Genomic DNA, 72,089 nt, shown 5'->3' with positions numbered 1-72,089 from the left:
CACCGGCCCATCAAGAGTTGGAAAAGGGCCTCTCCTTTGAGGATGACCCTCAGAAGCCCATCACTATGGAAGTCCTGGTCAGTGTGATTTGGCTGCTGCCACAGATGTGTTAGTCATCCTTTGATGCCACCCTCTTTAGGGTGGCCTTCATGTTGGCTTTTTATGTGGTCTTCTGTTGCAGTGTGCTTGTAGAGCCTTCATGACACGTATCCTCTTCTAATGATATTTCTCTTGAGGGCTCAGAGCTCAGTATTTCCCTGCGGCAATCAAAAATGGATCAGCATAGTAAGGGATCCTGGATATTGTTGCATTCTGCTCCCAGTGGGCTGTCCTGGCCAGTTCAATCCATGGCTGATTATTTGGCACCTAGGCCAGTTTTATCTGGTCCCCGTTTAATTCACAGTGACACTCCTGACTTTTATGATTTCAGTTCACTAGCATTATGCACATATAGGTAATAGGCAGTGAGTTAGCATGCAAAATAGTGAAAATGTTTTTAACAGATTAAAAGAATAACAAGTTTGGTCTCTGGTTATTATCTGCATGGGTTCAATGAGGGGGGGGGAACAGCTTTGTTGACTACAGGCTTAGGAGAATTGGCAGGAGCAGGAAAGAGAGCCCCCTCCTGCTCTTGTGGTGGGTTGGACATTGGGGTGGATCCATTTTGCCATGGCTGGGCCTGCATGCTCACCTTCTCTGGCTGGGGACCCCTTATGGGGTCTTGGGGTGGAGCCAACATGCAGCATGCCTAGATCTGGGGCTGTTATCTAGCTATCACCACCAGTTGTCAAAGGGATCCACCTAGTGGCCAGGACCCAGGTACCACTGGAATTGCCACCCTATGGTCCCCCCACCCCACAGCAGACAGCCTCGGTGGATGGGTTTATCAGGCAACAGGTGGGTTGTCTGATCCTGGATTTGTCCTTATGCTGTGCCAATGCTCCTCAATTGTGGCTAAAAAAGTGGCCATTTTTTGTCCAAAATATCTGGTCGTATTTTCTTTCTCCCTAATAGACCATGGACCCACAATCAGAGGATCTGCATAAGAACCAAACCTTCAAAGTAAGCGCTACCACTTTTAGTAAGATTTTTAAGTAAATACAGCCAAGATCAAAGCCTTTTTTTTGCAGAAAAAGTCCAGCAGGAACTCATTTGCATATTAGGCCACCCCCCCCCTCTCACACCAAGACGACTGGAACTATGTTCCTGCTCAAAAAAAAGCCCTGGTCAGGATTATTTTAGAAGAAGGATTATTTTATAAGCATAAACATTCCTTCTTTAGCACCTTGACCTTTTATCTTTAGCCTAAAAGCTAAAAGAGATTTGGCCACAAAATGAAGACAAATATATTCAGGGGAAGTACAGCAGGTTTAATTTCCCTTTTAATAACTGGAGATCCTATATTATATTTCTGCTTGTGTTCCTCTTTGACCTTTGCCTTGGCGATCCTCTGCTGTGGAGCATGCATTTTTCTGGTGCTAGGCACTTTTCTCATGCAAGACCAAGTCTTTCAATGATCAAGCAACAATAACAAAAAGGCCTAGCACAAGAGGAATGAAGTCCACAGCTGAGGACTACCTGTGTAACTGTCAAAGAGGAGCACAAATAGAAGGAAGCAAAAAAAAAAAAGTGCTTGTGTATCAGAACACAACCTAATTCGTTCCATTGCATCCACTGAGGCCCATGACCAGTGGTGGGATTCAGCCGGTTCGCACCGGTTCTGCCGAACCGATACCTAATGTCTTATTGATTCGGCAGAACCGTTTGTTGGCCGGCGCCTGCTATTAATTTTTATCTAGAGCGTGCAGCCTGCAGCGGTAGCTGCTAGGCTGCTTTCGCTCCGTTTGCCTCCCTGGGAGGAGGAGGCGGAGTTTGCCGGTTTGGGCGCGCAAGCTTGGGGGCGGAGCAGAAAGCGCAGAAGCGCCGCTTGACCCAGCCGGTCCCGCAGCTCCAGCTGCAGTCGGTCGTCCCACGAAGGGTCAGTTTCCAAGCCCAGAGCGGGAGACGTGGCCTCTCTTCCTCCTTGGTTTCGCCTTCCCTCTCCAGCAGCCACGGCCCCTGCTGAGCTCCAGCGCAGGCAACGATGCCGGCGAGTCCCGCTCCTTTCTTTGCGCCTGCCCGGCGGTGGGGGTGTGACTTGGCGGCTCTCTCGCCGTCCTGCCCTGCCCTCGCTCCCCCGGGAGGAATCGGCCGCAGAGCGCGGGGGAGGCACAGCGAGCTTTGCAAGGACTTGGCGACAACCGCCCTCCATGGCTCAAAATGAGAATGTAATTTGCTTTCAAATCTCCCAGAAGAGATCAGAATCCAAGAAGCAGACTGTCTGGCACCCTAGGTATGAAGGAGGGGAAAATAAACTGGGGACACTCAGTACCAGCTTCTTATCACTGAAGTATGTGTGTGTGTGTCGGTGTGTGTTTGGTATAGTGGTTAAGTGAGCTGGTTTGGTGTAGTGAGAGAGCTGGTTTGGTGTAGTGGTTAAGTGTGCGGACTCTTATCTGGGAGAACCGGGTTTGATTCCCCACTCCTTCACTTGCACCTGCTGGAATGGCCTTGGGTCAGCCATAGCTCTGGCAGAGGTTGTCCTTGAAAGGGCAGCTGCTGTGAGAGCCCTCTCCAGCCCCACCCACCTCACAGGGTGTCTGTTGTGGGGGAGGAAGGGAAAGGAGATTGTGAGCTGCTCTGAGACTCTGTCCTTGAAAGGGCAGCTGCTGTGAGAGCCCTCTCCAGCCCCACCCACCTCACAGGGTGTCTGTTGTGGGGGAGGAGGGTAAAGGAGATTGTGAGCCACTCTGTGACTCTGAGTGGTCTAGAGCCAGTTTGGTGTAGTGGTTAAGTGTGCGGATTCTGATCTGGGAGAACCGGGTTTGATTCCTCACTCCTCCACTTGCACCTGCTAGCATGGCCTTGGGTCAGCTATAGCTCTGGCAGAGGTTGTCCTTGAAAGGGCAGCTGCTGTGAGAGCCCTCTCCAGCCCCACCCACCTCACAGGGTGACTGTTGTGGGGGAGGAAGGTAAAGGAGATTGTGAGCCACTCTGAGACCCTTCGGAGTGGAGGGCGGGATATAAATCCAATATCATCATCATCTTCTTCTTCTTCTTCTAACACACACACCTATACACACATGCATAATTTTTTAATTTGGAAATTGAAGAGTTTGCCAGGTAGCTTTCCAGTTACCTGGAAAGACTATGAATGAGAACCCATAAACCAGTGTGTACCATATAAGGCCCCCACACTAAGCCCACTTCCATCTGAAGTGGCTGTTGCCCGCTGTGCTTAAAACCCTCTTTACTGTCTCTAATTGGCAGGTTCAGGAAAAGGGGACTGTAACATTTTTCTCTTCTCTGTGTGACCCCTTTATGACTGATACCTCACTAGCAATTGCTCTGCCCCTGGGCTACTGCTTTCCCCAACATTAAGGGAGCTTGGATTCTTAAAAGCTTATACCTTAAAAAATCTTGTTGGTTTCTAAGGTGCTGCTGGATTCAAATTACTTTTGATAGACAGGGATAAGGAAGGGCATAGCAGTAAATTATGTATTGGGGGATGAGTGTGGGAAGTTCACTAAACAGACAAGCTAGATGCAATGAAGATCTAGGTGGACTTCAGAAAATGGCGCCAACCATTTTCCAAAGGCCATTAACCATAATAGCACCTTGGTGTTCAGAAGAAGAATCCCTCTGATAACCTACTCCTACAGTGCAAAGATGGTTAAGGGTAAATCACACAGCTGATGATGCTCGGATAAAAGCAAAGAAAATTGCAAGTGAGGATGCCAATCAAACAGCAATATGGAAATATCTTCAATAACTGTCAGGTATTTAATATTATAAATCTTTCTTTAAACATAATCTAGTTGTCTTTACCTCTTTTACTGTTCTTATTGCAGTATTTAATGCGTGAATTATTAAACTACCTTTTGGTATATCTTTTGGTATAGTTAAAATGGTCATTAGGACATAGAACCTGTTGTTAATTTATTTGAATCCCACTACTCCCCATGACGTTGTGTTTAACTAACAGCCAAGTTACATGATCAGCAGAATCATATGGTGCAAAAGCAGACTACCTAATTTCAGAATGCAAGTGATGGAATTGCACATGGGAAAGTTCTCCCAAAGGGAAATAAACTCAGAACAACTAGCTGTGCGTTGAAAACCAGCGTTTGACAAAGGTTTGTAACACTGTATTTGACATTCACGTTCTCTATAGATGAGAGATTTCCCCTCATATCTGTTGACTGAAGTGGTACATTCGTTGGAACTGGGAACAGAAAGAGTTCGTGGAATGGAACTGCAACCCACGGATTGTAAAACTGAAGCTGATGAGCATGATGTAGCTCAGCCCTAAACTATAAAAGTCCAATAGGATAATCTAAAAAGGGGAGTCTGTATCTGCTTTGTATCCATCTATCCAAGCTTCGTCTTACTATACACCTATTTCTCCTTGGCACATTAAGCATTTCAACAACAAGTGTGCAAGGCAAAGTCAATTTTTAATTAGATGAGCCATAGAAAAGCACAAAACCTGCCAGCACTGAAAGATCTTAGCCAAATATTTCTAAACAAAGCTTGAGTACACATAACATGCCAATAAATGTTTTTTTTTTTCCCAAAGACAGCAGAAAGGTACCTGATTTGGTTTTGCTCTGTTCTAATTAACTGATCATAAACCTCTGCTGTCTGAACACTCGTTTCCCTAATCTCTTATAGAGCAGATTGTCCAGGAATGTTCAACAGTCAAGAGGCCAGGTTGATAATGGTTAATGAAATACTAATAATCAAACTCAAGAGAGTGTTTGAGACATATCTTAAATTTGCACTGCACATTTGTGGTTTACACACCAGTGAGTCTGGAGATAAAATAGATGCATGTTCCCCATCCCTGAATATTGATTTTTGAACTTACTTTGATGGGCCTGCTCCCCATTTGCAATTTGTGTAACTTTTTTCTGATCAGCTACAAAGAAGTTCTTTTCAGAACGTCTGTTGAGCTCAGCTAGTAAGCACAATTTATAAAACAATGAATGACTAACCCCTGTAACCATTTTAATGACCCTAAAATAAAGTGCTTAGAGCAACATCTGTCCCAGCAGCTGGGTTCTCTGCATGAGTGGGCAGAGCGACACATTGGGACAAATTCTGTTCTCCCTTTTGACAGAAACAATTGCAGCAGATCATTTTTATCGTAATCAATTTAGGTACAGTTTCTTGGAAACCATCTGTGTAGTGTTCATAGATTGTGCTTAAGAATTTAAATGTGTATATTTTGGGTTGCTTGATGTAGCATCTGCTAATGACCACATAAGTTCTACTTTTTATGCAGAAAGCTGTTTCCTTGTAAAGGGATTAGTAGAATGACTACTTGATTTTATCCTTTTAACTACCCCATAAGCAGCCGCAGCTTGAATGGCAACCACCACTGAACGCAAGTTGCAGAATTAATTGCCTTTCTGAGCAAGAGTTGAAGTCAGAAGGATAACAAAGAAATATAATAAACCTATTCCACTCGTGCTATCTTGAATTGGTAATTTAAAATTAATATATGTTTTGTACAGGCCATTTGAATTAAAGAAGGGGAAATGCCTTTTTAGATAGCAGCTTTCTTTTTTTTTCAGTTCTTGCCTGGTTTTCATATTGTCCTTTATAGCTTTTTTTGTTTTGTTTTATATCCTTAGCAAGTTATTAAAATAAAAGAGCCTTTTTAAAAAATCAATAAAGCGTATTGAAGTTGCCAGGTTTATTTCAGTCCTATGCTAAAAGATAATGGCCCTAAAGCAAGAGCAAGATGTTTCGAAGACCATAACAATTCTATTGGAAGGAAAATTGTTTATTTTTATTAAAGCATTTTTTTTAATTTAAAAAGTACTCCAATCTTTGTCCTAATTCTTCCCAGTAGTTTATAGAGACTAACCCAGTGTGCAATTTAAAATTGGCAGGACTTTTTTGGAAGCTTGAGTGGGGGTCAGTTATGGGGGGCAGTTAAGAGGCAACTTTTAACTATTTTGAGGTATAAAATAGAATGACAATGAATGATGTTAAAATGTAGCAGGTTGGTGGGCTTGTATTGAACTCCAAGCCTTATTGTAGATCTTGTTCACTTACTATTTGCTTCCCTTACCCGCAAATGATTTTCTAGCTTTATAGTCTAAACTTTTTGTAGTAAGTTTGAAACATCCACCTGCCATAGATAAATGAGGCAGCATTAAAATGACCAAAAGCCATTAAAATGATCAAAAGACAATGTTCTGTGGTTGCAATCCTGCCCACATTTACTTGCAAATGAATCTATTAGAGTGTTTTCTTTATGAGCACACATGCAAAAGATTGGGCTGCACAACACCCTTAGAAAAATATAACTGGCTACCTCTTCATATTGAGAAGGATGTTGAGAATCCATTTCACCCATCATCAGTGTCAAATGCATTGCCCATGAACAGGATATTTGTCACTGTGATTACTGAAGTCAGCATTCAAGAAAGATGTCTTCAATAGGGGCTTCACCTTCTTTGAGATGGCTAGGATCTTACCCTCCGGAACCCTCCTTTTTTGTATTGTGTGTTTGTGTGTGTGCCTGCACCTGGAAGTCATGTCACCTTTTGGTGACTGACCCCTACTGGAGAATTTGCAGAGAGGTGGCTAAATAAAGCTTGCCCCTGTCTCCCCGACATGGTATTTCAAGGAGGTCTCCCATCCAAGTACTAACCTCTGGAACCTTTCTTGAAGCACATACCATTTGGACATAAGCAAACAATCCCTTCCAGCAACACAGAAGCCTTGATGAGCAAATGTCAAGCATTGAGGTGGTTGTCCTCACACTTCAAAGTATATTTTCAACTTTCACAGGCAATTGAAAGTCATCCAAGCAACTGCAATTAAATTGTACTCTGAACATATCCTGAGACTGATCTGCTAAAACATTGTCCAACTCAGAGTAAATACAGATGATTTTGTCCATAAAATGTCTTGTAAATAAGACAAAGTAAGCTTCTTTGTTATCCCAACTCAGCTGGATGTTCAGTAATGTCTGTCGTGTGTTACAGGATTTATTGCCTGGTGTGTGGGTGGATGTGTGTGTATAGAACAACCTCAAACTAATTTCTTTAGATTATTTTTCAAAAAGTACATCATGATTGTTATTTGTGTTTCTTTCTAGTGCTAATGAAAGTAACAAGGAAAAATCTTATTTGACGTCAGGGGGAAATAATTCTAAAATTACAGGCCTCAGATTCAGCAGGAGCTCCCAGAAGCGCAGCTCCTGAACCTTTCTGAGAGTTCTACCTCCTCCTTCTGAGAGTTCCACCTCCTTGTCCATTGAATAGTATGTGCAACTGTATAACAATCCCTGGATGAGCTCCACCACCTATTTTTCTACAAAATGATCCCTGTAAAATTATATCCAGGCTTTGTTATAAAAAAATTGTTATTAAAAATTCAGCTGTCTTGGGGCAATGAATAATATCTTATGTTATTACTTATTGCATATTTGATTAGTACATTTACTAATATAACAGTGATTTATTTAATAAAATTAGAGTCCAGTGGCACCATTAAGACCAACAAAGTTTTATTCGAAGTATGAGCTTTTTTGTGCAAGCACACTTCCTCAGATAAAATGCAATGGAAGAAAACCATTCAAACATATAGATTAGATTCCCTAAATTCCCTGAAGTGTAAATAAATTCCCTAAAGTGTAAATAAAATTCCCTAAAGTGTAAGCATCAATATTAATGTGGGGTTTTTTGGGGGGGGGGGGAGGGAGCTGGTTGTTGCACAACACTCATGATTCTATTACTCACCTTTAAAAAAAATCAGGCTATCAAAGTTTGAATTGAATCAGTGCATAAATTTTTACTGAGACTGAAAGATCATTGGGAAATTGTGTAGAAGAAGACCATAGATTTATACCCCACCATTCTCTCTGAATCAGAGTCTCAGAGCGGCTTACAATCTCCCTTATCTTCTCCCCTCACAACAGACACCCTGTGAGGTGGGTGAGACTGAGAGGGCTCTCACAGCAGCTGCCCTTTCAAGGACAACTCCTACGAGAGCTATGGCTGACCCAAGACCATGCTAGCAGGTGCAAGTGGAGGAGTGGGAAATCAAACCCGGCTCTCCCAGATAAGATTCCACACACTTAACCACTACACCAAACATGTACCTTCATGACATTCACATTGAAACTATGTAATTTTTTTTAGAGACAAACCTTGCTGTCAATGGCTTTTGGGAAATTCCTTCAGACATCCTTTCAGTTATAGGAAATCTACTCCAGAGTAGGGCTGGCAGGTTGACCTTAAACAAATAATGAACAATATGGAGTGACGGTATACAAAGTTAAAAAAACTCAACACTTGACAATTATGTACAAAGAAATAAAGTCCCTCTAGCCCAAGTGTTCCATATGAAAACCTGAGTATTTTATTTTCTCCATTTCAGTTTTCAGTAAAATCTTTCACATTGGTTTAGGCTAGAGAAAATTAACATAATAAAAATTATTACAATTATCCATTCATATAAATAATTATTAATTCATAATAATTTCTGTAACAGGCTGACCTTCAACAAATGAATTCAAGCATCAATGTTCCAATTCACACCACAAAAATATTTTTGTCACTTCTTTTTTTATCTAAATAACAAATAACACCATTATTAATTACAATAATGAATCAATCATATTTATACTCTTATAATACTAATAGTGAGCAAACCTTATATGTTTGGACGTCAAGGAGTCAATTATGTCTGCATTAATTATTTTGCCTCCTTCTTATTCTTTCTAAATTGTGAATAAAATAAACATTATTAGAAATCAATCAAAGTGTCATATTTATTATATATATAAAAGTCTACACTCACCCTTAAGGTTTGAGCCTCTATATGATTTCATATAGAGACTCAGACCTTAAGGGTGAGTGTAGACTTTTTACCTGAATGGAGGTAAGGAAAAAAATGTAGGGCGCATTGAGCCCCCATTGGTGAGAAAGGCAAGGTTTAAATGAAGTAAGTAAAATTTCAAAACTGGGCTGTATTTACTGCTACCTGAGAAGTGGTTTAAAAGTAGTACCCTGCCCTAGTAATCTGACTAATAAAAACAATGCATTGAAGTCTGAAGCCACCAGTCAGGAGAAAGAAACTCCACTCTTATCATCCCAACAAGTGAAATAAAGACAAAGTAGGATTAAAGTTTCCGGTTTTCTTCATAGAATCACAGAGTTCGAAGGGTCCATACAGGTCATCTTGTCCAACACCCTGCTCAAGGCAGGATCAGCCTAGAGCATCCCTGATAAGTGTTTGTCCAGCCACTGCTTCTAGACAACAGGTGAGGGGGAGCTCACCACTTCCCTAGGTAGCTGATTCCACTGCAGAACAACTCTAACTGTAAAAATGTTTTCCTAATATCCAGACAGTACCTTCCTGCCCTTAATTTAAACCCATTATTGCAAGTCCCATCTTCCGCTGTGAACAGGGACAGCTCCCTGCCCTCCTCTAAGTGACAGCCCTTCACATACTCAAAGAGAGCAATCATGTCCCCCCTCAACCTCCTCCTCTCCAGATTGAACACTCCCAAGTCCCCTAGCCTTTCCTCAGAGGGCTTGGTCTCCAGGCCTCCTTCTCTGGAGTTCTTCAGACTTCTGATGTTCTCCTGCATCCAGCAAGCATTGAGATTAGTCTACCTTTTCCCCTAAAAATCAAATGAGAACCAGTCAGTTAATTGCCTTATCCATACAATTACACAATTTCAGCTATAACGTTGCCATCATCTTTGGAAAGGAAAAATGTAAACATGTATGAAAAATAACACATAAGAAAATCATCTTGGGGCACATCTTCTCAGCAGCTTCCTTCTCAAGCATCTCTCCAGTTGTGTGCCAATGAACAGATTTATTCATCAATTGTCAACCATATGGATTGTGTGATACTAATTGTCTGATACTGCCACCATCATCACAATTCTGTAAGTCTGCTTTCATAGTTCAGGATTATTTGTTGTCATGAACAAAGTAGGACTGAATTGAAAAACCTCTCCCCCCTCAAAAAAAAGAGTCTCCACCCTGTTCAGAAACTACTTAGAGTTGTAGAGAATGTGCAGTCTGCTGTTTGATATTACTCCCCCCCTCCTTTGCTGTACCAGAGCATAGCAGAAAGCTTCACTCTGATTTGGATTCATGCCGATGCCATTTAGACAATCAGATTTGGCTACACAAGGACCTCCCTCTGCTTTCTCCAGGGGAAAAAATGGCACCATGCAGTACTGGAGAATATAGTTACAATCACAACCAAGCAATGAAAGGGGAGACCAAGGAACTCAGTAGGAAGTGACTTTCATCCCCCCCCCCAGTCATCTTTGACCCCCCCCCCCAAAAAAAAAAGATTGCCATCCAACATGTGACTCAGCCCTGGAACAAAGTGTGCCCACCAGTAGAACTGGAAATCTTGCATGTGGCAAGTGTATCACACAATCACCTCCACATGAACTAGTTTTGCCAGTGGGTTGGGGTTATGGCATAGTGGGAAACCTACTTACTGTGCTTACAACTCTTGTGAACTGAAGGAAACATCAGGAGAAAAATAGATATCATTAGATATTTCAGGGTTTTATTTTAAGCTCCACTCAAATAAATGGTAGTTGAATGTTCTTGGCTACATGTTTAAGAAGACTTCTAGGCTACTTAAAAAAAAAAATTCTCTATCCAAAGAAGAAAAATAAGCCCTTTTCTCACAGTTTGAAACTGAGTGGGCTGAATATGCAAAAGCAAAGCAATAATGCACCTGCTGTCCTGCTTCTGATAAAAAGGCATTCTTTATAGCATAACTAGTAAAACGTAAAAATGGTGGATTAAGTAGAATGATCCACACACCCACAAGTTGCACATGCACATATCTATAAATATCGAAACAATGTACGGGTAGAAGGCAAGTCTGAGAACAGCACCAATCCTCTCTGTTAATTTGTCTGGCATAATTTCAGACCATATGAAAATGATCACAAGGGTCAGAAACTTCAACTTGTATTTTCAGTGACCTACATCCTTACATACAGTCTTGTTCTTCTAGAAGTTTCCATATTTTGTTTATGTCATTGTAACTATCCAGAAATAAAAAGGACTTCCTCCATTATACCCTTCAGTTGCTTCAGCACAGAGGTGTCATCATTTAGCCTAACGATGTAACTCACTTTACTTGTGTGTGAGGTACCTAATAAAAATAAATTTGATTATGTGTAGTAGGAACCGATTTAATTTTGGCTTCTTGCGCTGGATGAAATGCTTCCTATTTCAACCCATAGTGGATATTATAGCGCAGAGGAAATGCACTCTTTGGCACATCACTTTATACAGCATTTTGCTTGCTGTGTAATTCTGACTAACACAGCATGACTTACTAATATACATCATAATGTTCCTTCTTTTTAGAAACAAAAAATTTCGAGGAAAAGTGGGGGAGGGGGTGGGTTAGCTGGTAGCTCCTCATTAACAGCGACTGCAAATAACCCATCTGAAAAGCAGGTGGGTTTGGCAGATGGATAGAAAGTAGTAAAGCGAATATATCAATAGCATTTGCAAGCTGGTGAATGCTTACTGCCTGACTTACTTTAAAGCAGTTCAGGAGATTTCTATTTTCTATAATGACAAGTGTATTTGTTTCATCTTGATTTTAAAACTACAGTTAACATAATTTGCTTTTTAGTTGCCGACTGCAAAACTCACTGTTCAATATGAGGAAAGGAATCCCACGTTGAAAGAAAATGGTAGGAAGGAGGGCAAATATAGAATGAGAACACCAGAATTGCCATAGTGGATCAGACCAACAGTCCCCTTCAGTTTGTATCATCTCCAATAATAACCACTACCAGATGTTATTGAGGATTGTATGGAAATCCACATGACAATTACAGAGACTCCTATTTACTGTCATTTGTTTTCCATTTCTGCCATCTGAAAAGTTTAGAGACACCCTAAAGTCACAGCTGAATCATCTGTCCATTTGCACAATGACCTGTTGGCTGTAGATGCATTTATGAACATCTAATTTTTGCATAGTAATCAATGACAATTTTGCAAACTCAAAATCTCATTAAACTGAGCCCCATTCCTCACAAATGCATCATGTTTTAAAAAGTTGCTTTTCCATTGTGTTAATTCTGCTGCCTGCTTATTCTAAGACTTTCACAAGATCATCAAATGTAGAATAGTCTTCTTTAATTTAATCTGATGTATGTAATCAACATGATTCAGGAGCAACCAGGCAGGAGGGTGATCTTAGTGATTCTGTGGCTTTGGGCAAAAATCCAGGATGGAACCCCAGAATCATTGATCCCTGGATCCCCTGCTACACTTAGTCCTTGCTACCAGGGTCCAAAGCAATCCCCATGTAAAATGGATAGGGGTAGATGCTGCCACCAGAACCCAGCTTCTCAAGGATCAAATGAGGTGGGTGTAAATGGCTGCTATTCTCAAACCAGTAGCTTGAGCCCCAGATGGGCAGGCATGAGCCGCTGCCACTGCTGAGTTGGCTACCTCATATTGTTGGGTAGCAGGGCAATTGGGTTCTCCCCTAGCATGGGGTTTAGGGCAGCTAATGCTGTAGTCCATTGGTTAAGTCTGCCCTTGTGGCTAGAGAGGAACTGCATCTACCAAACCTTTGGAAAACCAGTTTCTCCCACTGGAACAAAATCATGAAAGTATATTCCACCACAATAATGGCTGCTTCCATCTTTCTGAAAAGCTATTGTCTTTACACAGTCTCATTGTGTAATCTTTGAGACATCCTCCAGTTTGCTTAATCAGTTTGGTGACATATTGGGCTTTCAGTGAAACTATAGCCCCTGGTGCATGAAGGTATACATTTGCACTGCCACAGTGCCACTGGTTCTTCTGTGCTTGCAAAAATGCCCCCCTTCAGTTTCTACTGCAGAGATTCTCTAGGACTTTGCTGAGCTTTTATTGCTCTTGCTGTTTTTCCTGTTTTTTCTCCATTGGATAGGGTCACCTATCCAATGTTAATACTGTTAATCTAATCCTTATCAATCATGGAGGGCAGGCAAAGGAGGATGGGGGTCACCTTATTGGGGGGCATAATTAAAACACTGTTGATCCTATCCTCATCTATCATGGAGGGCAGGCAGAGGAGAGTCAGCTGGAGATGCCCTGTGAGGTTGGTGTCTCTAGCATGCTGGGGGGCATCCTACCACATCACAATCCTCACAAACTCAACCAGTTCTTTAACTCTTAAAAGTTTGTGACATGCCACGAACCATGAACCAAACCACATTTTCCCAGTTCATGCCCATCCCTAGTAGGAACTGTGCATGTATAAGCTCCCTCCCTACGATCAGGAATACTTCCTTTTTAACATTCTGAGCTCTTTCTTAAGAGCCTACAAACATGCATTTTCTACATATGTAGAATTCTGTGCTCATGTGCTAGTGATTGCACCAGGTGGGGGCAGGAGAATTGTACTACTTTCACTCCTCAACTACATGCACTGGTTTCAATGTGCATAGTTTTGGTTGCAGAGGACTTAATGTATCTTTCTCTTGGCACCATAGAGAACATTTCAGTTAACTTTGCAGATTGTCAACTTTTCTGAACAGGTGCAGATTGGTTATTAAAGCCACCAGGGAAAGGCCAAGTGGGCTAACATGCCGGGGGACCATTCCTACTACAACCTGGTAGAGCCACCTTGGATCCAAGCAAGTGGTACCCATAACCCAATGCAAGGAAGGCAAGAGACACAGCCTCCATGACCCACAGCCCCAGCTCCATGCAAGGCGGGTAGGAGCTTCCTCTTTCTATCCATCCACTTTTCTTGCCTCCCAATCTGCTCCTGTGTCTGAACATGTCACTGCCTGAGGAATTACTCCCTTGAATTGTTTTCTAACTATACATATCAACATGGTAAAAGCTATTAAGCAGAATTTTGGTACTAGGTAGTCTTAGAAATGCCTTCTTAAGTGGCATTACTACAAGAACAGAATTGCATTCATCCTGAACTAATTTGATTCCAGCGCTATTCCCCAGATTTAATTCATTTTTTAAAATTTATTATTTATTTTATTTGCATGGCTGATCTACACCATAAGCCAGAGGTGGCCAACAGTAGCTCTCCAGATGTTTTTTTCCTACAACTCCCATCAGCCCCAGCCATTGGCTATGCTGGCTGGGGCTGATGGGAGTTGTAGGCAAAAAATATCTGGAGAGCTACTGTTGGCCACCCCTGCCATAAGCTATTAGCTTATGGCAGAGTATGCATACAAATAATCATTCCTCATTCAACCCACCCCTACTAATATAAAGCACTGGTCTTGTGACTGATTAGGTCATAATTAGGGATGGCAGGAATAAGGCTGGTTGCTCATGATAAGTAAGGTGAATGGGTGAATACCCTGAGGCATCATGCATTGAAGGAGCACTGTTCCTACAACAGCCCGTCATTTGTTCCAGAGCAGCATCCATCTGGGAGTGAGCATCCTTAGTGCTGAACAGCGTTGACCATGATTTGTCTGTGTGGAATGTTGAGGGATAGATGAAGCCTGACACTTCTTTGCACTGTTCCTATGCAGGTGACAATAAACAAAGTCAGCAATAAATTGCTGGTCTCATTTGGTGCCAGGGTGAAGCTCACCAAATGACTATAGCTTCAAAGGGCTACCTAATGCTGACATTAACTTAGGTCTGTTCTTAGGTACCTTTCTGAGGCGGTTCCCATCCGGTTAGGTTAGAATTCTAGGTTCTAAAAATAATTTCAGGAAAGCTGGTCCTGTGATCTTCTCAAGAGAGCATCTGGCAAGTGTTGGAAAGAGGGGAATGCTGGACTAACTTGCCCTTGGTCTGATCTGGAAGGGTTCGTGATGTTCAAAGGAGCTTCAGGTGACAGGGAGCTGATATCCTCCCAGTTGCTTGCTTGAGATTGTTGAGACACCTGCTCCAGTAACAGAGAAATTGGCCAAACATATGCATGGAGCACAAAGTACTTGCTTGAATGTATTCCAGCTGACTGTGAAAGGGGTTGGATAAAGCAGGGCTAAAGAAACTGGGCTAGTAGAGTCCTGAATCTTAGGCGGAATCATTGCCTCTTTCAGGTAAGACCAATTACCCCATCTCACTCATGGCTCTTGTAAACTCAGTACGTGTAAGGAGAAACCAAGGAGAAAGGGTGTCCTCAATTGCCTGCCCATCTACCTCCTGGCTGTAATAGCTTCTGGCTGACATCTTTCCCTTACCTCACTCCCTAACCAGGCCTCAAAGCTTTAAGTCCTGCATGTTCTCTCTTGAGTTGGGGGTGGACTAGATGGCCCGTATGGCCCCTTCCAACTCTGTGATTCTATGAGTCCTTAAGTGAAAGGTTCAACTTGGGGATCCTACCTTTTCTGCCCCATCAACTGAGGTCATTGAGTCATGCTATGATGGCCAGCACTGACAGTAGCAGCAAGGTCATGCTGCTGGATGTTGGGCATCCATGGCTGTTGCTGGCCACAATGGCAGGTAGTTCTGCTCTTTTTGAGGTGGAGGTGGCTTCTGCTCCAACAGGCAGTCCATGTCAGCAGTCAGCAATCTCCTGTTTCATATCCAGAACAGACTATTCATAGTCTAGCATGGTTGGTGAAACTAGTGCTATGCATAGTGAGTGGAGCATGGAGGAGGTCTGCTTTATTACACCACTGCTTCCAGTCTGAAGGGGGTCTCAGAACTCTGCTTTGGTCCATCCCTGCTCCAGTACATACAGTTCTAGCCACTAGCAGTGCATGAGCTTTCTAACAGGCAACCAAGAAATCATCATAGTGTCAAATGTAGCAGTATGGCATCATCAAGATTTGACACAGCAAAAAAGATTCAAGGGCAATGAGGGCCAGTAACTGAAAGGACAGCAATGGCAAAGAAAGATAATGAGATAGAGAAGAGCAATAGCTTACTACTATGAATGTGTTTCTCGGTGGATTCAAGAAACTGTCAAAAACAGGAGATACTTTCTAATACTTTGGAAGACAAATTTGAAATTAGATTCGTTTCAATTTTTTACATTTATGTTGTAGTCTGCCTTTCTCACAGGGCCTCAAAGGCTGGTTACAGACCACTGGCACAGGGTGGCATCAAGCCAACCCAGAAGTGAGCTGGCCAGAAAAGGAACATCTGGGAGCATGCAGAAAATGCACAGCCCACCTCTGGAACAGGGAAGGACCACGGGCACCCTGGAGGAGCATCCAGAGCACTCATGCGCCCAACTGCCACCTCCATGTGCTCCCTGGGCACTTCCCAGCCATCCAGACAGCCGGGGAGGCATCTCAGGGCTGCCTCAGATATTAGGTACCACTATGGAAGCGGTACCTTTCTGAGGCGGTTCCCATCCGGACCAGGACGGGGTGAGTATGAGCTGCGGATAGCAGGCAGATGTGCGCATTTGGACGTGCTTTTTAGATCCGCTCACCTACCGTCCCCGGGACGGCTTAAACCACCCATCTGTAACCAGCCAGGATGGATAACATATAGTGAGCCAGTTACAAAAATGGGGCAGTCAATAACCAATGTATAAGGATTTTAGAAGTCTGGAATCACCAGAAAGAACTGAAGCATAATATAAGTATAGCCAAGCCAGGCATTCTTGGACCAGCTGGTGCTTCCAAGTTGATTTTGAGGAGACCAATGTAAAATGCATTACAGTAGTTGATGTTACTGTGTTAATGTTACTGTGGCCAGGGCCAACCCTGCCACTAGGCAAACTAAGTGACTGTCTAGGGCGCCAGTCTTCTGGGGGCACCAAATTGGATTCCTCCCCCCCCCCCCCCCGTGACTCAATGACGTTATCAGTGCAGGGGGACACCAGATGATAGCCTTGCCTATGATGCCAGACAGTCTAGGGCCGGCCCTGACTGTTGTATGGATCCAGATGGCCAGGTCAACTGCATCAAGATAAAGGACTATCTTACAAGCTAGTTGAGTTGGCAGAAAGCCTTAACCAATGATGGCTTTCAGAGGTTTGGCATTTATTGGCTATTTTACATATGGTATGTTTCTGTAGACTATCACTGATTTAACTCCGCACTTCTGCATATCTCAAGATAGTTCTTAGGGGAAGGAAGGAAAAAGATCAAAGACACATACTTTCTTTGCTACCAAGGTGATTGATTAGTACAATACAAACTTTCTTGAGTCTAAATCATCTTCACACATGCTCATCATTTTCTGAAGCTGCTCATACATATTGCTTTTCCCCATTATTGAGTAAATATTTCATTGTTTTTTTGAACACCTGGCAGTTCTACAGCAGGGAAGCTCCAAACCATGAGATGCAGCATTAAGCTGATTAACACGGATTCCCAGAGTTATTTCTGAAATACAGTGAGAAGCGAATGCTCAGCCATTACATTCCAAAGATCTATGTCTCTCGGCCCATTTTGTACTCCCCTATGAATTTATGCCCATTCGAGGAATCACTGAAGCATTTACTTAGCTGAGTTCCATTCAGCTCCTCTGATGGCAAGTTAATTCCCACTGCTGCTTTAAAGCAGAGCAGTTCAGTCCTTGGTGGAGAGAACAAAATTGGCTTTGGATTTTTTCATTTCACAACTAATATTATTACAGAATTCTATTATCAGAAAAGTGATCGCCAGCAAAAAATATCTTAGGAGAAAAGGAAGAGAGAGAGAGAGAGAGAAAAAATCTACATGCACACACATCCATACACTAACACACTTGCATATGTTTCCACCGACAAAAAGTTAAGTTTTACTGAGTTATGGCAGTCCCACTGCTGCCAGCCGGGAAAAGAACCATGTTGGCAGTACGTGCTTGGCCTGTGGACCATGTGGCATCCAACTTTTAAGTCTGTCTGGAGTTGGCCAGGGCTCATCTGTTTATGCTGGCAAGGGGGAGGCAGAGAGGGGCCTCAGCACACAGCAGTATAGAGATTTTATCACACCCGAAGTTTCGAGACCAACTTTTCTTCACTGTGGTCTCTGAACAAAACTGGCACTTTCTGTCAGAAGGAAACGTTGCCATACTGTTGGATAATGAATTCTGCATCACTTTGCTACTGCCGCTGCCATCTCCTGCAATATGTTGTCTACAGAAGGGTAGTTTCGCAACTCTTTTAGCACTGATTTGTTTATTATTAGCTTTTCCTTTCTGGACAGTTGACATGTATGTTTGAAAGGGTGGGGGGGAAGCAGCAATTGAAAGCATTGAGGTCTGAAGTGTTTCAGTGCTATATTCTAAGTCTTTAGCTAGTCAGAGATGTCTGCAGATGATTTCACAGCATGCTGGATTTTTGGACAAGAAAAACTGGGCCATAATGTTTTTGAAGATTACCCTTATCCCCCTCCCCCAGATATTTTCCATATATTTCAGTGAACATTACCTAGAGCTCAAATAATTTCAGTCTACAGCAGTGTAATTATATTTCCACATGAAAACAATGTTTGAGTCCAATGGCACACCTTTAAGATCATCATGCACATGGAAAGCTTAAATTCAGAATGGTGTTAAAGATGTCAGTGAACTCAGGGCTTTTTTTGAGCAGGAACGCAGTTCTGGCTGGCTTGGCATCAAGGGGTGTGGCCTAATATGCAAATGAGTTCCTGCTGGGCTTTTCCCCACAAAAACCCTGTGTGAAACAATGGTGATGTCAGGGGGTGTGGCCTAAAATGTAAATGAGTTCCTGCTGGGATTTTTAAAAAGCCCTAAGTGGACTAAAACTTTGTTCTATTGCTTCGGACCAACATGGCTTCCCACCTGAATCATAATCCCACATGGGTAGCTGTTTTGCTCTGTAGCAAAAGAATAAAACAGGAGTCTTGTAGCACCTTAAAGACTCCCAAAATTTATTCTGGCATCAGCTTTGTGAGGCAGAGCTCACTTTATCAGACAGCATCACAGGAACTTAAGGTAATAAAACTATGTTCTACTACAAGTATTTAAGTCCTGGGCATGCCCACAAGCATGAACCAAAAGGCATTTGTCCTTCAGCTCTTAACCTGAGGGTTATAGTCTAGGAGAGGGAAAGAGGATCTGTCAGTAGAGGGAGAGAAAGACATGCTCACCTCCTGGAAGCCTTTTGTCCACTTTTCCATTTCCCCCCCTTTTATTTATTTTTTATTGTGTTTGTTGAGTAGTAAGCCACTTTGAGTCTCCATTGGGAGACTAATGTGATACAAATGAAATAATTTAATATCTACATGTTGTGGTTTATGTATGTCCTAATTCTTTTAAGTATGTGGAATGGGAGATGAGTAAGAAACATGACCCCAAAGAGTTGTACTATGTCATCTGTAATATTCCAGAGTCTGTTTCATGTTTTATATTACTTACAGGGCACTAGAATCCAGAGGAGTTCCAGCCCAGGTTTTACTCACTTCCCTAGATAAGCTTCCTATAGACACCGCGATGAAGGACTCTGGTAGGACTTCTGTTCTTTTATTCATTTCTCCTGAATAAAGTTACTCTGTTTATTTAAAAGGCCATCAGCATCCCCTTGTATGACTGCAACATCTTATACCAGAGTTACACATTTCTAAGGCACTAATGGAAGTAAGGGTGTAGGTCTGTTTAGGACTGCATAGTGAAGAGAGCGTATATGTTTTCTAGGGCAGGGAAGCCTTCAAGAGGGGTAAAGGTTAGGGTTGTTAACCTCCAGGTGGGCCCCTGGGATCACCCCAAATTACAGTTCATCTTGATACTAAAGAGGTAGGTTCCCCCATGGCTGGTGGGTGGGAGTAGACCAGGTAGGCAGCTGCCTAGGGTGCCACTTGGCTGCAGGGGCAGGGGTGGGGGCAGGTACCCCCTCCCCATCTCTGATCATGCTGGCTTGCAACATCTTTTCTCAGCTCTGAGGTGTTCAGAGGATCCAGTAGAGGCTGGGCAAGGCACACAGTGTCTTTTCTTGGCTCTGAGGTATTCAGAGGTGCTCCGAGCACCTCAGAGCTGAGAAGAGACACCACATCCCTTGCCCAACCTCTTCTGGGTCCAGAGAGGCTGTGTGGGGCATGGGATGGAGCATCTTTTCTTCGCTCTGAGGTGTTTGGAGCACCTCTAAATGCCTCAGAGCCAAGAAAAGATGCCATGTGCCTTGTCCAGCCTCCTCTGAGTCCGGAGAGGCTGAGCAGGGCAAGCAACGGGTGTCTTTTCTCAGCTCTGAGGTGTTCGGTGCCTCAGAGCTGAGAAAAGGTGCCATGTGCCCCACCCACTTCCTCTGTCTGGAGGGGGCAGGGGGCACATGCGCTGCTTGCCTGGGGCACCAGAAACTCCAGTGCTGGCATTTTCCCCTGGATAAAATGGATGTTTTGGTGGTTGGACTCTATCACATCATACTCCACTGAGGTCCCTGTTCTCCCCACATTAGATCTCTAACTCTCCAGGAGTTTTCTAACCTGGATCTGGTAACCCTACTCCCATCCCCCACCAAAGTACATGTGAAACTCTGGATTTCTCTATAAGAGATAAAAAATATTTGGGACCCAATCTGGCACACATTACTGAAATGTGAGTAAATGTTCTCATTGGTGGGATGACTTATTTGATCTCCCATTGGAACGATGTAGTGCTTGGATGCAGAGGTGTTTTCTGGTAAACATGGAATGGATGGATCCTGCAGCCCTCTTTCTGACAATGTTGCGGAGCTATACTGGTGGATGGGAATGTGAAAAAATTCTGTGTGCTTTTTGCACACAGATGGTAAGGTACAACACAGTCTAACTCTTCTAGGGTAATACATTAATCTCTGTAGGTGGAAAGAATTTTTTAAAAAAGATCAGTTATTCAAAGCACGTTAATTGGGATAATTATTTGACAGACTTCAATGGAATCGTTCCAGTTTATATCGGCTGAAGAGGTAGCATGCAGAATATAATCAATAAAGGTTCATTGAAACTAATTTAGCTAATATATAGTCATAAGATGAAACATATGATTGGGAAATTGCCAAATTACTTGTCAAAAAGCTCAATTGAATAGACTTGTTGAATATAAAGATAAGCAACAACATAATTTAAAGAAGTCCTTTCAAAGCCTATATTTGTCATTGGCTACTACAAATGCAGACACTAAATAACCTATTAATATCTGATGCAGAATTATGTTATTCTTAGCAATATGGCTGATAGTGTTAAATGCTGTTGTAATTGATCATTTTATATATATGATTCCTTTTTTCATGAAATATCATAATTTTTTGTATCAGTTGTTGGTAAGAAACTACAGGCTTAGCATGAATACTGCCCCTATTTATAAAGTACTTTTAAAAACAATTGCAAACAGTTTTGAAAGCTTTAATATGTTTTTGCCTTTTCAACAACCATTAGTTACATGTATTTGAATTTTTAATTAATAAACAACTATGGCAATTAGCCTGTGGTCATGTATGAGACTTGAATTCAGTTCTCCAGATCTAAAATAATTATCTGGGTTGGATCCAACCAGCTTTTCTAATATTGAAGAGAGGAGGGGAATCGTCTCTGGGTATGATGAGGATCACAGGACTTACAGAGACAAAACCCATGATGGGATGGATGCTACAGTAAGTAGTGGAATTATGTGAGTGTGAATGAGAGGGAAAAAAACCTGGCAGGACTCAACCAAGTGGTCTAAACAAGCTCTCAACACCACTGCTTAAAAATCAGGGGGTCCAGATGCACATTACAAAATAGAAAAGTTTTGATCCATGCTCCAGATGGGCACAGATTCATTCAGATACCCTTCACACATACTGTTGGATAGCAGGCCTCAGATTCAGTGGCAGCACACAGGAACACAGCTCCTGAATCTTTCTGAGAGTTCCACCTCCTCCTTCTGAGAGTTCCGCCTCTTTGTCCATTGAATAGTATGTGCAGCTGCATAACAATCCCTGGATGAGCTCCACCACCTATTTTTCTACAAAATGACCCCTGCTGAATAGTATATGTGGGTATTCTTTATGTGGACCTTCTCCATCTTTCCCATTTAGTCAACACCACACAAAGAAAGAAAGTGCTGATTAGACAGTTGAATCCAATGGGATCATCACTACTTGTGTGTGTTGAGAGCAGGGGTGGCCAGCTTATAGCCCAGAAGCCAGAACCAGCCCATCCAGGGCTATTATCTGGCCAGTGAGCAATTGCTGAGGGTGAGGGAATGCAGGAGGCTGCTCAGGGGTAAGCAGAGGAGAGGGCACATGGAGTGAGGTTAATGTGGTAGAAGCTGCCAAGGAATAGAAATGAACTTGCTAGAGAGCAGGACCATGAGGCTGAAGTAAAATCATTTGGGGACAATGGCAGTGAAGGCCAAGAAAGAAGAGGTGTGTTTTTCCCCCTCCAGCTTCCTCCAACCACAGCTCAGTGAGGACTGGCAAAGCTCCCTTCTCCCTCACACCCGTCCTCAGTCAGTGAAGGAAAAGAGGTCATGGGAAGACAAAGAAAAAACTGCCCTTTCATGGTATCCCTTGGGGAAAAATATAATCATTCATATAATTAAATATATCTATTGGGCCTTTTGTGGATTCCCCAGTAAAGTAATTACTTTCACTAGGAATCAATTGGTTTTGTTATTTTTAATTTAAGTTTGCCTGTATACTTTATAAAGTTTATATATCTGGTACCTGGCATTCATTTTATGGCACATATGGCCCAGCTTAGCAAAGTAACATATAGGTCAGGTCTGGCCCTCCTAACAATGAGTTTGACTTCTCCACACACAATACTCTTCCATGAAGTTGGATGATACCCTGGAGAATCAGTTGACACATTTAGTGTGATGGATGTGAGATGGAAACCACAGCTTATTCAATTATAACATTCCAGCTGACAATTCAGGAGTGGAAAGAACAGTTATCAGTCAAGGTTTTATTTCTGAGGTGAATATTTGGCTTTCTCACCACCTCAGGAATCTCACAGTGTAAGTATGAGCTCCTTTGGAAACCCCCAGTTCTTTAGCTAAATTTCCCAAGAAACTAGGCTTTGCAATGACAGTCTCCTCTTTAAAGTACTACCTAAAATTAGAATGCTTTCCCTGAAAACCAAGCTCTGACAACCAGACAACACAGTCTCCTCTTCAAAGTTAGAAATAAGCCCAGTTGTGCCCAGGTGTCAGCTTGTGATCAATTGCTTCCTATCGATACTAACCATATTGCCTATGCTGTTTATTTACTAACCCTTTTGCCCTGTAATAGAATGCAAAGTATGTTAGGGAGAAGCAGCAGAAAGGAGGGAGGCCTTGGGCGCCAAGAGCCATAAACGGCTAGGGAGGCACCGTGCCGTTTCTCAGGCCAGGCAAGGCCGCCAGACGGGAGGGGGAGTGTGGGTAGACTCAGGAAAGACAGATAGCAGGCGTGTGAATCAAACACCTCTGAAGAGAAAGCAGCTTTTGTTTTAATGATGATTTAAAGTGACCTGCCTTTGATGTATCTCAATATATGCTGGCCCCATCCAATGTATGTTATCACTTTCAATGGTCTTCTCCAGTAGAAACATTGTGTATCCAATAAAGAAACTTATTTCTGAAGAAAGAGTTCTTTTGTCCTGGAATCTCAATGATCACTACGCTGACACCAGGGCCATCTTAACAGTATTATGGCCGCCGGGCAAAACAGTGTATTGGGCCCCTACGACAATTACTCACAGGAATAAAAATGTAAATGGTTATTAGTACTGCATCATACACAGATTAGTATAGGGCCCCTATGCTCGTGGCGCCCACGGGCAAGTGCCCATCAGGCCCATGTGTTAAGACAGCCCTGCACCTTAGAAAAACAAGATTTTAGGGGTATCTGATAAAGGAAGCTTTGACTATTGAAAGCTTATACCTTAAAAATCTTGCAAGTCTCTAAGATGCTATTGGACTGTTATTCACTAGACAACACAGTTATCCTCTGAGACTATCCTCTTCAAAGTATTTACTAAAATTAGCCCGCTGCCTGTCAAGAACCAGGCTCTGAGACAAGGCAGTCTCCTGAGATAGGTTCCCTCCACTATCACACTCTCATGGCCCAGATTCTATATGTCGAGCACTGACATTGTAACAGATTTTTCTCTCTTACACCCCAATCCCATCTGGCTCCATTTAGCTTCCTGATTGGCTATTGGTTGTTGGCTGCTCTGCACGCATCCCACACAAGAATAAATGGCTGTAACCCACTTTGAGCCTGCCTTGGAGAGATGGGTGGGATAGAAATCCCGTAATTAATAAATAAATAATAAAATAAAATTGGTGACTGACAGAAAGGGACGGGATCTTTGTCCATCTAACACAAGCACACTGTCAGAATTTCCTCTGTGTAGGGACAAAATGGGACAAAGGAGCCGAAACTAAGATAATTATGGTTACAAACAACCACTGGGGAAAAAAATCAAAAGAAAATACTGGAAGGTAATAGTTTTCGCTATGTACCTCACAATTCCCCCCCCCCCCCATTTCCGCTTATATTTTGAGACAGATGACAATTATGATTGTAACCCGCCCTGAGCTTGCTTTAGCAGGAAGGACAGGATGGAAATCACATTCATAAATAAAAAATAAATAAACCATCAGAGATGTTTGAATCCACATGGACTCCTGAGGTCACTGACTTCAAACACCCAATACACAATAGTACCACCAAACAGCAGTTTCCACTCCCTTTCATTTTTGTATCACAAAAGTGTTTTCAGGCCAAATGGCTCAAGATGAGTCACACAAGTCAGCCAAGCTCACTATAGAAGCCAATCTGACCCATGAGAAAAACATTGTTCCCACTTCATGTATGGACCACATGAATATAAGTTCCAAAAACAAACAAAAAATGTTTTCAAGCAGTGTAGCTACCTGAAACTCTTTGTGTCCTCTGTGTAATCAAACTGGGTGAAACAGCAAATGAATTATCTCTCCCTGCCCACCCTAATTTATTTCACCCTGTATGAAAACACAGCAAAAAACCCAACAACGCATCCCATAGAAGGAACAATCTAAAGGCTGAGCTTACCTTCTCTCCCTTGGAATTAAAGCAGTCAACCCCAATTCCTCCAAGCCAACCCATTTCATTTCAGCTATTTCCATTGTGCTCCAGTGTTTTATCTAATAGTTCGTTAAAAACCTACTCTAAATATAGAGTAGTGTAACTGCCTAATGATATGTTTACGTTCAGCTAGGGGGGAAAAAAGTAAGTGAAAAGAGTAACAGTTAACAGTGTCACCTCCTGTTGTGCCCAAACTGTGAGATGTGGAAACGAGAGACAGCAGCCTGCGTAGAATTACCAAGTAGCTGATCTGCAGAACCACAGAATCAACCCTCCTTGCAAAACTATCCTGATTCTTCCCTTATCAAACCACCCTCACAAGAATTAGGTAGCATGAAGGTGAATGTGTTCCAAAGCAGGTAATATGCAAAGAAAGTACTACAGCAAAATGAATCATGTCCATTGAAATGGCGATAAAGCCATTATGCATAACAGCACTATGAATACCATGTTAGTAGTAAGAGGAAATCAAAGATTTGACTCAGAGCTTTTTTTAGCCAAAAAAACTACACAAAAGAATCATCAAGATTTTGAATGAGGCATATTAGCATTTCCTGTACCACATAATTACCATATGTACATATCTAACTTGACATTTCAGATCATTAATATATTTCTTCAATATTTCGGCTCCCATCACAAGCAACACCAGAAGAAATCACTTCCATTTTAACAGATAATGAATCTATATCTGTTGCTTACAAAGGCTCACCAGAAATCACAATTGTTGTACTTTAAAAAAAGAAAGAAAAGACAGTGCACTTTATCCTGCCATGAGATGATGAAAGAGAAGCTTTCCTTAAAGCAGTTAAATTTACAGAAGAATTACCATAAGATCAAGTGCTGATTTTTTTCATTTCCAGTCAGCATCCCTGTGTACAAAGATCCAGAGTTTGAAACTATATATATAGGGCACTTTCACACATGCTAAATAATGCAATTTCAATCCACTTCAGCTACTGTTTGCAAGCGCATTTTGCCATTTTGTGCAGTAAAACTCAGTTGCAAAGTGCACTGAAAGTAGATCGAAAGTGCATTATTTAGTGTGCGTGAAAGCACCATATGACATTATTTGATCAAAGGTTCTTAGGCTTGCTGAAATATATTTACACTATGTCTAATTCAAGACGAGATGCAGCCAAATTGATTTAGCACAAGGGCTGCTTGCAATGACTTTCTTGTGCTTCCCCTAGTGCAAGAGCTCATTCAAGCCCCCTGTATCCATCACACATGCCCCCTCTTTCCTGTCAAGATGCCAGGCTTTTTCAGAAGACCAGTGAAAGGGCTGTAGGTCATCTCCATGCATTTATCAGATATTCTATATAGAACAAATGCACATGGCCCTTGTACAATGAATGCGTAAGCAGGGACATTTTGTTCAATCCAGACTCATCCTCTATGTGTTTGCTAGTTGGCTGAAGAAGGTTCTCCATGTTCATGTGTCCTTTCTGAACTCTGTAGCATCCACATCAGTCAAAGCAAGAGTCTATGCATGCACAGCTTACTGCAGAGGATCTGAGCAGTCATGCCTTAAAGCTTGCCTCCAGATTCTGTGCTGTATGCACCATTCCTTTTCCCTGCAGCTATACTTAAATATTTACAAAATGTGAGAGGGTGTACTCACTTCTGTGACATACTGTATGTTTTACTGCCATCTTGTTTTACTAGCTGTTTTAATTGTATTTTATTTATGTTGTTAGCTGCCTTGAGCCTTCCATGGGATAGAGTGGGATATAAGTATAATAAATAAATAAATAAATAACTTAAAATGTAAGCAAGGAAGTGCCTACAAGGAGCGGGGACAGAATTTTTTTTTTTGGGGGGGGGGGTGGAATCTGAGGGAATCTGTATACTCTTGACTTACCTTTGGCCTGGAAGCAAAGGATGGGAAAAACTTCCACAAACCACACTCAGAAAACATGGAGAAACAGTGAACAAAAAGTGAACTGAGTGCTGAAGGGAAGAAACAAAATGTAGAACAAAAAAGAAAACCTGATGGATATGCACAGTGAAAGTGTGGTATAACATCCATGCATAACGGTCCTACAGAACTCAGAATAGCATATCCATCACTAGACTTCCATGATTGCGGCTGAGGTGGTTTTCCAAATCACACAGTTATTGTAGAAGGAAAAGAAGCTGCAGAATGGTAAGAGCAAGGGGAAGCTTAGGCTCCTTCTACTCATGCTTCTTTTACAATGCCCAGTGTGGTACCTTGTCCATTTCTCATCAGTGATGCATTTGGAACTCAGCTCATACAGCTTAGCATGGGAGAGATCGAAATTTTCCTTTTTAAACATTAAATAGGGAGGGGAGAAAACCTTATTACTCATGCATCATTTCATGCAGTTTTGTATAACGTCCAAATGGCACATCATTAGCAATTGGATTTTATTACTATGTATTTATGTATTTATGTATTTAAACGCATATAGAATTAATTAACTTAATTGATTATTTATTTACGTTAGCACCTTAAATTTAGTTAGGAATTAGATTTTATCATTGTGCTAAGTAAGAATTATTTACTAATCTCACGAAAAGACTATGGTGAACTAGATAATTGGGAACCGAGGACGAGGGTGGGTTGGGACCCATGCTGTGTATTTATACAAATTAGCCAGGTGAATACGACCATCTTAACACAACCATCGGAGAATAGGTTTGGATGTCCGGGCAGGGGATTCCAGTGCTCCTGGGGAGGGGAAGATATGACGGTGGGAATGGATGGAGATGCGAGGGAAGGAGGCTGAGACAAAACAGTGCTTGGCCCCCTTCCAGTCTACTTCCCATCCCAACGGTGACAAGTAGTATGACCAAGAGAAATTGCCCGCATCCAACACTGGTGTTATGCAATGCCAGGTCTATAAATAATAAGACCGAGACCATTAGGGACTTCCTGCTTCGGCAGGACGCTGACTTGGCTTGTGTGACCGAGACCTGGGTTCAAGAGGGGGAGACGATGGCACTCTCCCAGATGACCCCCCCAGGTTACTCGGTCTTTCACCAGTCACGGATTAGCGGGCGGGGGGGTGGTACTCATATGGGAGGGTTACTCCTTCCAGGCTCTCCCGGCCCCAAAGATCGACGGTATTGAGTGTGTCGGCCTTGCGTGGGATGTCGGAGAGAGGTTGGCGATCTGGCTGGTGTACCATCCACCTAACGCACCGGTCAGCACCTTACCATCCCTGATGGAGGCGGTGTCCGGCTGGGCGTTGGAGTACCCAGGGCTTTTGGTCATGGGTGACTTCAATGTCCATGCCAATGACGCGGCTTCCACTCAGGCGATGGACCTAGTGTCTTCCATGGCGACACTGGGACTCTCTCAATTTGTCACGACTCCTACGCATCAGGCGGGACACACATTAGATCTGATCTTTGCGACCGGGATCCAAGTGAACGAAATCGCAACGGAGGCGATACCATGGTCGGATCACTTAGCCCTCAAGGCTCGTATGAAGACGCTACCACAACCCTGTAAGGGCGGAGAGCCTATTTTGGCTCGCCCGCGGAGCCTGATGGACCCGGAACGGTTCCAAATGGCTCTTCGGGATCCTTGGCCCACTGGTGATTCCCTTGATGCCCTGGTTGATGCCTGGCAAGATCGGCTATCCGGGGCAATCAACGAGATCGCACCTCGACGTCCTCTGCGCCCTCGTTCAAGGCTGGCTCCTTGGTACACCTTGGAGCTATGCCAGTTGAAACAAGGACTCCGACGACTAGAGAGGCAGTGGCGGCGCACTCGTGGCGAAGCGGCGAGAACATCCTATAGAACGTTTATGAGGTCATATGAGATGGCAGTCAAGGCCGCGAAGAAGAAGTACTTCGCGGCCAAGATTGCGTCTGCAAATTCGCGCCCGGCACAATTGTTTAACATAATTGGACATTTAACTATACTGCCCCAGGGCAGAACAAACGTTAGAGAATTAGAAATAGGCTGTGAGGCTTTGGCAAATTTTTTTGCAGACAAAATCACGTCGCTCCGCCAGGACCTGCCCATCACATTGGATACAGTACATGAGCCCGAGGCCCCGTGCCTGTCTTCTGGTTTAACTCTGGATCATTTGATGAAATCCTCTCCTCTGCACGCCCTACAACTTGTGATTTGGACCCATGCCCCTCCTGGATAATTAAATCTTGCCTGAGGGAGCTCGAATGTCCTTTACGGGACATCATAAATAGATCCCTCTCGGAGGGGCATTTTCCAACATCTCTAAAAGAGGCTTTGGTCTGTCCCCTCTTGAAAAAAAGTACAGCAGACCCGGCCGAATTGGCAAACTACCGACCAGTCTCCAATTTACCGTTTTTAGGTAAAATTATAGAGAGGGCAGTGGCATCACAGTTGCAGGACTTTCTGGATGATGCTTCCATCCTAGACCCTTGCCAGTCTGGCTTTCGCCCGGGTCATGGGACAGAGACAGTACTGGTCGCCCTGGTAGATGATCTCCAACGGCATCTGGACCGGGGTGGTGTGGCGGTGCTGATGTTGCTGGACCTGTCAGCCGCGTTCGACATGGTCGACCATCGGCTACTGACCCGCCGCCTCGCCGATGTAGGCATTAGGGGGTCTGCCTTACAATGGCTTTCCTCCTTCCTTGAGGATCGGGGACAAAGGGTGGCAATTGGGGGCGAGCGGTCCCAGCGGTCCCACACTGGATTGTGGAGAGCCTCAGGGGGCAGTTCTCTCACCAATGTTATTTAATATCTATATGCACCCCCTTGCCCAGATTGCTAGGAGAAATGGGCTTGGGTGCCATCAATATGCAGATGACACCCAACTCTACCTGCTAATGGATGGCCGGCCTGACTGCGTCCCAGAGAATTTAGACCGGGCCCTGCAAGATATGATGATGATATTGGATTTATATCCCGCCCTCCACTCCGAAGAGTCTCAGAGCGGCTCACAATCTCCTTTACCTTCCCCCCCACAACAGACACCCTGTGAGGTGGGTGGGGCTGGAGAGGGCTCTCACAGCAGCTGCCCTTTCAAGGACAACCTCTGCCAGGGCTATGGCTGACCCAAGGCCATGCTAGCAGGTGCAAGTGGAGGAGTGGGGAATCAAACCCGGTTCTCCCAGATAAGAGTCCGCACACTTAACCACTACACCAGACTGGCTCTACTGGCAACCTGGTTGAGGAGGAGCGGGCTGAAACTGAATCCAGCAAAGACAGAAGTCCTTTGTCTAGGTCGGGGCACTCGTGGAGGGGAAATACCTCTCCCAGTCTTCAACGGGGCGCCGCTGAAAGCGGCGTGCCGGGTCAGGAGCCTGGGAGTCTTACTGGAGCCTTCACTATCAATGGAGGCCCAGATTGCAGCCACTGCTAAGTCAGCCTTTTTCCATCTAAGACGGGCAAAGCAGCTGGCTCCCTTCCTAGAGCGTCAAGATCTGGCAACGGTGATTCATGCAACGGTCACCTTGAGACTGGATTACTGTAATGCCCTCTACATGGGGCTGCCTCTGTACCGAACCCGGAAGCTGCAGCTGCTGCAGAACGCGGCAGCTAGACTGCTGTTGGGGCTCCCCAAGTGGGAGCACATAGAGCCTGGGCTACGCGAACTGCACTGGCTGCCAGTTGTATACCGGGTTCGTTACAAAGTGCTGGTCATTACCTTTAAAGCCCTATATGGTTGAGGACCTGCCTACCTTAGGGACCGTCTCTCCCCATATGAACCCCAGAGAGCACTGAGGTCAGCCGGGAAAAACCTGTTGACCATTCCCGGACCGAAAGAGGTGAAGTTGCAAAGCACCCGTAACCGGGCCTTCTCCTCTATAGCTCCGAGCCTATGGAATCAACTTCCAGAGGAAATGCGGGCCCTGCGGGACCTTGAACAGTTCCGCAGGGCCTGCAAGACCATCCTCTTCCGATCAGCTTTCGCTGAAGAAGAAGGAAATTGTTAAGAAAACTGCCATCATAAAAGCAAACATAGCATTAGCACTTTTATTAATTAATTTTAAAAACTTAATCAGAATTTTAACCAAACTGTTTAAATGTAGTTTTATTCAATCTGTATAATTAATGTATGAACTATGTTGTTAGCCGCCCTGAGCCTGGTCTGGCGGGGAGGGCGGGATACAAATAAAATTTGTTGTTGTTGTTGTTGTATTTCATCTTCTGATAATGCACAACTGACTAAGCAAATCATTCAATTTAAAAAAAATATTTGAGGTGCTATGAAAACTCAATGTGTTGATTATGGGAGCAATACATTGATTATGGATATTTCCTTCATCCATTCCAATTTCATCTTCTCTATATGCTTTTTTAACTTGCTCCATCTCTGTCCTCTCTTACCTCAGGTCCTTCTTCTCTTCAATATATTTTAGATGTAGCCTGTCTCTATAAATATATTCCAATGGGACTAATTATCTCTTCATAGACATTGCTGATCAGCTACTGACTGCTGACCATCACAGTGCATTGATGCCTATAGTTTCAATCAAGCCTTGGATTCAGTGGGAGCTCACAGGAGCGCAGCTTCTGAACCTTTCTGAAAGTTCCTCCTCCTTCTGAGAGTTCCACTTCCTTGTCCATTGAATAGTATGTGCAGCTGTATAATGAGCTCCACCATCTATTTTTCTACAAAACAACCCCTGGTTTCAATCATGCTTATGGTAGTTCTCTTCAATGTAATTCTTAGTGATAAAGATATTTGAAGATCAGTCTCCTAGGTGAGAAACTGCCAGTTCCTTGAGCACTGATTATTTCTTCCCTTCCCTCTTCTCTTCACATTTCTTTCCCCTCTTAAGTTGGAAAAGAAATTTAGGAGGAAAAGGCATGAAGATGGATTAACACATGGATTAATATATTGCAGTATTTCTTTTTGTAACAGAATATGTTGATATTTCTGTTGTCCATGGCTGTATAGATAAAACTGGTGAGGTCGGAACATGAGTCTGCTAACACCACCTGTCATTTTTACTTTGACAAGTAGGCAACATAAAACAACTTTCCAGGATAAACTGTTTATGATGGAAACAGGTTCTATTGTAGAACAACATGGGTTTAAATCCAAGCACTTTGGCTTAGGGTTATAGGCTGGACAGTTAAGGAGAAGATGAGGACACTCAACAGCGTATTAGGCCTGCTCCATTCAAGCAAATGGGATTGAGCCAACTATAGAAATAAGCTTGACTGGCAGCACAACAATAGCCTAAGGGTATGTTGACTGAAAATACTGCAGCTAAAGGTTCCATTATTCTTTCTATACCTCTTCAGTGTGATCTTAGGACATGCCCCATTTATGCTGACAGTACATTAATTATGTCTGAATTAACTATGTATTTGAAATATCTCTGATAAGGACAGTATAGGATGTGATTTTCATGATACAAAGGAATCAAGGATACACAGTGGTAAATTCTCTGACATGAGGAGGCATGTGAAGAGGAAACTGAAAGGAAAGGTAAATGCAGTCAAAACCCTTGGGGAAGCTTGGAGGCTATTTAAAGCTACAATCCTAGAAGCTCAGATAAAATATATACCACAAGTTAGGAAAGGCACAAATAGGTATAAGAAAAAGCCTGCATGGTTAACATTAATAGAAGCTGTAAAAGGTAAGAAGGATTCCTTTAAACAGTGGAAAGCTAGTCCAAAAGAGGTTAATAAAAGGGAACACAGGCTATGGCAAATCAAATGCAAGACTGTGATCAGGCAGGCAAAAAGGAACTATGAGGAGCATATTGCAAAAAACACAAAGACCAACAATAAAAATTTCTTCAAATCTATTAGAAGTAGAAAACCAGTCAGAGAAGCAGTGGGGCCCTTGGATGACCAGGGGGTAAAAGGATTACTGAAGGAGGATAGGGAAATGACTGAGAAGCTGAATGCATTTTTTGCCTCCATCTTCACTGTGGAAGATGAGAAGTGTTTGCCCACTCTGGAACCGCTAATTTTGGAAGGAGTGCTGAAGGACCTGAGTCAGATTGTGGTGACGAGAGAGTAGGTCCTACAACTGACAGATGAATTAAAAACTAATAAGTCACCAGGTCTGGATGGCATACATCCAAGAGTTCTGAAAGAACTCAAAGTTGAACTTGTGGATCTCCTGACAAAAATATGTAATCTGTCATTGAAATCTGCCTCTGTTCCTGAGGACTAGAAGGCAGCAAATATCACCCCCATCTTTAAAAAGGGTTCCAGAGGAGATCCGGGAAATTACAGGTCAGTCAGGCTGGCTTCAATACTGGGAAAGTTGGTAGAAACCATTATCAAAGACAGAAAGAGTAGGCACATTGATGAACACAAGTTATTGAGGAAGACTCAGCATGAACAAACATGTGAACAAAGGGGATCCAATAGGATCCAATAGGTGTTGTTCACCTTGACTTCCAGAAAGCTTTTGATAAAGTTCCTCTTCAAAGGCTCCATAGTAAGCTTGAGAGTCATGGAGTAAAAGCGCAAGTCCTCTTGTGGATCAAAAACTGGCTAATAGGAAACAGAGAGTGAGTATACATGGGCAATTTTCGCAGTGGAAGATGGTAAGCAGTGGGATGCCACAGGGCTCAGTACTGGGTCCCATGCTCTTTAACTTGTTCATTAATGATTTGGAGTTGGGTAAGCAGTGAAGTGGCTAAGTTTGCAGATTACACTAAATTGTTCAGGATGGTGAGAACCAGAGAAGATTTTGAGGCACTCCAAAGGGATCTGTTGAGGCTGGGTGAGTGGGTGTCAATGTGGCAGATGAGATTCAATGTGGCCAAGCACAAAGTAATGCACATTGGGGCCAAAAATCCTAGCTATAAATACAAGTTGATGGGGTGTGACCTGACAAAAACTGACCAAGAGAGAGATTTTGGGGTTGTGGTAGATAACTCACTGAAAATGTCAAGACTGTGCAATTGCAATAAAAAAGGCCAACACCATGCTGGGAATTATTAGGAAGGGAATTGAAAACAAATCAGACAGTATCATAATGCCCCTGTATAAATTGATGGTGTGGTCTCATTTGGAATACTGTGTCACTGCACCTCAAAAAAGATATTATAGGATTGGAAAAAAGTGCAGAAAAGGGCAACTAGAATGATTAAAGGCTTGGAACACTTTCCCTATGAAGAAAGGTTAAAATGCTTGTGGCTCTTTAGCTTGGAGAAACATCGACTGTGGGGTGACATGATAGAGGTTTATAAGATTATGAATGGGATAGAGAAGGTAGAGAAATAAGTACTTTTCTCCCTTTCTCGTGGGCATTCAATGAAATTGCTGAGCAGTTGGGTTAGAACTGATAAAAGGAAGTACTTCTTCACCCAAAGGGTGATTAACATGTGGAATTCACTGCCACAGGAGGTGGGGGTGGCTACAAGCATAGACAGCTTCAAGAGGGGAATGGATAAGCATATGGAGCAGAGGTCCATCATTGGCTATTAGCCACAGCTTATCGTTGGAACTCTCTGTCTGGGGCAGGGATGCTCTGTATTCTGGTGCTTGGGGGGGCATAGTGGAAGGGCTTCTAGCCCCACTGGTGGACTTCTTGATGGCACTTGGTTTTTTTGACCACTGTGTGACACAGAGTGTTGGACTGGATGGGTCATTGGCCTGATCCAACATGGCGTCTCTTATGTTCTTAATGCCGCTTTTTTTTTTTTTTGCTTGTGTTCTGCTCACCGGTTGCAGTCTACATGGTTGAACATTTGACAATGGTTTTCTGGGGCTGAAACAATGCAGACATATTCAGTTGTGCAAGAAGTAGCTCATGCAGCTTTCCCATGGGTGTTCCTTCTGGCCATCTTCTCTGCCTGCCTTTTGTCTTCCGTTTGCCATGTTCTCAAACAAGAACGAGTGGGGGACTCACATGGACTTGCAGTGGGACATCTCATTCCGCCCCCCCATTATTTCATCTTTGTCTTCCTTTAACCCCCCAGAGCCTTTGCCTGCTTCCTTCTCTCCTTCCCACAAAGCAACCAGCCTACCTTTATCTGTCCCCTTATCTGCAGCTTTCCCTCCTTCCCTCCCCCTGTCAGCCTCTGTCTTGGAAAACAAAGTCTGAGTTGTGTAGTGCTATCTACAGAGCTTAGTTACATGGTGAGGAACCTGCAATGACTTGTGGGGACACCTCATTTCCCCTGTGTCCCCTTCCCTTCCCTTTTTCCTCTTTCCTTCCTCCTGGCATTCCTCCATATATCGTCACTTCTTCCTTCTTCCGTCTCATCTTCTCTTGCACCAATCAACCTACCTTTAGTTTCTCTTCTATCTTTGGCTATATTTATTATTTATTTATTTATACCCTGCCTTTCTCCAGACTGTGAACACCTTACATCAAACAACCTTGTGACACAGATCCAGCTTGAGAGTGTATAACTGCCTCAAGGTCACCCAGTGAGTTCCCACAGCAAAGTGGGGATTTGAATGTGCATTCCCCAGATCCTAGTCCAATGCTCTAACCACTGTACCACAGTGGCTTTCGTGGAGTGCTTACTGTTGAATAATATCAAGCAACTGGACTTGGGTGGGTCATGCAGGTTTGTGTAACTCACCTGGTGGTTGCTTCCCAGACTGGTCTTGATGAGTCCTTGCTCAAAGGCCAAACAGACCTGAAAGGAACCCTGCCCCATCCCCCTGCCTTCTACGGACTGAAATCAAGGCTTGCAGGCTGGCAGTACTGTTGTGGCTGCCTAGCAACAGCCACACAGAAGGCATTCATTTCTTCAAGCTGTAGTCACTGCTTTTATTATTTAGGACAGGGATTACTCCTGTGTATGTATGTGTGTGTGTGTTATGTGTCAAATTTTTCTGCAAACCTGGTTTTTTTTTTCAGGTTTGTCAAAACCCCTTATCTGCAGCTTTCCCTCCTTCCCTCTCCCCAGCAGCCTCTGTCTTGGAAAACAGAGTCAGTGTTGTATAGTGCTATCTAGTGGGCCCAGTTACATGGTGAGGAACCTGCAATGACTTGTGGGGACACCTCATTTCCCCTATCCACAGCTATCCTATCCACGGCTTCAGTCTCTTGGCTTAATATCCACAAATTTGAGCATGTTGAGAATTAGATACATTGATGCACATTCATAGTGATTTCACAGAGACTTACAAATGTGACTGTTAGAACTGCCTGATTTGGCATTCTTTAATGCCGAAGGCCAACAGACTATCTGGATGTTAATGAATTTTCATGTTCACATTCTTGCAGTCCCCCAAGAGAGTTATAGTTCCCTGTTCCTTCATGTCTACCAAATTTATATTGTTATAAGAATGTTCCACAAAAGAAAGAGATGTCTGAGAGCTGGGTAGTTTGCATTCATGGTCCATCTCACCTGCATGACAATGTTTTTAATAGGAAAGACAAGCACTCTGTTCTTTTTCAGAATACTTCACCTTCTTCCTTTGCTCATGGGAGTTGTTGCTATGTTTTGGAGGCAGATCTATTGTCCCCTGGGCAACCACATCACTCTCAGTTTGAATCATTACAAATATACCCTACAACGTACGCAGCAGCAAGCAGAAAAGCACGCAGGACTGGCTCTTGTGCAGACACAAAGCTGCTAAACGTGGGATTCAGTGCAAACTTCAAACAAAAAAAACATTGGCCGGGATCCTGTTAGAACTTCCATGTATATCAAGGGTGAGAGTGATTCTTGCTGATTCTCCCCTCATGCAGCAACCTGACATGCCCCCACCCCCACCCCACATGCTGTTCATGGGAGACAGTGAACCTCCTGGAATAGCTTGGCAGGCAAATCTCCCACAAGGGGGGAAATCAGCAAAAAAACAACAACCCTTCTTTGAATGAATGGAAATTCTAGGTGGGATCCAAGCCATCATGGTGATCCAGTGCAGGGGCTGTGTGTTAACAGTCTGATCATAGTAAGTCCATTTCAAAGTTCTCAAAAGCTCTGATAAAAAAAACGGTTGAAATGTAGCTTCCAGTTAAGCTACCTTTGCTACTCTATTTCATATTTCTGCCAATAAAGTGCTTGACCTTGGCAGCCAGTGTTTCTAATTAAGTAAAGAGTCAATAAACCCGCTCCCTCACCCCCAGTGCTGGTTTCACTGTATGTTAAACTAGTTTAGCATCTTTGCTGTTTGGCCAATCTTTAGAATTAACTGTTAACTTGGCTTTAATGCTGTGGTCTACGTTAAAGAAGAATATGTGCTGCAGCCTTATCATTTCCATCTTAGGAAGGGGGAGCAGACAAAGGGATAATTATAAACTGTTCCTCATATTGTTATACTTGCATTCAGTATGTGCATCTATTTTTCTCTCTCTCTACACAGAAAAAAAAATGTTACTGCTGTGGAGATAGCACCAGGTGCATGAGGGTGACCTCACACACACACCAAATCGGGAGGTGACATCCATCACACTTTGAAATTTTGGATTTCATCATTTCCTGATCTTTCTAAAGGGATCACAGCACCTGGCCCTCACAGCTGTAGTTCATTTAGAAAGCAATTTAAAAACCGAGGAAAAAAGCAAATGACATCTTGCCGCCTCAGCCTTGTCATTAAGAATAGCAGAATGGCCTTCATTTATGAGACACATGGCTAAGAATTAATATCTTTCAGTGCTTTCTCCAGTTGAGATTACAAAAGGTTTGAAAAGACCACTAAATATTTAGTGCTGTGGCTAACAGGGAGGGGGGGGGTGTCTCTCTTTTCTTCATTGTAAAAATGATGCTGAGGAGACTGTACGCTGCTACATGTTCAACACCATTTACTACATGTTTCAGATGCGATAAACCTTGAATATTGTTGTACAATTCAGCTGCATGCATTCTGTTGATATTCCCTTCCTTTGTTGTCCTCTGTAGTATGGGGAATTATGTACATATACATTTTATGATACTGTTCCAAATGCACTTATCATGGGTCTAGAACCCCAAAATAGTCAATAGTGAAGATTTATTCTAGCAAGTACTTTCCCAAATAAACATCTCCAATTTTATTCCAGAATAGTGCTTCATTCCTGCTTAGTTTTTTTTTTTTTGAGGGGCTGCAGTGCTCATAGAATGGCTAATAATAATACTGAAAGATAAATATAATGTGGACAGCTGCTGTGTAGGATTCTGCCAGGATTCATGCCAGATGGGATCCAGTGGATTTCCAGAAATGGGAGGGCTTTCCAATGTTCTCTGGAATAAAGACCTGACTCAAGTGCTAGAGTAACACTGCAATCCTAAACCAAGTTTTCCCCATTCTAAACCTGTTGACTAGCAGTGGAGTTAGAAGGGCATAACTCTGCTTGGGATGGCACCCTATCCAACTGGATACTGCTGTATTGGTTCCGCAGTTATCATAGTGACTTGAGGATAATGAAGCAGCAAGGATCACAGAAACAAACATGATGTATCTAGAGGTGCTGTGAAACTGATTCCAATATTCAATTTTGGGAACTGAAATCACTGGTAAGCTTATTGTCCTTTCACTGTCTGACCTGAGCAGCTGCTAAACAGTTTTGTAGCTGCACAATACCTGTAGTCATGGAGTTTCAGTCCTTCTACCTTGCAGCTCTTTTTGGATCTGTGCAGTGAGTAAAATCAATTCTCCACCAGGGTCGCAGTTGCTCATATAGCAAACTACAGCTCCGATGAGACCGTGCAAAAGAATACACAGACACAATAATCTTGATAACATGGACTTGGTGAGCACCAATCTGCTTAAAAATGCCACAATGTCTCTTTATAATCATAAGGTGATTAACTGGGCTGCTAACATAAATGCAAGGCCAGGACTTGTATGTGTAGGGAAGAAACAAGCACTCCTGTCAGGCTGTTGGAGAATGCACATGCATGAAATACTGCCAGTTACAAAGGCACAAGCTGCTCATGAACAGCTAAACTGCTTCATGAAAAATTGGTTTACTGCTCACAACCAGAGAGCAGAATATAAGCTGAGCTGGCAAGTGTGAATCCATCTGAATCTAATCCTTGGTGATGAGGGTAGTAAACTTTTATATGTCTCTGTAGACTTCATTTTCTCAGTGCCATCCGAGACAGCTCTTCAGGGCAAATTCAGAGTAGACTACAGAATTCTGATACTGAACAATGTTGTGATAGAACCACTGCTGTCCTTAACCAAATACCTGGTGGAACATCTCTGCCTTACAGGCTCTGCAGAATTGCATTATCTTGCAGGGCCCTGGTGGCTTTTGGCAGAGAGTTTCACCAGGTCAGAGCCAGGCCTGGAAAAGCCCTGGCTCTGGTTGAGGACAGTTGGGTATCTTTAGGGTCTGAGACCACCAGAAGGTTGTTCTCAACAGAGCATAATGCTCTTCTGGGGGCACACTGGAGGAGGCGGTCCTGGAGATATGCTGGTACAGTGGGACAAAAAAATTAACCCGCACCCTATCAATCTACACCTAGGAAGTGCAGATAGATAAGTGGGAAATTGTTAGAGTGCATAGAACATGGCCACAGCTGAATATAAGAGTGGTGCCTCTTGATGACCTTATATCCAACAAGAGGCCACCAGGAGCCCATTCTACATAATTATCTAAAAACAGCCAAGAAGTCTGCATACTCTTTAAGAAATCAAATACAGTTGGGTCACACTTGGTCAGCAAAAAAGCTTCATTCCAAAAATGAAATCAATGAAAAATCTGCAAGTGGAAACTAGCAGTATCTCTTTTACATTACATGTTTACATTATCCCTGCCCTGCTCCTTGCTTCAATGAATCCCTTGCAAGCTAAGTCAGCCTTTAACATTGTCTCTGCTTCTGATAATGAAAATGTTCTTTGAGTCTCCTGTCTCTCCATCTCCAGTGGCTTGTCCTGAGCCATCTTGTTGGATGTTTCTGGCAGGCCTCCCCAGGCCTCAGAATGGGGAAGGGGCAGGCTTGCCTATCCCCAGGTCCCAGCGGGGTTCTTCCACTTTCCCAGGCTCCTTCCTGCCCCCAGTCAGCTGGCCGGCAGGGGGACGCCTCACCCCCACAGAACCTTTCCACCTCCAGAGGCTTCAGTCTCTAATTGGAAAGGCTTCCTCTTGGGATGGTGTGTCTGTGTTACTTTGAAGAAGTTGGCAGCAACTCGTGAGTAGAGAGGCCAATCCCTCACTTCAGAGTCCTCAGAAGCGGCAGGGGGGGTGCGGGGAGGGAAACATCTGCTGAGCACATTATTCCCTATGTGGAGATTGATTCTCATAGGGTGTAATGAGGAATTGATCTGGAGGTATCAGGGGCTCTGGGGAAGCTGTTTTTTGAGGTAGAGGCACCACACATTTTCAGTATAGTATCTAGTGCCTCTCCCCAAAATACCTCCCAAGTTTCAAAATGATTGGACTAGGAGGTCCAATTCTATGAGCCCCAAAAGAAGGTGCCCCTATCCTTCATTATTTCCTATGGAAGGAAGGCATTTTAAAAGGTGTGCTGTCCCTTTAAATGTGATGGTCAGAACTCCCTTGGAGTTCAATTATGCTTGTCACACCCTTGCTCCTGGCTCCACCCCAATGTCTCCTGGCTCCACTCCCAAAGTCCCCAGATATTTCTTGAATTGGACTTGGCAACCCTAGGAAGGGGAGGAGGTTGCACTTACCTTATTCCTTCTCCTTTCCCTAGGACCACAGCTCTTGCCACATCAGAGCTTCATCCTTCTCTCCTCCTTGGCCTTTCCACAGGAACCTGCCTTTAAAGGTCCAAATTGCCCCACATAGGTTTGCCAGCTCCCAGGTCCCAGCAGGGCATCCCTCAGTTTGACAGGCTCCTTCCTGCTGCCAGCCAGATGGCCAGTGGTAGGAAGCCACACCCCACCAGCCACAATGTGCCTTTAAACGTCAGCAGGTGTTAAAAAAAACACCCTTGCAAACTACTTGTGTTGTGGACTGTGTGTGTGTGCCTTTAAATATTAACTGGAGGAAAGCTGCATGGGTGAGGTGAACAAGCAAAGTCGTGTGGCTCTTTCCAGTGAGTGTGTGAATCATGTGAGAAAGGAGCCAGTACAGCCCCTCTGTTTGTTTTGCATTGGTTTCAGAAGTTGTGTGTATAGTAAAATGGCGTTAACTAGAAACTGATTATGGAATAGAGGAAAACTCCACTCCCAGACTACTCTCCTTTCATTTTCCTGTTAGTCTGAAAATGTTGGATGAAATGCAGCAGATTACATTCAGCAACTTGTGAGTAAATTGCCCCAGTGAGATCACAAAAATGTGTGCTTGCAAACTGTTTATTTTGGCTTCTGTGTGTGTGTGTAAGTGCAATTGCTGGGGGATGAAGAAATGAAGACTGTATTCAGGGGAAATGCACTGCTGTATTTCTTTCTATCTATCTATCTATCTATCTATCTATCTATCTATCTATCTATCTATCTATCTATCTATCTATCTATCTATCTATCTATTTATTTTAGGGAATGGGAAAGTCTCCTGGCTCCACCCTCAAAGTCTCCAAGCTCCACCCCAAAGTCCCCAGCTATTTTCTGAGTTGGACCTGGCAATCCTAGCCCCGCCCCTTCTCTGGGTGTCCCTGGCCTTTCTCTGGGTGAGGGCAGTGAGGCCACATCCTCTCCTCCCTGGCTTTTCCCCAGGAACCTTCTTTTAAAGGTCCAAATTTCCCCCACCCCTTCCCTGGGTGTTGCTGGCCTCTCTCTGAGTGAGAACAGTGATTTGCTCCTCCCCTGTCTCTCCTACTGGGCTGCTGCATGGCTCCTCCTCAAGCTGCCCCCCTTCTGTGCTGTTGCAATGCCAGGGATTTGGCTGGAATAACCTGCTGGCTCTATGTCTACACTCCTGTTTTTCCTTGGCCCTCTCAAGTTCTGGCCCCTGGGCTGGGGCTGCTATTAGGCTTGCTTGGCCTTGCTAAGGCTTCTCTGGCTCCACTCTGGTTTCTGTTCTGGCTTGCTTTTGTGTAGGCCTCTCTGAGCCACTCCAGCGTTGAGCTCCAGCTGGTTCTTCTGCCTGTTCCTGGAGTCATAGCGCCAGGTAAGGGCCCTGCATAATTGCCCTGGAAGCCTTCAGGTTCCCTGTCAATGGGAGTGGAGTATCTGGGAACTGTCTCCCCCACAGCTGTCTGGTCATGAGTCCAGTGGTGTCTCCAAACATGTTTATAAGTGAATAAAAACTCAAAAGGAAATACTGATGGTTTCTGAAAGTGTACCTATTGGAGAAGCAACAGCAGAATCAACATGCTGTGGCGATTTCAACAACTACACAACCCTAAATATATGCTTGTTCAAAAAATTGCATTTGTGACTGCCACATCTACTTCCTTTCTCAATAGTAACACATATATGATCAAGAAGACCCAGCTGAATATTCAGAGAATCTTCCTAACTGTGAGAGCAGTTTGAGAGTTACCTGGGAATGGCAAGTGTTGCTGGAGGTCTTCAGGGAAAGACTGGCCATCACTATATTAGGGCTGCTTTTACCTTTGAATGTCCTATATTTGGCAGAGAGGAGGGGCCTAAATGGCCTTCCTCCTCTATGATTTCATGCAAAACAATGTATGTTTGTTAGGGTTTGTAGAATCTTTTGGGCTCAAGTACCGTGTTCTACTGGAGAAAGTTTTTCTTCCAGATGTTTTGTTCTCGGCTGCGGAGAAAATCCTCAGTGGCGTTGCAGCCGGAGCAGGCGCTCTGACCTTCTTGGCTGCTGGGCGTTGAGTGAGGATGTTCTCCGCAGCCGAGAACGAAACATCTGGAAGAAAAACTTTCTCCAGTAGAACACGGTACTTGAGCCCAAAAGATTCTACAAACCCTAATGATGTTACCAGCCGTGAAAACCTGAAATCTCTGATAATGTATGTTTGTACCCAAGACTTTGGATTAAATTGGTTCCTGTCCAACAGATGTGGGTGAAATACCCATCATGTTGAGCGCAGCTGCTTTATTTTAAGAACTATTAGAAGTTAGTTATAAAAAGCAGATATACAATTTAAAAATAGATATACTTTATAGCATGCCAACAAAAGCCATGGCTTCACTTCTAAAGTGATTTTTAAAAACTGAGAAAGGCAGCTTTAAGTATTTATTCAAATGTAAATTTCTATGGTACAAGAATTTCAAACTGGGATGTGTGGAGCAACCATTACATGAGATACGCGGTATAAACTTTTATTAAAAGGATGCTCAGAGAAGAACTGGCATACTGCCTGCTTCAAACCATGATTGAAAAAAAAATTAAAACACACTTTTATATATATATTTTACTAAACTTGTATAGCTGCAATGTTTGTCCTCTCTCTTCTAAAGGGAAATCCAGTTTGTTCACACACAGCAGGATTTATCAGTGCGCATGAAAGCTCTTTTGAAACAAACGAGCAGGTGACAACACACCAGCTCTGATTAAGAGCTTTTAAGTTTCATAACTTCTTGAGCACAAAAGAGAACAAAATGGCTACTTACAGCTTTGCTTCAAACCATATTGCTCCCATCTGGATTTGGAACTTCAATTCATCCCTAGACCTGTTTATTATACTAGATGCCTCTACTTACCCACTGCTAGATGTCTCCCTTAATTTCACACAGAGAGACATGTTCCAGACCAGGGGTGGCCAAACTTGCTTAATGTAAGAGCCACATAGGTTTTGAGTAGAGCTTTTTTTGTAGCAGAAACTCCTTTATATATTTGGCCATACAGCCCTGATATAGCTAATCCTCCAAGAGCTTACAGGGCTCTTAGTACAGGGCACAAAAGAGAACAAAACAGCTATTTACAGCTTTGCTCCAAACCATATTGCTCCCACATTCTACATCCTCTTGGAGGATTGGCTACATCAGGGGTGTGTGGCCTAATATGCAAAGGAGTTTCTGCTACTAAAAAAACCCTGAGTTTGAGAGCCACAAGACATTAACATCAGATGTTGGAGGGAGGGAAAGGCAAATAAAAGGGGAGAGAGAGGGAGGTGGAAAGCAAGCAACTTTAACTTTAAACGCATTCTTCAAGCCAGCCCGCAGCATGGAGAAGTGATTTAAAGAGAGAAATGCCTTCTCCAAATTGGCCAACAGGGTAGTGTGGGCTTTGAGAGCCACATAATATGTGTGAAAGAGTCACGTGAGGCTCCTGAGCCACAGTTTGGCTACCCCTGTCCAGACAAACTGTTTATCACTCATTGAAATTGTTCCTGGACTGTACCACTTCAGATTGCTGGTGAGCAACTGCATACTTGGATGTTTCACCATGTGGGGAGAGGACTCCCCACCCATGAAAGAACAAGCATGTTGGAGAAAGGCAATGGAAAATCCTTCTCTCTGGTGACTGCTTTGTTGGGGAGTCCAGAAATTTTGAAAGGGTGAATAGTAGATAGATGGTTCTTCCCACCGCAGGTGTAATGAGTCCACCTGGGTGTTGAAGTTCTCTAGTGAGGCCCTGTTTTCTTGTGTTGCCACCATAATATCTGGCTGGCCACATGATATGACAGTAATTTGTATATCTAATATTTAAATATTTAATGAAAGAAATACTTTAACAGAGCTGGTTTGTCCATGGACTAAGCCACAAAAATATGTACAACAATCTCGTCATTATGAAAGTGTGTACATGCCTCAGCTATATTGGATGCACTGTGAGAAATTAATCTGATCCAAAATAAGTAGTAAACATATATTTTCTTTGTAAAAACTGCCAATTGTCTTAATTCAGCATTTCAACACTAAACCACTAAATTTTGCTGGAAAAGATCCACCTGCCCCCATATCCATTGTTTATTGCACACATACAATTTTGTAGCTGTGAACTGTGCAAGGAGGGTAGTACTGTGCAAAGGCCAAATATTACAGGTACCATGTATGTATTTCACACACTACTCATTTCTTGTACAACATCTATGTTGGTCGCTACAATCTGAAGCAAATGCATACTTGTTGATCATTCACCACTACCTCAGCAACAGCATGGTTTTCTGTCACTGATGATTCCAGCATGCCTCACGCACTCATTCCATGGCAGGGTTTCTGTGGAAGTAGGTCATTGAAAAGAATGTAATTCTCTGGCACCACAATTTGGTAAAGCTGCAACATGAAGAAAAACCACAGTGGAGCCCCTTGCACATTGGACCAGTCCAGACTACCATGCTTCATGCAGATTCTGTTGTGGGTTAAATGCAGCTACCATCCCATGGAGTCTGGAGATGAACTGGTTGTCCACATAGAATCACAGAGTTAGAAGGGGCCATCTAGTCCAACCCCCTGCTCAATGCAGGATCAGCCTAGAACATCCAGTGTGTGAATGTACACCCATTATTTGCAGGAGTTTTAAGACAGAACATTCATTTGTGTATTCACATGCCCCTTAAACACTATGTTCACATTTATGCCTTTTTCTTTGTATGTTCCCCCCTCAGCTTTCTGTGCCAGATGAAGCTGAGTTCTTCAAAGTTAAAACGGTAAGATACTTAAATGCTAATAGTCTTTTGCAGCTTAACAAACACACGCACATACACACACAAAGAAAGAATTTAACCTCACTTCCTCACTCTGAAATTAGCTCCATTGTCAAAAGATGACAGCTGTATCCTGATTTCAAGAATTTCATGTTGGAATAAAAGAGCATTTTTGAAAATCATTGTGTCGTTACTTCAAACAGACCCGTAATGGTCCCTCAGCAAACCATTTTCAGAAGTCTTGTGTAAGTAAGATAAAAAGGCACCATTTCTGAAGAGATGCTTTTATGGGCTAGGTCAGAGTGCTCTTTCCATGTGGTTCATTCCCAGTCGAATTTCCTAATAGCCTATCTCCTCAGCTAACAGATGCCCAGCCTCATGTCGGAACCAACTCGAGCCACCACTGAGATGATATCCAGCTCCTTTCTTATTGAGCCGTTTCCCTAGCAGATGGTGCAGTGCTGCAGGCACACTCCTTCCTGTTAATTACCAGCCTTAGCTACAGATGGAAATGTCAGTCAGCCTCACAGGTCCTGGTTCCTGCCATTGCCTCAGTCCATAGCCCTCTACCTAGGCAAGATGCTGCCAACACACACCATGTGTTTTGTGACTGCTGACTAGGCAGGCAACAAAAAACAACTTACTTCATGAATATTCATGGAGGAATGTTTCGAGTTCTGTTCATCTGTGATGCTTATAGATCTGCTTAAAGGAGACCGCACTTTCCTAAGCTCCCTGTGCCCCCTTGTTTTATTCCAGTGCGGATATGTGAGTTATCAAAGTGGGTTGCCATGGTAACCTATAAAACATGATCAAATGCCCGCCAGAGAGGGGCACCAAATTCTCATTTTCTCACTAATACCCTTACCATACCTTAAGCACCATTTAATCTTTCTTGCCCTGCAATAACAGACCAACGATCACCAAACTGAACTGATTAGCTAAAAAGAGTTGATTTTCCTGAAAGCCCTGAGTGTCTTGTTTGCGTCTATGCTACCAATGCAAGTTCCTTACTCTTCCCTAGTTTCTTTTAGAAAAGCATTGGATTCAGACAAATTCAGTTCAATGCAAACATTTTCCCTCCAAAGCAGTTTCTAAAAACCTTTTATAGGTGTCAACATTGCTTTTCTTTTTTATACTTGTGTCCCATATTCTGGAGGCCCCGTGGCACACAGTGTTAAAGCTGCAGTACTGCAGTCCTAAGCTCTGCTCACGATCTGAATTCGATCCCTGGCAGAAGCTGGGTTTTCAGGTAGCCGGCTCAAGCTTGACTCAGCCTTCCATCCTTCCAAGGTTGGTAAAATGAGTACCCAGCTTGCTGGGAGGAAAGTGCAGATGACTGGGGAAGGCAATGGCAAACCACCCTATAAAAAGCCTGCTGTGAGAACGTTGTGAAAGCAACGTCACCCCAGAGTCAGAAACGACTGGTGCTTGCACAGGGGACCTTTCCTTTCCCCATATTCTGAAGTGGGGTGAGATGTGAGAGACATTTATTGGAGAAAGATTTTTACCTTGCATTTTTGGTAGTCAAGTTAATTTGTTATTTATCTTATGATGAAGAACATATGAAGCTGCCTTATACTGAATCAGACCCTTGGTCCATCAAAGTCAGTATTGTCTTCTCAGACTGGCAGCGACTCTCCAGGGTCTCAAGCTGAGGTTTTTTCATGCCTATTTTCCAGGATCATGAGATGCCGGGGATTGAACCTGAGACCTTCTGCTTACCAAGCAGATGCTCTACCACTGAGCCACCGTCCCTCCCCATTTCATCTCCATCCCTCCCCCATTTCATTGTGTCATAATAGGTGATTTTAACTACCCACAGATTGATTGGGTCAATATGTCTTCTGGTCAAGAGAAAGAGATTGAGTTTCTAGACGCTCTCAATGACTGTGCTATGGAGCAGATGGTCACAGAACCTACTAGGGGTGGGGCGATCCTGGATTTGGTCCTAAGTAATGCCCAAGACCTGGAAAGAGATGTAAAAGTGATTGCACTGCTTGGGAGCAGTGACCATAACGTTATTCATTTCACCATTTGTATAAATAGGGAGTTTTCCCAAAAGACCAGCACAACCACTTTTAACTTTAAAAGGTGTAAATTCTCTGAGATGAGGAGGCATGTGAAGAGGAAACTGAAAGGAAAAGTAAATGCAGTCAAAACCCTTGGGGAAGCTTGGAGGCTATTTAAAACTACAATCCTAGAAGCTCAGATAAAATATATACCACAAATTAGGAAAGGCATAAACAGGTATAAGAAAAGGTCTGCATGGTTAACAAACAAAGTTACGGAAGCTGTAAAAGGTAAGAAGGATTCCTTTAAGCGGTGGAAAGCTAGACCAAGTGAGATTAATAAAAGGAAACACAGGCTGTGGCAAATCAAATGCAAGACTGTGATCAGGCAGGCAAAAAGGGACCATGAGGAGCATATTGCAAAAAACACAAAGACCAACAATAAAAATTTCTTCAAATTTATTAGAAGCAGAAAACCACCTAGGGAGGCAGTGGGGCCCTTAGATGACCAAGGGGTAAAAGGATTACTGAAGGAGGATAGGGAAATGGCTGAGAAGCTGAATGCATTTTTTGCCTCCATCTTCACTGTGGAAGATGAGAAGTGTTTGCCCACTCCAGAACCCCTAATTTTGGAAGGGGTGTTGAAAGACCTGAGTCAGATTGAGGTGACAAGAGAGGAGGTCCTACAACTGATAGATGAATTGAAAACTAATAAGTCACCAGGTCTGGATGGCATACATCCAAGAGTTCTGAAAGAACTCAAAGTTGAACTTGTGGATCTCCTGACAAAAATATGTAATCTTTCATTGAAATCTGCCTCTGTTCCTGAGGACTGGAAGGTAGCAAATGTCACCCCCATCTTTAAAAAGGGTTCCAGAGGAGATCTGGGAAATTACAGGCCAGTCAGTCTGATTTCAATACCAGGAAAGTTGGTAGAAACCATTATCAAAGACAGAATGAATAGGCACATTGATGAACACAAGTTATTGAGGAAGACTCAGTTCGTTGAGAGGGTGAACAAACGTGGACAAATGGGACCCAATAGATGTTGTTTACCTTGACTTCCAGAAAGCTTTTGATAAAGTTCCTCATCAAAGGCTCCTTAGAAAGCTCGAGAGTCATGGAGTAAAAGGACAAGTCCTCTTGTGAATCAAAAACTGGCTAATTAATAGGAAACGGAGTGAGTATAAATGGGCAATCTTCACAGTGGGGTGCCGCAGGGCTCAGTACTGGGTCCCATGCTCTTTAACTTGTTCATTAATGATTTGGAGTTGAGAGTAAGCAGTGAAGTGGCTAGGTTTGCAGATTACACTAAATTGTTTAGGGTGGTAAGAACCAGAGAGGATTGTGAGGCACTCCAAAGGGATCTGTTGAGTCTGGGTGAGTGGGCGTCAACGTGGCAGATGAGATTCAATGTGGCCAAGTGCAAAGTAATGCACATTGGGGCCAAGAATCCCAGCTACAAATACAAGTTAATGGGGTGTGAACTGGCAGAGACTGACCAAGAGAGAGATCTTGGGATCATTGTAGATAACTCACTGAAAATGTCAAGACAGTGTGCGATTGCAATAAATAAAGGCCAACACCATGCTGGGAATTATTAGGAAGGGAATTGAAAACAAATCAGCCAGTATCATAATACCCCTGTATAAATCGATGGTGTGGTCTCATTCGGGATAACATGTACATTTCTGGTCACCGCACCTCAAAAAGGATATTATAGCATTGGAAAAAGTCCAGAAAAGGGCAACTAAAATGATTAAAGGTTTGGAACACCTTCCCTATGAAGAAAGGTTGAAACACTTGGGGCTCTTTAGCTTGGAAAAACGTCAACTGCGGGGTGATATAGTAGAGGTTTACAATATTATGCATGGGATGGTGAAAGTAGAGAAAGAAGTACTTTTCTCCCTTTCTCACAATACAAGAACTCGTGGGCATTCAATGAAATTGCTGATCAGTAGGGTTAGAATGGATTAAAGGAAGTACTTCTTCACCCAAAGGGTGATTAACATGTGAAATTCACTTCCACAGGACATGGTGGTGGCTACAAGCATAGCCAGCTTCAAGAGGGGTTTGGTTAAACATATGGAGCAGAAGTCCAGCAGTGGCTATTAGCCACAGCATATTATTGGAACTTTCTGGGGCAGTGATGCTCTGTATTCTTGGTGCTTGGGGAGGGGGGGGGGAGAGAAGTGAAATGTCCCCACTTGTGAACCTCCTTTTTTTTTTTGGCCATTGTGTGACACAGAGTGTTGGACTGGATGGGCCATTGACCTGATCCAACATGGCTTCTCTTATGTTCTTTATTATCTCAATGGAGACCCAAAGCAGCTTATATTCTTCTCCTTTCCTCCATTTTATCCTCACAACCACCCTGCAAGTTAGGTTAGACTGATAGTATGTGACTGGCTGAAAGTCACCCAGTAGGTTTCTCATTTGTGATACAAAAAGCACAGTGCAGTAGCAACAGCACCAACATCCATCAATATATCATTTCCCCCGCAATAAGAGTTGATTCTTCTTGGAGTACTTAAGTATGCTATGAAAAAGAGTTCTTGACAAATGCTATTACGATTTCCATTTCCAAAGCATGTACATGGATTAGAGAATGATAGGAATTCCATTCCTCAGGGCAGGGGATTCCTTACATCTGTGGGTCACTAGCCAGCTGGAAAATTCTCTCCCACCCCTCCCCAATGCTTGATATGCTGATGTCACCTGGAAGTGATGTCAGTGAGTCAGTAATGTTGGGGGGGGAGGTGCTCTGCAAAACACTATGACTTGAGGCCAATTTTACCAGAGTTTTGTTCAAAAAGCAGAATGTCACCCCTGACATCACTGACATGCTGATGTCACTTCCAGGTAATGTCTCAATTGTTACACGATGTCCCTGCCCACTCCTGGAATGCTCTCCAAATCCCCCCACTGGTGTGACAGAGAGACCTGGCAACCCTAGCAGATGGCCATCTTAGATATCATGCTTGAATGGCTGTACAAGAAAAATGAAGGGAATTTGATGTGTTCTATTTGTCCAAACTTTTGCACAAATATAAGAACAGTGACAAAGCTTACCTTTGATTTCCCTAAGTGAATTCTTGTGGAAACATGTGCAAAATGGTGCCAGGGCTGTTTTTCTTCTTTGGACCCAATCTAACATCTATTGGCAGTTTGGTTTTTACATCATTTTTGTCAGTGCTCTATTACTATATTAACAAAAAAACCCTCAACACATCCGTGTTAAATGTTGTTATCTGTACCACAAAGTGTACTGAGAGACAACTATCATGTTCATCACGAAGATAATTTTGGGACTGTGACTACACATTTTAGAAACCTTTATTTTGTTTACAAGGGAATTAGCCAGATACATGGAGGATAGGTCTATCAGTGGCTGCTAGCTATAGTGACTGAAATGAGCTTCCACATTCAGAGGCAATGCACTTCTGAATCCCAGAGCCAGGAGGCAACATCAGAGGAAGGGCATAGCCTCTATGCCCTGTTTGTTGGCCCTCCAGGGCCATTGTTTGGCCACTGTGGGAGAAGAAATGCTAACCTAGATAGACCACTGTTCTGATACAGCGTGGGTCTTCTGTTTTTACGGAGTCAAAGTCCAAAATTTAAAACTCTGCATCTGGTTTAAAATACCACTCACCAATAAAATGGGAAAGCAACATAAGGTTTTTCAGGTCTTGCTGCATACTATCATGACAGTAGCAAGCCAGAGATTGTTTGGGACACATACTACACTGACTGAGAATTCAAACTTTCTCTTCACACACTTTCTGTAAACTTTTAATGTTTTAAGTGTTGATTATGTTGTAATCCCATTCGTGGGGTAGGGTGGAATATAAATTTACTAAATAAATAAATGTTCATTAGTGAGATCTGCAGGGCTTTTTTTGAGCAGGAACACACAGGGATGCAGTTCTGGCTGGCTTGGCACTGGGGTTGTGGCCTAATATGCAAATGAGTTCCTGCTGGGCTTTTTCTACAAAAAAAGCCCTGTGTGAAACAATGGTGATGTCAGAGGGTGTAGCCTAAAATGCAAATGAGTTCTTGCTGGGCTTTTTCTACCAAAAAAGCCCTGGAGATCTGTACCATGGTGCCAGTAATAAAAGCTGCTGACAGCTTTCCCATGGTGGCATGAATGAATGAAAATCCACTCCCTCACTTGATGGTGATGCTACTACTAAGACTGTTTACCTACTGATAATCTAAAGCCCCCTTTGATGTGCTCTCTGTATGAATGCTCTGCATCCTAGCAGTGCCTTCACACATGTATCATAAGAACATAAGAGAAGCCATGTTAGATCAGGCCAATGGCCCATCCAGTCCAACATTCTGTGTCACACAGCGGCCAAATATATATATATATATATACACACACACACACAAACTGTGGCTAATAGCCACTGATGGACCTCTGCTCCATATTTTTATCTAACCCCCTCTTGAAGGTGGCCATGCTTGTGGCCGCCACCACCTCCTGTGGCAGTGAATTCCACATGTTAATCACCCTTTGGGTGAAGAAGTACTTCCTTTTATCCGTTTTAACCTTTCTGCTCAGCAATTTCATCGAATGCCCACGAGTTCTTGTATTGTGAGAAAGGGAGAAAAGTATTTCTTTCTCTACTTTCTCCATCCCATGCATTATCTTGTAAACCTCTATCATGTCACCCCGCAGTCGACGTTTCTCCAAGCTAAAGAGCCCTAAGCGTTTCAACCTTTCTTCATAGGGAAAGTGTTCCAGCCCTTTAATCATTCTAGTTGCCCTTTTCTGGACTTTCTCCAATGCCTCCAACCAGAGGCAGAATGGGAAGGTAAAATGGCATTTACTCTCCATTCACAGCCTCATTTAGCCTCATCTGAGATGTCCTCTTGTTTTTAGGGAAAAAACAACAAAATCCAAAGTAATAAACTTCTATTTTTCACAGGTGCTTCTTTTCTGCAATTTTCAGGATTTTATTTATTGGTACATGGTAGATATATTTGACAGGATTGTTGAAAAAAATGCTCGCTACAAGAAGTTCTCTCTCTCTCAAAAAAAAAATATCAATGTTTAATAATGGACAATTTCTTACATTTTTTGTCAAAACAGGAACAAATACCAAACCCATGTAGTAATATCTCACTGGATATTAATGGAATCGATCTCACTGGATATTAATGGATGTTTCATTCAGTTTTATATTACACAAAAAGAACTAGGGCAAAAACTTAATATTAGATGAAACTGCAAAGAATGTTTGGACAGACTACAAAGAAACCTAAAGGTTTGCCATTTACAACTTTCAAGTTATGACTACATTGCTCTTTGAACAAGAACATTGCTACATTGAACAAGAATATCAAAATAACTGTGTGCTAAACACAAACGGTTGCTGGACTGTTTGACAATTATGATCTTCCAGCTCCAATTTACATGTGAAATAGCTACCACAAGTAGGCATGAATAGACATCTCAGAAGAAGACATATTCCTGCAATATAGCCATATTGCAGGGGGAATTTATGTGTTTACAATCATATTTTGAGTCTTTTGCAATGCAGTCCTAAGCAGAGCTACACCCTTTTGTGCTCATTTAATAGATTATTTTTACTGAGATTTATTTAAATCATCCTGAATTATAGGTTGGTTTTGATTAGAAAACTGCTTGACACTCTACATCTAGGCCTAATTGACACATATGGAAAATCTGGTAGAGAAACTGAGAGTTTAATAGTGCAATCCTAAAGAGGGGGGGGGGGGGGCTGAAATAATTTGGGAGTAAACTAACCGCTATGTCATCATAAGTGTGAGTTGTGCCATTCTAACTCCCTCCCCACCAGCACAAACTGAACATGTGCCCATCGTCTGTCATCTCAGTGCACTCCCACCCATTGCTGCCGGTGGGGCAGTGCCCCGCCCTGCCTGCAGCACAGCTGGGGCAGAGGAAGCCATGCCAACACAGGAGGGGGGCAGTTTGAGGGTCATGGCCTACATTAGTCAGCTCCCAAAGACCTTCCAGTCTAGGAATCCACTCCCTGCAAGAGGCACAAAGCTACAACAATAAAAATGCTGGCATATTCCATAGACACTCATTGCAACAGAAAACAAAGTCCGCTGTTGCACAAGCTTGCAAAGTCCTTAGGGAGCCATGTAATTGTATAGCAGCGCCCGCCTCACGGCCTCACTGGATTTCTATATTTTCGTCTCTTCGGGGTATTTTACTTGTTCTGTTGATGGGACCACAGCAGCTTTGTTTATTCTTCCCACAAAATATATAGGCTCATGAGAACTTTAACTTAAACCACAGATTTATTGTAACAAAAAGTCTTAAACTGGGGATATGGGAGATATTTACACAGGCTTTTATGTTGTTCTGTTGTTTCAAGCTTACAATAACTTTTACTTTCTTGGATCTTTCACAGTTACACAGTTCACATTTCACTCACTCTCCACCTCTAGCCAAGGTCTGGCCTCTTGGGATTGATATGTCTAGTCTCACCCCTCGACTGGAGTCTCTCCTCTCAGCCCTTCTTGGTGTCTCAGACCCACATCCACTCCCTCAACCTCCTCACTAGATCTTTAGAGTAGTTTCCTGGTGTCTGTGACCATTCCGGTCTTAACTGACTCACACACACACAGCTCTCTTGGCTGGTTTGGTCAAGCTGGCAGTCTCTGGAAGACTTCCCCATCTCCGTCTCCAGCTTCTTCACAGGATCAATGGTTAACCCATTGCTTTCCATCACAAATTGCCTCACCAATCCCCTCATGCCCCGGGCTGGGTGAGCCACCTCCCCAACACTTAATCACTACTCCCCATCTCCTAAAAAAGCTTCTGCCCTGGCCCCACAAAACTCTTCAGCTGGGCAGGGCGTGTGGCGCGGGACTCCCTGCCGTGTGGACTTAGCGTGAGGGTGGGAGCACTTTGGTGGATGGAACTGCACAGAGAAGTCACATAGGCAGTACAGTGTGATCTATTTGACTTGCGAGGAGGAGAGCAAAGTCCCTACTCCGTGGTTAACCTCTCCTCTTTCCAAGCCCCAACAGGTATCTCCCTCCAGAGTGTTCGTGCATGGACAGGTAAGTGCAACTGCACACCCTTGCGTTGCCCCCCTTCCCCTCACTAGAGGCTGGGCAGATTGCCAGTATCTCTGGCACTGGAACCTGGCCGCATGCTCTGGCATGTGGCAGTCGCCCCAGCCCCTGCATGCCGCTGGAGGCCATGCCAGGGAGGCCACAACTGTCTGCTTCATCAGGTGGGATCATATGAGCTGGGTACTACCACAAGCTGGGCACTGGCTGCCTGTTTCACATCACGAGGGACTCTACTCTGCCTTGGGTGGAGCTTGATCAGGCTGGGCACTGGTGTTTTCCTTGCCTTGAGTTGGCTGAGTCAGGCATTGCCATCTCCCCAGCTCATCTCTTGTGCAGGCCTCCTGTGGGCTCGCCTCTGTCTGCCCTGCCTTGCCTCAGACTGGTTGAGTACTGCCTCTCCTGACTTGCACAGGACATGGGCAGGTCAGGCTAAGGCCCTCTGTCAGAGGGGTGGACAGCCCAGGTAGGGGTCAGAAGGCCATCAGCCCATTAGGAGTTTCCAGGTGCTCTTAATTGTCAATCCTGGCTCTGCTTGTATGGAAAATTAGGCTGAGAATGAGTAAATGGCTCAAGGTCATCCACTGAGTTCTCTAGAGCATTGTTCAAGTTTGTAGAAAGCTCTTTCTTGTCCAGCCACAGTGGTAGCAGTATCTGGGAGTTGCTCCAGGCTCTGAAAAGTTCTGGGAGTCTTTTAAGAAGTTTGAGGAGGCTTTTAAGAGCCAGCTGGGAAAAGGAAAGGGAAGGAGAGCTGGTCAGTTTCAGTCTGCTAAAACTGACCATACCGGAGGAGAAGCACATTCCAAGAGCATTTAAATGCCTTCAAAGCTCACTGAGGATGGGATGAACCATGAACCAGTGCATCCAATGGAGGAATTTATTGTAGGGTCATGGTTTGTGAAACCCTGAACCACAGACCTCTAATGAACCTTCATTTCCCCAGTTCATGCCCATTCCTATGGGTCAAACTTAACTATTAAATATAGAGATGGTTTTGCTTTGGAGCAAAGGACCATTTATTTCCTTGTATCTGTTTTAAAAGGAATGCTTCCCTTACAGGGGAGGTAATATATCATTGCCCCATCATTTCAACAAGTGTGGAATACTGAAGCAAAATACATATTGAAATATGTATTCTGGATCAGGGTACAACTGGCACTCATTCACTCATGAAATATATCAAATAGTGAGTAAAATACCTATTCAAATAGTCATTTGTGAGGCAAACACCAGGAGAAAAAGAAATTTTATTTGAGGAGCAGATAGCCTGAGGAACAGAATGTCTATAAGTAGATAAATGAAATTATGACAGAATGGATCCAGAAGAATTTGTTCATCCCTAATTCAGGCGTATTTCTTTCCCTCACACACTGTTCGTTGAAATCAACATGAATGAAAGTACTTAATTCAGGATGGAGTCTGCTTATTAGCTTACCTACTTATGGTTCAACAAGGATTTCCATTTTTTATTTTAGAATGTCAGTAGTGTTGCAAAGAAGGGAAGGGATTTTGTTTTATCATTTTTGACAGAAATAAACAGTGTTAGACATGTAGGTGGCAGTAACATTCATGTAGCCAGCCTTCTTGCCACATGCATCTTGTCATAAGACTGCAAATACTAGACCGCTCCTTGAATCCAAAATTATAAATAAGATCACAATGCAATCTTAAATACTGCTTTCATCAAAATGGAAAGACTGACCAGAAGAGAGAGAGAGAGAGAGAGAGAGAAGAAGAAAAGGAGAGGAGAGGAGTTCTCCCAAGTAATTGAATAATTTGTAACTGTAATCAGGGATGATTTGGTCATCACAAAACAGGTACAGTCAAACTTACCTTGTTCACAATGATAATTCACTGTTGACTTGAATACAGTTCAGAACAGTAGTTTGAGAAGTTATTTGTCTACAAAATGGCATTCATGAAGGTTGACTTTATAACACATGCACAATTTACTGGGCTGTTTGGATTACATATGTCCAGGGGAATCACGAACAGTTCATGCATTAGAGTCTATGTGCTGCTTTAGGACTTCTGCAGTTAGCAGCATTATTCATATTGGCACATGCTCAGAACTTACTGGTCTGAACTGCAGTTCACAGGTAACAGACAGTGCAAGAGCAAGTTAGCTAAGTTAGACTATATATGCTATCTTTGTGCCTATGCAGCTGGTGGCTTTCCTCAGTCACTGGCATTCACTATGCTGGCATGTGTTCAGAGCTCTCTGCATCCAAACCACAGTTCCCAGGCACTGGCAGTTTATTTATTAAATATATTTATTAGCTGCCTTTCTACCTTATAGGAGTCTATTATGAGCCAGGGACACGGCCAGGTATTTTAATTCTCTTTGGGCTGAGTTCAGATGGTTTCTCTAACTGATCAGTTCTAAAAAAAATCATAATACTCTCTCAAAACTATAAAATTTGAGAATCTGACTACTAGTTAATGGAATGGGCTAAACTTGTTTGGATGATACCTCCTTTTGATATTGTTTGGGAGTTTGCTAGTGACACTAGGGATTAAATATAACAAAAATAGTATAATTATTAGACTGTTATAAAAAAAGCCCATTTCATCAATGAAAAAAAAAATCAGATAGCTAATAATGTGCCAAAACTAAGTTTCAAATAGACATAATATTTTAGTAAAAGAATTACGGAAATTTTGATTTTTTTTTTGGGGGGGGGGAGATCGGGATGAAGTAGGGTTCTTTGAAAATCAAAAATAAACAGGAGGCTTCTGAAACCTGAAAGACTAACAGATGAAGTGAGGTCTAACTCATGGCAACTTACAGCAGAATACAATTTAGTTAGAAGATGTCTATTTATTTTTAATACAACAGACCAACATGACTATCCCTTTGTATATACTGACTGTTAGAAATTAAAAAGAACCAAACATGTACATGTGTAATTAATACATCCCACCTGTTTACATGGGACATAAGCGTGGCTGTCAATAATTTCCTGGTCATTTTTGGGAAGAAACTCCCCCTCTTAGTATGTTGGCTACTTTTCAGGCTCTTTGATAAGATAAGGATGCTGATTTTAATGATATTTAACATTTTGGGCCCAAGATCAAAAGCTACTTAAGAACCCTGAGGTGAATTTCAACTGACCTTGGTAATTTATTGCTTTTTACATGAACATTTCAATCAATCATCTCTTTTGTAAGTCAGCTATGGATATCTCTCTGGCCAGTATTGCAACCAGACTATTTGATGGCTCTTTTGTTTATCTCAGCTAATCAGTTTTCATGTCTTTATATCCTCCATAAGATGGTCTGGTTACAGGTTGCACAAATTTCCTAAAAAGAAGCTATTTCTATGTGTTATCAACCTATTCCATTCTGTCCTGGCATGGAATTTAGGGCAGCTTCATGATTAATTCCTCTGGGTTTGCATCCTTGTGCTTAAGTAGACCTAAATGTGCTTATCTCCAGCAAGGCTATATTTTATTCTTCATACTATACTGTGCAACTTTAGCAAATGTAGAGCCATTGCAACCTTACAGCCAGTTTGGTGCAGTGATTAAGAACAGCAGACTCTAATCTGGAGAACCACGTTTGATTCCCCATCCCTCCACATAAAGTCAGCTTGGTGAACTTGAGTCAGTCACAGTTCTCTTAGTGCTCTCTCAGTCCCAACTATCTCCCTGGGTGTCTGTTGTGGGGAAAGGAAGGGAAGGTGATTGTAAGCAATTCTGAGACTCCTTCGGGTAGGGAAGAGTGGAGTATAAAACCAGCTCTTCCTCCTCTTTTTCTTCTCAACAGCCATGAGTGTCATTCACTGGGGTGCTAAGCAGAAATAAATAAGCTTAGAAGGTTGCAACTTCGCTCAGAATTGCACTGTACATATTTTAGATAGATGAAGAGACTCGTGTTTACCCAACTGTCTCCCTACCTCATGAGGTGAAAACAAGACTTCCAAATGCAGTAAGCCTTCTTGCACAGTTTCACTTTGGGCATGGACACACAACACAAAAATGGAAGATGGTGCCAGAGTGTAGCATAGATTGTGAGCTCCATCTGGATTTTAAAATTACAGGACTGACTTGAAGTCTACTGTCCCTGTTTGCCCTGGGATGTTTGGGGAATTTTGGGAAGTCTTTGGAGACCAAGACCAATTCTTCATTCACCTTGTTCTGGTCTCATTGCTCCTTTTCCCATGGTGCTTCTGCTGAATTTTGCACAAGCTGCGAGGCGAGTTGCTTCTCCTCCCTTCAAGTTCCCTCTGCAGTACACAGGATCCTCTGAAAAGTGGTTTCTGCCTGCCACAGAGGGAACTTGAAACAAGGAAAATGGGGAAGCGATCCAAGTATTGGGTATGCTGCCCAATGTTGAGGACAAACAAACAAACAACAGAAAGATGGAGAGATGTGGAAGGGCCTCCAGAGATCTTGGAGAGCCTGAGCATGGCCTTGTGCCATGAAGCAAACCATGGAGCAACTGGAGGAACCAGAGCATCAGTGTCATGCTGCAGTAGCTTGTGAGTGGGCATCAGTTTCCACTGCTTTGACTATGATATTGCTTGTTGGCATGGCAGAATCTGTGGTGGCTGTAGGATGACTTGAACACTGGATGCTGGTGCCATCTGCAGCTGCAGTGAGGAGTATCTCAATGGTCCTAATGGGAGCTTGGGTGACTTCAGAAGGGCTCATGCAGTGACCTTGCTGCACAGTGCCCTGCGAACAGATGCTGGTGTCTCCTGCCTTAGATGCAGCACCTCTGTAGCTGCAGCAGGAGGGAGAGAGAATGTGACAGGAGTGGAGTACTTGACCTTGAATGAGATCTTCAGCCTTGGGAGGTGGCTTCAACATCAGTCCTGTGTTGTGGTGCTCTATGAACATCTCCCCCCACCCCCACAGTACTTCACAGTATTCCCCTGCTGGATGTGGCTATATAAGCTGGCCATATACCTGTAATCTTGCTAGAACTACTTGGGAACACCTATCAAGGACATTTGGGGATGGTTGGTCCCACCCAGCAGCCTCTGGGCACACACGCCTTTCTGGACAAGCAGTTTCAGCGATGGCCAGGCCTGGACTGCCTCTCAAGAGGGCCCTGGGGTGTCAAAGTGAGAACTTGACCAGGACAAAGAAGAAAAGGTCTGGAGACAGTTAGAAGTCCAACTCAGCATCAGGCAGGTTGTACTAACTCCTGCCATTTGAACTGCTTATAATTAGACTAGAAGAAGAAGACTGCAGATTTATACCCTGCCCTTCTCTCTGAATCAGATACTCAGAGTGGCTTACAATCCCCTCTATCTCCCCCCTCCCACAACAGACACCCTGTGAGGTGGATGGGTCTGAGAGGGCTCTCACAGGAGCTGCCCTTTCAAGGACAACTTCTGTGATAGCTATAGCTGACTCAAGGCTATTCCAGCAGCTGTAAGTGGAGGAGTGGGGAGTCAAACCTGGTTCTCCCAGATAAGAGTCTGCACACTTAACTACTACACCAAATTGGCCCTCAGATGCTGGCGTCTCCAGCCAGCAGACATACCATTTCTTCAGCAGGGTGAGAATCGGACAAACCACCTTATGAGTACTTTATAAGCTAGGTAGGGTAGCTAATTGGGCATGATGGTTAATGGAATAAGGAACACTCTTTCCTCCAACCCATTATAAAATTATTAGTCCTACTAGAGGGAGGGAGGAACTATTAAGTAGAAAGGAGTGGGTGGGATATATTTTGGAGATTATTTGATCGTCCAATTGTTCAGTTATATTTTTAACTAGTGCTGTAATTCTTTCTTAATTGTGGGTAAGTTCTGCTGCACTGAGTGATGGAACTAGGATGGGCAAAGGAGGTGAAAGGGGGTTGGATTCTGTGAACATTATGTTAGATGCCAGCTCTAGGCTAGGAACCCCAACCATCCAATAGACAGCTGAATCGAGGAAGGTCGGTGCTGCTGTTGTTGCTAGATCTCATGGCGGTGTTTGACACAGTTGACTATGATCTATTAACTCACTGACTTGCTGATGTGGGAATATGCGAGGTGGCCTTACAATGGTTTCTCAGTCGGAAACAAAGGGTGGCAAAAGAAGAGGATGTGTCCACTAGATACCCCCTGGAGTTTGGGGTCCCTCAGGGGGCACGTCTCTCCCCAATGTTATTTAACATCTACATGTGCCCCCTTGCCCAGTTGGCATGGAGTTTTGGACTTCAGTGTCATCATTATGCAGATGACACCCAGCTGTATTTGCTGTTGGGCAACCCATCAGCCACTGTCCCACAATCTCTGGCCAAGGGATTGGAAGTCATGGTGGGCGGGCTCAGAAGGAGGAAACTGAAGCTGAATCCATCAAAGATGCAGGTTCTGTGGCTAGGGGGACCGAACTGGAGTGTAGATTACCAACCTTTGATAGGATGCCCCTTATGTTGGCATAGTCCATGAAGAGTCTGGGAGTGATACTGGATACCTTCCTTTCTATGGAGGCCCAGGTCACACATACTGCCAAGGTGGCATTTTACCACCTCTGCCAAGCCCAGCAATTGGCTTTCCTCCTGTCTTGTTCAGACCAGGCCATAGTAATCCATTTGATGGTCACTTCCAGGTCAAAGTACTGTAACTGTTGTGAGCCCTGACAAGGATGACCTGGAAGGATTAACAGACCTGGAAGAGTTGCCAGCCAGTTCCTCAGCTGAACAAACAGCAGCTTGCCCATCAATCACTCTCCAGGCACCAGTGTCAGCTGTTGACAATCAATCTTCTCCAAGCTCCCCTCCTCCCATCTCAAGAGTTTGAAGCAGGCTCCGGAAAGAACTTTCAGAGTGAAGGCATGAGGCACGCTGATGCTTCAGATCTCTCCAGGGCCCCTCTGGACTGACGTGCTCCACCTGACCCACGACTCCCCTCCTGCGAGGCACTTTGGCCAACACAAGACCCTGCACCTGCTCACGTGGGAGTTGGCCTCAGGTCCATGCCTACGTGGCCAACATCAGTTCCTGTGAGGTCTGCCGGCGGGCCAAGGATGTACTGGCCAAGCCCCCAGGGCTTTTGCATCCCCTACCCACGCCTGCAGGACCCTGGGACACCATCTTCCTGGACTTTAACACCGAGCTCCCCAGGTCCAAGGGGCACACTTGCATCCTGGTGATGGTGGACCTCTTCACCAAGATGGCTCACTTTGTTCCATGTCCCAAGACACCCACGGCTCCTGAAACAACCCAGCTCTACCTCCAGCACGTCTTTCGCCTGCATGGGCTCCTAGCACACTTGATCTCAGACTGAGGCCCCCAGTTCACCTCCCGATTCTGGCAAGCCCTGCACTCCAGCTTAGGCACCCAGGTGCATTTGTCCTCAGCGTACCATCCCCAAACGGATGGGCAGACTGAATGCACCAACACCACGTTGGAACAATACCTGCGTTGTTATACCAGCTACCAGCAGGATGACTGGGCCGCCTTGCTACCCCTGGTCGAGTTTGCCTACAACAATGCCATCCAAGCAACAGACCCCAATTTCCTCCAAGCGCTCCTTCTCCCATCTCAAGAGTTTGAAGCAGGCTCCGGAAAGAACTTTCAGAGTGAAGACATGAGGCACACTGATGCTTCAGATCTTTCAGCCCTGAGTTCTAGCAGAGTCACTGCCACCCAGGGAGCAGGCTGATTGAGACTCCCATACAGCTCCCACCCAGGACTGGTAACCTTGTGGAAGCAACAAGTCTATTCTCTGGCTTGCATCCACACTCCTTCCTGATCCTGACCTGCTTGATTTCCTTGGCACCTTGACCTTTTGGCTTTTGGACATTGACTTCTGATTCCAGTTTGTGATTCTGCATTGGTGGCTTGGCTCCTGCTTGACTTCCTGGACTTTGACCTTGGACTGGCTTTGGACTCCTGCCTTCCTGCACCCTGAGAATGTGACAGTAACTTTATGCTGGCCTTCCTTTGGGTCTGACCCAAAAGCTCCAATGGGTCCAGAATCTGGTGGTGCAAGTCCTGACAGGAACACCATGGACAGTACATATTCAAGCTGTGCTGCACCAGTTACACCGGCTTTGGTTGAGTATCGAGTCAGATTCAAGGTTTTGGTTATGACCTTCAAGGCCTTCAGCAGTCTGAGACCAACATATCTGCAGGGTCACCTCCTCTGTGTTACACTCTACTGGTAACAACTTGCTGATGATCCCCAGCCCCAAAGAGGTCCAGCTGCCCTTGATGAGGCCAGTGCTTTTTCAGTCCTGGCCCCAACCTGGTGGAACTCTCTGCCTGCTGACACCAGAGCCCCACAGAATCTTTTGCAATTCTGCAGGGCCTGTAAGGCAGAGATGTTCTGCCAGGCTTTTGAGTAAGGAGAGCAACAGTTGCCAAGTTGGCACCTCACTTATCCATCCTCCCGGCTATCCCCCTGCTCACTGTGATGGAGTAGCAGAAATTGACAAGATGCCATCAGGGAGTTTGTAAGATGTTATGTATTTTAGCTGGAATGTTTTATTGTTTTAAACCTATATATCTTCTTCTTGTTGTACATCACTCAGAGTCCAGCATTGGCCGGGATAGGACAATTAATTAAATCCAATAAATAAAATAAATAAATAAACAGGTCTCTGTGAAACTATCATTAATAACAAGGGTTTCTTTCAATAATGATCCATGTAAACCTCTTGATGGAAGAGACTTACTGAAAACTGGGAGGGAAAAATGACTCTGCTACTGATGAAGTGCTGTTTTTTCTTTGTCATTAATTAGCAGCTGTCACTTTCCTCAAGTAGTGGGAATTATTCTGCTGATGGAACAAAGCCTCAAATAAGGAAATCATTCAGTGTTTTTACATGCAGTGATAGACAAAAGGAATTTACTTCGTTTTGAATGCTGCAGGTTGAAAAACTCAGCACTGATGTCACTGAGGTTGGTGAAATATAAAAATGGGAAGGGGGAAAAAAGGAAGATAAAAGAAAGGAAAGGAAAAGGCAGGAAATCATTACATTTAATTTCAAAGAGAGATTAGTTATGAATAGCCTGATCAAAAATACAGTCAGTAGAATTTTTTAAAGGAAATTAAAAAGAAAAATAAACAGGTGAACAAAGAGGCATAGACTTACAATCTTAGATATTCATTTGTACCTGTCATTCCCTGCCCACCTGCCATTTCCTCAGAAAGCACTTTCCTGGGGCACCTTCTTTGTGGAGCCGTAACGTAGACCCTGTAAATCCAATCCTCACCAAACTTGGAGGGCAGGTAGAAGAGAGTCAGCTGAAGATAGCCTATGTGCTCAGTGTCTTTAGCTTACAAAGAATCTTCTTTATAACACTCCTGAACCTACACTTGTTAAAATGACAGCCTCTAATTATTGACTGCGGAAGGCAATGGCAAACCACCCCATAAAAAGTCTGCCATGAAAACATGATGCAACATCACCCCAGAGTAGGAAATGACTGGTGCTTGCACAGGGGACTACCTTTACCTTTAATTTTTGACAGGCACAGGTTAAGGAGTGTATAGAATCGATCCTGTGCAAGTTAGAGACACCAGTCTTGGAAGGCACATAGAGGACTATCCAGGGGAGGTCCCCTGTGATTTTGATTACTCTAGCCTGTACAGGATCCATTCTGTACATTCTTGAACCTCTTGAACCTGCACCTGTCAAAATGACCACCTGTCATTGACATGAACCTCCATGAACAGCTGCAAAGTTCATGGAAAGTTTGTGTTGGTTGACCTGCCATGAACTTGAATTTGTGAACAAGCTGGCCAAAATTCATCATAAGCCGGTTTGTGCCTCTTCCTAATAAGAATACCAGGGTGAGGGTGTGGGATGAATTAATAAAGACATGTTTCAGCTACAGTTTTGAGGTTAATTTGCAAGGATTTGTGCTAAGATTTAGGCTGTCATTTTCAGCTAGTTGTACTGGCACTGGTTCAATTTCTGTTGGTCTATAGCAATGGAGAAGTAAGAACAGTACATAGTAACAGAGTTAATTTTAAAATGCATAAGCTTCCGGGTACTATCTCCAGGTTCTAGCAACTCCAGCTGAAAGGGACCTCAACCCAACAGTCTGAAAAACACTTCTCCCTGAAGCTGCTCATCAAAGTGAACAATATTGAGTTCAAGGCAGATTCTCTGGCTCAGTACAAGACATCTCCATCTTTTTAAAAATAGAGCATCCCTTACATTTCATCAGGAGTATTGTTTCTTTGCTTTCCAATTGCTTCTCTTTGTTTATGTTTCCAATAACATTTTCATCAGTAGAATAAAGCTTTCTTGTTTTTCCTCTCCTGCAGTAGCCCTGATTGAAAAGCTGCTCCTGGGAGATACTAGTGGATCTAACCTCTTATTTGTTACCAGGATTCTCCTGAAGTGGCATCACATGCGTCAGAGGTGCAAGTAGCAGAGGAAATGAAAGTTGCCTTGTGACTTCCCTGTGAAATATTTTCCCAGTGTTAAACATTGGGTACATAAGAGTAGTCAAGTTGAGAAGCAAAGATTATGGTTAATCATACTGTATATCAGAAATGTGAGAGTGGGGTAGTTCTATATCACAGAGGGCGTTTTCGCACTGACCTTCAAGTGGCGCGACCACCCTCTTCACACCGGAGGATCTGCGCGGATTTCGCACAAGAAGCGTCGGAGCACCCAAAAGAGCCGGCGACTTCCGTCGCAAAAGCCGCTCAAACGTTTTCCTGCTTCTTGGCGGTTTCCGTTTGAGCGGGTTTTGCAACGGAAGTCGCCAGCTCTTTTGGGTGCTCCGGCGCTTCTTGTGCGAAATCCGCGCAGATCCTCCGGTGTGAAGAGGGTGGTCGCGCCACTTGAAGGTCAGTGCGAAAATGCCCAGAGAGATTAAAAGATGTTGGCTGCAGAAGGGAAGGAAAAGAGAGGCTAATGATCTGAGAAGTGATTTCACAAAGACTAAGACAAGTGACTTGAGGAATTTTGGATAGAATTGGAAACCTGAATTGTAATTAGCCAACGCCAGAGAGAAGAGAGGACAACAGTGCAATCTGAGGTAGAATTATACCCTTCTAAACCCATAGGAGATAATGGGTTTAGAAGGGTCTCAATCCTGTGTAGGATTGCACTGCAAACATCCAAGAAACAAAGTCTATTTGAAGTATACCTACAAACAAAACATGAGGAAGTTACTAGTGCTAATTCCAGATTAAATTTGGAAATGTTATTAACAAAAAAATTCCCCAAACCTACAAATGTTTCTACAAACCATCATTCAAATTTATTGATCCTTCTGTTTGCAGGTGGGATAAAGAATGTCAAGGTAAAGCAGTGGATGGAATCCTTATCTTCTTTCCAGAGTTTTATAAGTGCATAACTTCTAATCTCACCCCATACATTTTGAAAACCATAAAATCTGAATACATTAAAGGAGGGGGGATGATTACAGGAAAATGAGGAAGAGAGTTCTTGTTGTTGGGGGGAAAGCCATTTGGAAACTGCTGCTTAATAAAATAAACACAAAATTAATTTCACAAGAGGCTCTTTCTGTGAAACGCTGCCTCTTTCGCTGCAGTGTTGGTGATAAGTATTCTTTTAACATGGAAATTACCACTGTAGAACTGCCAGTGTGTGATCTCAGATCACTCTTTTGGCTTTGAAATCTAAGCCTAATAGATATCCTGCCAAGTTCTTCAATAATAGAATCCAAGAAAACTTAGCTCCTATTCAGCTACTGCTTAGCATGGGGGGTACGCCTACATACCTGAAGAGGTGGCTTCTGCAAATAAAAGAAAGATGATGTCTTTGCAAATTTGCTCATTTGTTGCCCAGCTGTAGCATTCTGTATCCGAAGCAATCAAATAAGAATAAAGTGAAGTAAGCAGCTGTATGGGAATATAGGCACATTTGCAAGATGCTCCAATTGTGTGTTTATTCCTAAATGCAGTGTGAGTGCAGTGTGACTAATTACACCACAGAGGAAACCAGAAGCTCTCAAGTTAAAGTATTTGGATAATCATGTTTACTGCGGGAAAAGTACGTCGGCATTAAATAAGTCAAAACACAGCACGTCAGATTTGGAATGGCTCCATTGGTACTGCAAGACAGAGTAAGGAAGCCGAAATGATATGAGTCTCATTTGTCTAACTAGAAGAACTACCAGGAAAGATAAACCATCTGCTTCAACTAACTCAGCCCCACTTGGAAATGATAATTGTGTAGAAAGCAAATGAGCAACACTCTCCCCCCCCCCCTTCATTCTTTATTTTACTGTTTAGCTTGTCAGGTAGCATGTTGCTAAGTGGCTCAACAAGCCAGTGCTCTCTCCCTGACCTTCATAGATGAAGACCATGATGGTAAATAAAAATTATTGTGGCTTTCCTATTAGCCTCCACGTGACCAAACCCACTTCAGGTAGGAGCCATGTATTAGCTACACTGGACAGAACTCTAGCTAAATTGCTAAATTAATCCATTAAACAATCAATAGCGACTGTTAGTTATAACTTGTCATAAACTTACCATTAAATTGTAAAGGAAAGTGGACTGGCTATTGCAGCAGCTCTGGTGATCATACTGAAATCTTCCGTGATTCAACACATGTACAGTATATACAGCATCATCCAGGGAGCTCTTGTCTTATGACTGTGGTCTGCAGGAAAACATTGTTAGCAGTTAGACCCCTCCTCTTGCTGAGGGGCAGTTTATAGCTAAAAAAATCTTACATACCCCTTCTAATATATCATAAGAACATAAGAACATAAGAGAAGCCATGTTAGATCAGGCCAATGGCCCATCCAGTCCAACATTCTGTGTCACACAGTGGCCAAATATATATATATATATATATATATATATATATATATATATATATATATATATATATATATATACACACACACACACATACACACTGTGGCTAATAGCCACTGATGGACCTCTGCTCCATATTTTTATCTAACCCCCCCTTGAAGGTGGCCATGCTTGTGGCCGCCACCACCTCCTGTGGCAGTGAATTCCACATGTTAATCACCCTTTGGGTGAAGAAGTACTTCCTTTTATCCGTTTTAACCTGTCTGCTCAGCAATTTCATCGAATGCCCACGAGTTCTCGTATTGTGAGAAAGGGAGAAAAGTACTTCTTTCTCTACTTTCTCCATCCCATGCATTATCTTGTAAACCTCTATCATGTCACCCCTCAGTCGACGTTTCTCCAAGCTAAAGAGCCCTAAGCGTTTCAACCTTTCTTCATAGGGAAGGTGTTCCAGCCCTTTAATCATTCTAGTTGCTCTTTTCTGAACTTTCTCCAATGCTATAATATCCTTTTTGAGGTGCGGCGACCAGAACTGCACACAGTACTCCAAATGAGACTGCACCATCGATTTATACAGGGGCATTATGATACTGGCTGATTTGTTTTCAATTCCCTTCCTAATAATTCCCAGCATGGCATTGGCCTTTTTTATTGCAAACGCACACTGTCTTGACATTTTCAGTGAATTATCTACCACGACCCCAAGATCTCTCTCTTGGTCAGTCTCTGCCAGTTCACACCCCATCAACTTGTATTTGTAGCTGGGATTCTTGGCCCCAATGTGCATTACTATGCACTTGGCCACATTGAACCGCATCTGCCACGTTGACGCCCACTCACCCAGCCTCAACAGATCCCTTTGGAGTTCCTCACAATCCTCTCTGGTTCTCACCACCCTGAACAATCTCAAATATCTCAAATAACTCATCTCAAATATTGCAAGTGCAATAAACTGCCTGACCCAAATTACACAAAATGAATGCCAGTCAGAGATGAGCCTGGACATGTAATTTAGAAGTGTAGGAGTGGCTGGCTAGCTAACAACCTCCTCCACACCCTAGAGAGATGCATAATTTAGTACAATGAGTCTCCCAAGAACTTATTGGCTCACCTTGGACTAATCTCAACAACATCCAGCCTCAATTCCCTGCACCTGTTTGCCCTAATTAAGAAACACTCAGTTCTATTCACCAAACTTGGTAGTTTCCCCCATCCAGCACTTACAGGGTAATCAAGCCCCATATGGACCTATAGTCCATCTCAGAAAAACCATGAAGTTTCTTCCTAACCATTGTCCACCTCCAAAAAAACCCATCAAGTAATTGTTTCTTTTTTGGGGGGGGGGAACACATCCACTTGCTCCAGGGAGCATTTTGCCCTATATATATAGAAACCCTAGCCACCAGTACCGTGTGTGTGTTCTTGGATCCATACATCCCAATCAGTTGTGCCTTTTCCCCTTTTCACAATGAAACTCTGGTCATTTTACTGCTGTGACCATGGACCTCTTTCTTCAAGACTAGTAATTATAGCCTTCCTCAAAACTGCTTTTCTCCTTTCCTCCCTAATTTTCTCTTAGCTAGCCTTGTACATTTCTTTCAGTGTGTATGCATATATTATCCTTTATTCTCTTTTAATAAAAAAATCTTCCCAGTTGAACATCTGCCTTGTTTATTTTGAGAGTTCTCTTAAGGGGGAAAAAATCCCTGTAAATATTAGTGGAGAATTCCAGTTATAACCTCTCACTTTGTTTTAAAGCTAATTTGCAAATTTCCCCAAGGATTCAAAGAGTCAGTGGAGAAAAACTCTCCTGGTACCCAAAGAGAAACCATGTGGGCATCACTCATGAGAAGCTGCCCAAAGTGATGAAATCTTCAGGCCTGAGAGTCTTTCTACTTCCTGGAAGCACTGTATTGGCTTCCCCATCACCTAATTTCCTTGGGCAGAAGAATTATTGCAAGAAGGAAGAGCCTGCAGGTTCCCATCCCCTCATTCTAGCTAGCAGCCCTGATGTAAGTAGAAGAGAACCAGGACCAGATCCATTTGAACTTCATGCCATCTTACATTTATTTATTTTTTTCTGCTTTTGGGGGTTGTTCAGGACCCATACTGCTTTGGCAATAGGACATTGTTTGCAGTGGACCAAATGATAGTCTATGATGATGAATTTTTGTCATTTTTCAGCTGAGGTTTAGATATGACTTGTCAACTTCTTTAGAATGCCAATATTTACAATTACAACATCTATCGCTATTGAAAATATGGCAATGTACCATTAAGTTTGTCAGACTACCCTTTGGTCCTAGAAACTCTAATTTGAATGAATGCAGTAAATGAAACCTATATATTTGTCTGTAAATATTTTAAGTTTATTAATAAATATGATATGCAATGTCTCAGGAATGAATTGAATAAGGAGATATATCACCCTGTCTTGCCATAGTAATAGAATATGGTCTTAAAGTTTACATTTGCTCTCCCTATGGATCTTAAGTTCTGACTTATTCAGCAAAAATAATGTTTAGGGTAACCTGGAGATCACAGTGACTCTTTGGCAAAGGTCTAAGTAAAGTGTCTTAACTGTTGGTGTTGTAACTCACTGTGTGTGTCCCCTGAACATATGTTTTGGGGGTGTCTAGTCATTCAGTTTTTTCTGGGAAGAAGTTAATACTCATGAAAATGTTCATTGATTTTTGAAGATTCATATTTACTTTTAAACAACTTGCCTGTTTCTTGAAGGCAATTAAAATGGACCTTCCATACCCTTATCACAGCTAAAGAGACTCACATTACAACATTGCAGAGAGAAAGTCCCAATTCCAGTAAATCAGTGAATTGAGAACCTTAGAATGCTATCAATATCTGAACACATGACATATAGACAACAACTGTGTACATTTGGAGGGGAGTCCCAAAACTTTGGGACCATTTTAGTAATTGTCCCCAACTTAACTTTGCCACCCAAAGCAGCAAGATATGCCACTAAATTCTAAGTATGCAGAGTTAATGCCATTGACTGTGAAAAAAAATGTAGCTGATTTACACACACTCTTTCACACATATGCACATAAAAATACAAAAACAATGCAAAATATAGCGAATTTTAAAATTATGTACAATGTGTCTATAATGACTCTGGGCTATATGAAAACCCAGCAAGCTGGCAAATTATAAGCATGCACCAAAAGAGGCTGCCGATGTACTTGAAAGACTGCATATTTAGTTCATCAACATAATATTTTACTGCAATATTTTTGTAGTACTTGGAAGTTTTGCAATCTTGTTATAGTCAATGGCTAATACAATAAAAAGTCTGACAACATGTTGGATTTGAGAGATTGCATTGCAAACAAGGCAACTTAGATTTCTGAACACCATATTTGTGAAGATCAGAAATCCCTAGTTGGGGTAATAGAATCAGTATCCCACGAGCTGCTGTCTTATAATTATTTTGAGGGAGTTGTTCCATTTTGAGCTTTGGTACCAGGCTGTTTACCAGAACTTCTAGTTACGTTGCTTCTTGCTGGGGAGAATGCACACAGTACTGAAAAAGTGGTCCCAGATGGTGAATAACTCTGTTAATCAAATTTTAATAATTTTAATAATTGCTACGTTCTGTTTTAACATTTATATCTTAAAGGTCTGTTGACCATATAATAAGCTTTTTGTTGTTGTTGTCTAATCATCCTTAGTTGCAAATGATTGCAAAGTTGTCATAAAACACCTGCTTAAATGCTGTATGACACAAATAGAACACTTCTATTCCTGATTACCATACCCTGTTGATTAGATTTTCCAGAGTGTTCTTAAATGGCTTTTTACTTCCCTGATGATACATGATTTTCTATTTGCTAATAACCATACTTTACCTTATGAAACTCCAGGGACCGTAAATATGATTACAAGGTAGTAGTGCTTTCCTTTCACAATGTAGTCTCTGGGATCATATTTTCCTGTTTGGACTCATGCACCAAATGTGCTCACTTAATGGCACCTCCAAATTGTTCTGTCTTCTAGGGTGATACATACAGTTGCAGCATGGTCACCATCATTCTCTGCAGTAATCCCAGAACTGTGGAATAGTTTGCTCCTGGAATTTAGGAATATGTCTTCATTTCTGGATTATTCACAAATGCACACATCTGTGTCATTTAAAGACACTTGTGGTTGCTGATTATCCAGTAGCTTTTATTATTCTATTATCAGAATGTACTTTCATAATGTTTTATGATGCAATATATTTTTATTGTGCTGTAAACTGCCTTTGTCCCTCTTCGTACTGTGGGACAGACCAGGTTCAAGTCTTTTAGTAAACAAATCAGCTAGTTTTATGGGTGGGCCTTGTGGCTTTCAAAGGTATCTCATTGGGTTTTTCATTTTGGATGTTTACCTCCAGATACAGTAAGAATGTACTGCTAGAGATGTGGAGCAACTGGGTGGTAGTAGTGGTGGGGAAGAGAATCGCCGTATTGTTTCATTGTTGAAATTAAAAGCCATTTGTGATAATTTACACTATGACCATCAGTGCCTGTACAAACACTAACCCAGCATTTCCAGCATCTACCATAGAGCCTGGAAAAAAATACCTTGTCAAATGCATCTAAAACAGATTCAAAAGGTCCAGGTGTTCAATTTAAGAGCAGCAGGGGATTTTTTTTTTTTGTATTGTTCAGGGTCCCCCCCCCCCCCCGGCTTCAAAATCAACCCAATGATTACAATGATAAATAAAAAAACAATTTCTCAGAAATACTTTTAGTGAGAGAGCAGCGCGCTAGAAAAATTGATAATCTCCTGTACTCAACACAAACCACAGATGGCTGGATGGTTAAGTGGAGGACGCTTATCCTTAAGCAATAAAGACTTCTAAATGTGGTTTCTGTTGCCGTTGTGGATATGATTCTCCCCTGTGGTGCATGTTCCCAAGGTACAAGGTGCTTTTTGATTCTGCAGCAGAGATCCGCTTCCATAACAGACAAAGCTTGTGCACAAACCAAGGTGAGGATCCAAACCCAAACCAATAAGGCTATCAAATACTATGCATAGATGGACCACACACTGACACTACAGTATCTTTGCCCCACTTCCACTTTTGCAGTCCAC

This window comes from Heteronotia binoei, chromosome 1 (genome assembly GCF_032191835.1).
Source record: "Heteronotia binoei isolate CCM8104 ecotype False Entrance Well chromosome 1, APGP_CSIRO_Hbin_v1, whole genome shotgun sequence".
NCBI lineage: Eukaryota > Metazoa > Chordata > Lepidosauria > Squamata > Gekkonidae > Heteronotia > Heteronotia binoei.
The sequence above is the reverse complement of the archived record's forward strand: the minus strand, read 5'-3'. Positions refer to the sequence as shown.